This window comes from Danio rerio, chromosome 24, assembly GCF_052040795.2.
Source record: "Danio rerio strain M-AB ecotype USA chromosome 24, GRCz13ab, whole genome shotgun sequence".
Classification (NCBI taxonomy): Eukaryota; Metazoa; Chordata; class Actinopteri; order Cypriniformes; family Danionidae; genus Danio; species Danio rerio.
Window position 1 is genome coordinate 8,199,612 of NC_141044.1, and position 72,089 is coordinate 8,271,700.

Genomic DNA, 72,089 nt, shown 5'->3' on the forward strand with positions numbered 1-72,089 from the left:
GAAGCCTGTAAAGTCGTGCTATTTTTTTGCATTGCCCGTCTGGGTAATTACACATGCACATGCATATCGGTGTGACAGTTAGTAGATGAACATATACTGTGCAAAACACTCACACACACGCAATTACATCACCTAAGAAAGCGGGATTTTTGACCAGTCATCTTTAAACTGATGAACAAGTGATTTTTTGAAGCTCGTCCAGCAGGGAGCACTGTGGCTCTTTCAAACATGCTCAGTTGCACAACTGCGTTTGTGATCAAACACACTCCTCTTAACATGCGAAAACTTCAGTGAAAGGCAAAGACAAGCTGCTGAGTGGCTTAAAGCCCACTTAATGTCTGAGACACATCACTGACTGAAAGGGAAAATGCCGGTTATTTGATTAAATCTGACTAAAAAAAAGAAGATAATATAAAACAGGCTACAAGCTTTCTGTCAAAGAAAAACACAACTTAAATAAAACATTTTGTTTCCATTAGGAAAGCATTTTGATTTATTGGCATGTAACTCATGATGGTGTCTGACAGGAGTAATCCATATAATACAATAATGACCACCCAGAACACCTTATCAAACCTATCACTTGTGGAAACCGTATTATATATATATATATATATATTAGGGCTGCACAATATATAGTTTTAGCATCCGCAATAGTCACGTCGCAAAGATATGCAATGTTCAGACTGAATTATAGTTGACCAGGAGCCACACAGTTGTACTTAATCACTGTATTTAAATTGAATTTATACGATTTATGTAAGAAACATTTCTTACTTAGAATTTTTGTCTTGTTCCTAGCCCAAATATCTACATTTTAAAGTGAAAACAAAATTATTTCACTGGCAGATAATTTCCTTAAAACAAGCAAAAACCTCCTATGTTTACTTATTTCTTTTGATGAGGAAAACTAAACAATATTTTTACCTAGTCAAATTATTTGTTATTTATTTATTTATTTATTGGACTACAAAACAGACAAAACAGTAAGAAGAGCATTTTTTTTTTTGCATTCTCATAATTTCAGTTCAATCAGTTCAATTTCTGTACCTGAATACTGTTAGACTCCCCAGAAAACCATCAAATAGAGCTATTAAAATCACCTTCTTAAGCTGTATTCCTATCGCGATACTTATTGCAGAAAAAAAAAATATCGCAATATCAGAGTTTTACAATATATATATATATATATATATATATATATATATATATATATATATATATATATATATATATATATATATATATATATATATATATATATATATATATAATATGTGTGTGTGTGTGTGTGTGTGTGTATATATATATATATATATATATATATATATATATATATATATATATATATATAAATATATATATATATATATATATATATATATATATATATATATATATATATATATATTATATATATATATATATATAGTCAAATTATTAGCCCCCTTGTTTATTTTTTTCCCCAATTTCTGTTTAACAGAGATAAGATTTTTTTTCAACACATTTATAAACAAAAAAAGGGGCTGATAATTTTGACCTTAAAATCAAAAACTGCTTTATTTCTAGTCGAAATAAAACAACTGAGACTTTCTCCAAAAGAAAAAAAATATCATTAGACATACTGTGAAAATACCCTTGCTCTGCTAAACAACATATAAATATTTTAAAAAGAAAAACAAATTCAAAGGGCGCTAATAATTCTGATTTGAACTGTATACACTGTATATGTTATGACTGGCAACAGTTATATACAATATAGTAATTAATGTTTTTATTGTTGTTGTACAGAGCAAAACACAATTATTATTTCTCTCAGAACATGAAGTGGATGAGCACCAAAACAAGACACAACAAACAACGGACAGTAAGAAAACAGGCAATAAGTGGACAAATGTTCTTAAAATATCAATTAGGTTCAGTTCCTGGATGGTACATGGCTAAAATCCTTGAATGATCTGGAAGTGTGTGCCTGCATCTAGATCACAAATAACTTTTTATGCCTAATAGTTTTGTGAACTAAACTGATGCCAGGTAAATGTATGGCTTCAGTTTAGTTCGCAAAAATTATAAGGTCTTATCCGTCATGTATCTATAAGAAATGAGCAACATCAGCAATTAGAAAACTCTTTATTTTATTCGATTAACTCGTTATAGCTTTAAATGTTGTAATGATTTTACTTTTTTGTTTGTTTTATTTTTTCAATTTCAGTATTGTAGTTTGCACGAGTTCTTGCGTTCCTAGTTTGTCAATTTAGTGTGTTGATCTTTTAAATAAGAAGTAGCCATGCAGTCATCCGCACTTATCTAATTTTTATTTTGACCTTATTTTTATATTGTATTTGGAAAGATAATAAATTAAATACATTTTAAGTGAAAAGAGGATGGAGGGAGTCATTTGTTTACACACAGAGGTAGGCGTTGAGTCAAAATATTAGCATTTTTATAATTTAAAATATTTTTACTTGTGCAGAAAATGTCTTCAACCATCTGAGCCTAATATGGACTTTTATTATTATTGCCTAATATTAGCAACGTTTAAATATAATACAGATAAACAGAGTACGTATCCTCTTAAACTGTGTATGTTTGTTTGTATTACAGAGAGAAAGCGGGAGAGAGAGAGATCAAGAGGGAGAAAAAGAGAGACGGAAAGATGGCTGAGGTGACAGGTCCACCCTTAGCCCACTCAGTTGATCTATATGAGCTCAACTTTATTGCCAATTTCAGCTTTGGGACAGCTGAGGCTCTGACCATCATAAACACACACACACACACATACACACACACACACACACAAAGAGGAAATAAACGTGTTGGTGCAGAAAGACATGTCCACAAAGGGGGTGTACACATTTCAACACATCTGCACCCAGAGGAAACTTTTATTGCTCAGCGGTTGCTCTTTCCTAGCTCATGAGGCTTAAGGGAGCACTCATTTAAGTTTCATTTAAATCTCTCCATGTTGTCTCAAACACCACTTCTAGTTGCTGTAGAACATTTTAAAGGCCTGCTCACACCAAGGATGTTAAGCATACAAAGACAACTACAGTATAACCATAACTATAGTGTTATTATTCTTAACATGGTAACCCTTTACAACAAGGTTGTGTTAGTTAATGTGAGATAAAGCATTTACTAACATGAAAAAACATTAGACATAGTATTTAGTAAAGTATTTGCTCATGTTAGTTAACGTAAATGAAATGACATAATTAGTTAATGATAATGACAATTGTTCATTGTTTGTTTATCTTAACTCGCAGTGCATTAACTAATGGTAGCAAGCATTTGGATGATTATAATGCATTAGTAAATGTTGAACTGATTAATAAATGCTGTACAAGTATTGTTCATAATTAGTTTGTGTTTGTAAATACATTAACCTATGAAACCTGTAAAGTATGAGGCTTAAAATGATGTGTTATCTTTGATATCTGCTGTTTAAATGCTATTTAAAATGTTAGTGGAAATATATACAGTTGAAGTCAGAATTGTTAGCCCCCTTTGATTTTTTTTTTCTTTTTTAAATACTTTTTAAATGATGTTTAACAGAGCAAGGAAATTTTCAAAGTATGTCTGATAATATTTTTTTCTTCTGGAGAAAGTCTTATTTGTTTTATTTCGGCTAGAATAAAAGCAGTTTTTAATTTTTTGAAACCATTTTAAGGTTAAAATTATTAGCCCCTTTAAGCTAGATTTTTTTTCTTGATAGTCTACAGAACAAATCATGGTTATACAATAACTTGCCTAATTACCCTAACCTGCCTAGTTACCCTAATTAACCTAGATAAGCCTTTAAATGTCACTTTAAGCTGTATAGAAGTGTCTTAAAAATATCTAGTAAAATATTATGTACTGTCATCATGGCAAAGATAAAATAAACCAGTTATTGGAAATGAGTTATTAAAACTATTATGTTTAGAAATGTGTTAAAAAATATTATCTCCGTTAAATAGAAATTGGAGAAAAAATACAGGGGGGTGAATAATTCAGGGGGGTAATAATTCTGACTTCAACTGTATAAGAAGAGTTCAGATGTACAAAACCTCTAAGTTCTGTCTGTAATTTCCATCGTAAATGAACATTTTTCGTAGCCTCCTTTGTTTATGTTGAGATATTTCACTTTAAAGACCAGAAAAAGAACTTATTCTTTGCCATAAAAGTTATATTACTGAACATACACACAGATGCCGAATAAAAATACTTATTTTAGAGGAGAATTTCAGATGACATTTAGAGGTTTTTGCATCTAAACTCTTCTCAAAGACTACTGCTCAAAGAAATGAAGGGAACACTTGGAGTTTTTTAAGAATTCTCTTTATTTTTTTGAGCAGTATCTGACATAAAATTTAAAAAATGAATCCATTAATAGGTTATCGATCTTCTATAGTGTTAATTATTTTAATTATTAAGATAATTATTATATTGAATTATTTGATTACATGTAAATTTAATAATTTGGCAAACACTTTTATGCAAAATGACGTACAATTTAAACCAAATGATACATTTTTAGATTTTCAAGGATCATTGGAACTGTATATTTAAATCATTATCATTACATCTCTACAGTGTATATTGCATTTTTAGACTATGTATGGTCCCAGTCATGAAATTCTAACTAAATTGAAGTCTTTGCATGCAAAACAACAGACCCATTGTCAGTTCTGCGATGCATTCAGCACAACCCAGTATAGTCACTTTCTGTAAGTCAGCATGTGAATTTGTGACCAATATTTCAGACAAAACCTCCAATTGTGCAAATCAAATTATTAGATTTCAATAGCAGAAATAAATTAAATGATCATTTTAATTAGAAACAACTAGTTACAATAATATGGCTAGCAAAGCGTGAAGTGATACTTCACCCATATCAGAAAATTCTACCATCATTGTTTTAAACCTGTTTGTCTTTTTTTTTCTTCTGTTGAACACAAAAGAAGATATTTTGAAGAAAGCTGACCACCATAGTATATGATTGAAAATCAATAGTTACAGGTTTTCAGCTTTATACAAAATATATTTCAAAGTTTTTAACAGAATAGAGAAATGTATAAAGGTTTGGACCGCTTGAGTGAGAATAAATCCCTTTAACTGCCCCACCAAGAAAAAAATGTTTAGATTGCATTTCCTAACTCCTAATGTCGCTAGTTAACACACTCAATGCATTTTTTTCAACACATCCCATAATATCTAACATATCAACCACTTCCAAATGGTTTATATGTTGGTTTATGGTAAAAGTACCGGAATTAATCAATGCAATCTCACGGCTATTTGTAACTTTTTGATTTAGTGGCTAATTTGTTTGAAGTTGTACAATCTAATTTATACAATTTAGGACGATTTGCTCATCACCCAATGACGGTTGGGTTTAGGGGCGGGATTGGGTGCCACGATGTCTTTTTAAAATTGTACATGTTCATACGACTGAACTCTTACTAATTCATACGAATTAGCCACTGAACCGACAAAACGTAAAATACTTCTCATGAGATCAGGCTGGAATTAATACATATACTATGAAAAATAAGACCAACTTATTTGAAATAATAATCAAAATAAAACATTTTATTATAGTAAATCATCTTTATTTTTTGAAGTATGCCATGAAATGTTTCAGATTCTCATTTAACGGGCTCTACTTTGACGTTCCAGGCGCAAAGTCCAAAGCGCAGGGCGCAAAAGCAATATGGGCATGTCTGAATCCACTTTAACTATTTTAACGACGGAAAAATTCGCTTTGCGCTGCCGCACATGGTCTAACAGGGTTGAGCTTATTCTCTTATTGAGTTATAGGTGTGTTTTGAGAATAAACCAATCAGAGACTCATCTCCCATTCCCTTTAAGAGTTAGTTGCGTCGCGCTATAGCACATTTGCTATTTACATGGTGGACTTTGTAAATGGAAAAACTAAACGCTTCACTAGCGAGAAAACAGACCATCCAGCCTGATCTCACAAGGAAACGTAAGTATTTTACGTTTTGTCAGTTTAGTGGCTAATTCAAACAAATTCGTTCGAGTTCAGTCATACAAAAATGTACGATTTTAAAAAGTAGGCATGGCACCTAACCCCAACCATCATTGGGTGATGAGCAAATCATACTAAATTGTACGAGTTATATCATACAAATTCATATGAATTACCCACTAAATCAGAAAGTTACGAATTGCCATAAGATTGTGACCATCTGCAGCACAAGAATGAAACAATGAGCCTCCTCATTCTTTACTTTCACATTTACACTCGTGGATAGTGAAACGTGTTGTACGTACAGACATCCATTAGCCTAAATAATTAATTTTGTTTGTTAAGCGCAATTTCCAGCAAACGAATAAATTAACAATAATAACAAATGTAATGTGTTAAAAAAAAAAACATAGGGTCCAAAACCTGACAGGTGGACAAATCTAAGCTTGTTTTTAATAAATAAATAATAATATTAATTAATGTCAATATGCATATAATAAATAATACTAATAAAATAACATTAAACAAAAGCGAATTGTCATGAATAAACTGAAAAAGCCCCCCGAGATGAAGAAGGTATGAAAGTATGTTTTTTATATTTATGTATGCTAGAAAATAATAATTTTTATATTATTTTATAAATAACTTTTTCATTTGTAAAGATATTTACGTATTGCTGTACATCCTGTGTGTATTAAGCAATGTTTAAGTGAGGCGCACAACTAACGTGCTCTGCACTGTACTTTAGACCTCCTCTAAGCTAGTCTATTGTGTAGTCTATTTTAGTTCCTCAAACTGCGCCAGCAATGTGCCTTAACACGCCTCCTTTTTTAGACCAGAACGCCTATGCATTTGCTATTTAAACAGCATGGTGAAAAAAGTCAAAACAACTTTTGCGCCGAGCTGAAACTAGCAAACAACAATTCTGTCGCGCCTTGCGCCGCGTGTATAAGAAGGGATAACATGTTTTCTTATTTATTTATTTTTTACAATAACACCAAAATCAAGTAATCATTCTTTAAATGACTTGACCAGTCATTATTTAAAACAAATGGCCAACCATTTGGTAGAGCAGGCAGCTATTTTAGGATATTTTAGGTTATTTTTTTTTTTATTTGGGCAAATGTGAACACTTTCAAACATATTGGCAAACTTTTCTGAAACTTACCATTTCATCAAAGCTTTGTCTAGACCCTAAACTCTGACCAAAATATTGTCTAATAAGTATTTTCTATGGACATGCCCAGCTTTATTAAACCAACATATAATGCAGATTTTTTGAGCTGTCAATCATACCCATAAATAAATAGTTTTACTGCATATGTACAGTAAAATAATGCAGTAATGCTACAAAGCCTGCTTGTTTTAGTTATACACATGGTTAATACACAGATTTGCATATAAAATTCATAATCATAACCATACAACACCATGTTAATGAACTCATTTTTTTAAACATTATTCTCAAGTCTGACCGCATATGAGGCTGCCCTCCTTAACATATTCTTCTTCATTTTTTTTCTGTGTGAAGCACGCTGGGGGAAGTCTCAGTGAGCTAGCAGGACCGCCACACTCTCACAGATTTGACAGTGTTTCCTCGGGCTATTCCAGCACGGCTGGTTTGAGAGACAGAAGCTTCTGTAGTGATGAACACCATGAAATGGCCCTGTAATGAATAATCACTTTGGTATATGTTTCAGTCAGGCCAAGACGCCATTAGCAGAGTCTGTCTCGCTGGGCGGAATCAATTCACACACAAACACACACACACACACACACACACACACACTTTCTCGGATTCACTGTTTACAACACTGTCACATCAGAACTGGACGACTGTATTGCAAATGCGAAACATTTGGCTTTTTTTATCCTTCGTAGCGCTGAGTAGTGATCAACAGTCAACCGTTTACATCACTGACCTGAACAAGATTTGCAGCAATTTCATGGCAAATGAAGACACGCTCAGTGAAAATAAACATCTTTCATATAATAGAGGAGAGTATTAAAAAAGGTTTATAGTAACCCAACGATGCAGCCCACCTAATGTGTATTTGATGCTTACCTATATGAGCTTAACTGCTGTGTCATTAGCTTAGCAACATGCTAACAACAAACTCTTCTGTGAAGCTCACATGAGAAGAATCATTTCTGTTTAGTTGTTACTTACTGTATGTACTAAATTTTAAAGGCTTAAAATAAATTATGAGGTAACATTTCCATTAGGTAAGAGTCTTATCTTACAAATAACCTCATTTATGTAGGCATTAGACTCTAAGGCGGCTTACTTTGGTTTACAATGGAGCCATTTTTGAGAATGTGAGTGTAGTTGTCAAGTCCCCTCAATGCTAGGCCCATGATGAGTCTCTCTCTCTCTCTCTCCCTCTCTCTCTCTCTCTCTCTCTCTCTCTCAATTCCATTCAGTTCAATAATTTCTTTATTGACATGATAAATGTTACAAATGTATTGCCAAAGCAGTTATAAAGTTTACATAAAAATAAAAGAACGTACATATTTAATAAAAAAACACAGTAAACAGTAGTAGTAGTAAATAAAGAAGACATACATATAATAATTAAAAATGTATACAAATATTATCATTTTATCCAATATGTCATAGTTTTATTGCGTATGTCATCTTATTATTCAAAATATCACATCATTCATATCATATTATTCAATTATAACAACAAAAATATTAATAGATCTGAATAAACTGTACATTTAAACAATTAACATTTTAGGATAAAACAGTAATAACAACAATATTAATCAGTATATTTACAATGATTCATTTTTAGTAATCTAGATGTGTGTGTGTGTGTGTGTGTGTGTGTGTGTGTGTGTGTGTGTGTGTGCGTGCATGCGTGTGTGGGCATGTCTCTCTCTCCCTCTCTCTCTTTCCCTCTCTCTCTAATTAGACTGATCAGATGTTGCTATCATGACATTTAAAGGCCTCGTTCTCTTTCCAGTCATGGGCTTCTGTCATAACACGAGCTGACAGGCACACACATCAGATGAACCACAAATGAAAAATCACTGACTTTTCTTGATAGGCAAATAATGCTAACTTCTGTGCAAATGGTTAAAAACTGATCTTTTAGCGCAAAATTTGTAACATGGTGAATTTTACTCAAAAAATAATTGTCTTGTGAAGCACAGAAGAAATTCACAAACTGAAATGATTTCTACAAACTCTTAAATCATTTAAATGTTGGGCTAAAATTGACTTCAAGTTACCCAAAATTTACTTAAACGTAAAAATTCAACATCCCAACAGTTACTATTGTCCATTTTCGACCCTTAGGTTGAACTCAAAACTTAGGTTGAATGTGGACAAATGCAACTGTTTAAATCAAGTGATTGGGTTTGTCCATATTTGACCTAACACTGAGTTAAAGCAATTCAGCATTTTTAGAGTGTATTTTTTCCTAAAAGGGAATCCACTTTTTCTATTTTAAGGATAGAAAAATGCGGTCTAGCAGGGTTGTGCTTATTCTTTTGATGAGTTATAGGTGTGTTTTGAGTAAAACATGCATTAAACCAATTAGAGTATCATCTCCCATTCGCTTTAAGAGTCAGTTGCGTCGTGCCATAGCTCATTTAGTATTTACATGGCAGACTGAACGCTGCACTAGCGAGAAAACCGTTAAACAAACTATCTGCAGTTCAAGAATAACGAGGACTCGAATGAGGGCTCTATCATACACCCGGTGCAATAAGGCGCAAGTTGTGTTTGCCCCGACGTGTTGCTATTTTCAGACCAACGCAAACTTAATTTTGTCGTTTTGCGCTAAGTTGTTTAAATAGCAAATCCATTTGCACTTTGTGGACTCAAGGGTGTTCCGGTCAAGAAAAGAGGTGTGTTAAGGTGCTTTGCTTTTAGAGGAACTAAAATAGACAGCAAGTACAGCAATACACAAATATCTTTACAAATGAAAAAGAAATAAAGGAATAAAATATTCCAAAAATTATTACGTTAACTACATAAATATAAAAACCACTGCCTTTTTTTAGTTTATTCATGACAATTTGCTTTTGTATATTATTATTATTATTGGTATTATTTATTATATGCATATTTATATTTGTTTTATTAAAAACAAGCTTAGAATTGTCCACCTGTGAGGATTTGGACCATATGGGGTATAGCATGAGTTTTGGATATAACTTTTTAGTTATACTAATTTAATTTACTAATTCACTAAACTATTTTATTAGTTTCCTGGAAATTAAAACTAGATTTAGAAATAGTTTTGAAACAAATCTTTGCACTTAACAAACAAACTTAATTATGTAGGCTGATGGATGTCTTCAGTGGAGTGCATACAACACCGTTTCCTTATCCACGAAAGAGAAAAAGAGAAAATGAAAGTAATGGTCGAAGGGCAGTAAAGGGTTTGGTTTTTCCACTTACAAATGGGAATGGGAGATGAGATTCTGATAGGTTTATTCTCAAAAATACACCTATAACTCATTAAGAGAATAAGCTCAACCGTGTTAGACCATGCACCACAGCGCAGAGCGTATTTTTCTGTCCTTAAAATAGCAGTAAATAGAGCCCCGAATCTCTTTTACGTTCTCTTTAGTTTACTTTAACTCTTTATTTTACTCCTTTACTTTTGTGGCTAAGAAAACTGTGTTGTACGCACTCGCCTGAAGACATCCATTAGCCTGCATATTTAATTTTGTTTGTTAAGCGCAAAGATTTGTTTAAAATCTATTTCTAAATTCAGTTCTAATTTCCAGCAAATGAATAAATGAACAATAATAACGAAGTCTGTTAAAAAAAAACAGTTATATCCAAACACACATCCTATTCTTAAGCGCTAGATCAGATTTGAATTGGTCAATGGCGAGGTCTATTTCAGTTCCTCAAAATAGCAATGTGCTAATAATGTGCCCTAACACACCTCCTTTTAAGACCAGCACGCCCATGAGTCCACAAAGTGGCGCAAATGGATTTGCTATTTAAACAACATGGCGCAAAACGTGAAAATTACTGTTGCGCTGGTCTGAAAATAGCAACAAATCACTCCATACATGTCTTACGCCTTTTTTTTGCAGCATGTATGTTAGGGCCCTTTGTGTCTGGAGTTTGTCTACGATGCCTCAAATTGGCATCAAGGCAGCCCATATTAATAGAAAATACTTTAGTGTTTGAGTTTAAAATAGCGTTAATAGTTTATGGTCACCAATTTAGCAAACACACCCGAACGTAGGCCTCTGTGTATGTTTTTATGGTACAGTCTAGTGTATCTGTACTTGCCTAGACCTCTGGACCCCTGGCTACATCTTCCATCAAACCTCCATCAAATCTTAGACATTTTCACTCACTCACTCTCTCTCTGGCCCCTTCTCTCCGCTCCATAACCCATTTATCTCCAGATAACTTTGTCAGATTGTCAACCAAACTCTCCGGTGGGAACTCTGCCCAAAGCCTATTAAGAAGGAATAAACTCCGTCCTCACTGGGCACTGACAGGCAATACCTTTCCCGGAGCGTTACTGTGACGATGTTAACAGCGCTCTTGTTACTGTAGCCACAGCCAGACGGGCCAGTAATCACATTTCCACCATTTCCAACAGTAAACGACAGACATATTTCATTGATTACATAAAAGAGTAGAATTGCTTTCCCCAGACCAGATGTAAACCCGCTTTAACACGGCTGTGATTGCGTTGGATGTCTTGGCATGGATTGAGGGACGACGGAGAGCAACGTATACATTAACGAGGAGATGCGGTGAGGTTTTCTCTGTGGTCGCGGCGATTCCAGCCTCATGAATAATTAGCGTGTGTTAATGTTGAGTGTTGCTGATTGAGTCAGAGCCGCTTTTGAAGAGTGCTGTGCTGAAGGGGTTATACCGACAGGAGGGAAACGGCAGCCGTAATTGAGTCAGGGAGAGAGAGGCGGAAAAGAGGAGGGCATTTTAGCCCCGTCTGGCCACTTTTTTTTGTTTTTTGAACCCCTTCATGTTCTGGCCTTGGGAATAGACTGTTATTCTTCACTTGCCGGAATGTCTTTGCCCTACATTTATGTCCATTATAACCGAATCCCGTTTAAGAAGATTCCTTTTTGCTAGATTCGAGGAAGCAAATTCCACTGCTGCTGCATTTCCAACAACATTTATAAGGGTGCTTGGCTTATATGTAAAATGACAGCAGTGATGACAACAATGGCAGCCGTGAACCACAAAAGCGGTAGTCGACCACCGTGCTGTTTTTCTCTCTCTCTCCAGCAAAACCCCAGTTTAGCGACGTAATGACCCAGAACTAATGGCGCCCCATTCATTTAGCTCTATCAATGTCAACGTCACACACGCTCACAGAAGACCGCATACATCTACCCATGCATGTATGTATGTATGTATGTATGAGAGTTATTACCCACCATTATATTACCTGAGGTTGGGATCGTAAAATAAATAGCCAACTAACAAAGGTTGTCAGGACTAGCTGCTCATAAGTGCTGGTACTTCACCAGTAATCATTTGTGCAGTTTATGTGATGGTACATTATTTATGCAGCACAAATGAAGATGAAAAACTGAAATTATGTAATTCTGTGTAAAATCAAGAGTCATCCAGCTAAATAATTCTACGTAATAGCTTTAGGGATCAGCCAATGGCCAAACAGGCCTATTTTAAATTTAATAAAACTATCAGGAGTCATTCATCGAGTTCATACAGGGATAATTTAATCAGAAATTATGAAACAGCCATTCCAAACTAGTATGACTTTATTTAATTTCCTCTTGAATTAAAAAAGGAGATGTCTAGTAAAATGTTTAAGCCAGGGCCGGAGTGGGACTCCTTTTTAGCCCTGGAATTTCAAGCCTTACACCGACCCACCTCAGTTCACGACTGACTATATTAAAATAACATCATTTCCAATTCAGAAAACAGCCACTTTAGAACTTCAAATGTTCAACAAACTAAACAGTATTAGATGTCTTAACAATAAAAATGAAAAAAAAAATTACTCAGGTGAGGTTCAAACTTGGGTCATCGGCCACTTGCTGACCACTGGACCACAATGGCGCTGTTATGCTAGAGCGTTTGGAATAAAAAATAAATATTGCACTATTTGCAAGACTCTAAATCACAGTATTACTTTATATTGATGGCTTAATCTTTCTCTCCCCTTTTCATATTTCTGATCAAGTTATGTCAGATTTAATAATGTAGTGTATCATCTTATTTTTATTGAGCAGGTGTATTAATTATTCGAAATCTTAATGCAGACTGCATTTTGCTCACGGGGCTGCGAGAAAATAACTAAAAAGAGTAATAAATAAATAACAAATAAATAAATAAATAAAAAAGTGTGGCGGCTGAGAGTGCAGGCAGCTAGGGCCACCCGCCCTCGCAGCGAAAAAATGACCGGCCCACCGGGAATCGGTCCTCCCAATGAGCCAATCCGGGCCTGGTTTAACCATGATCAAAAACTAAAGTGGCCAATGAGCTAACAACATAGGCTCATTTTAAAAACGTAGCCCTATATACATTTCTGGAGATCGCGAATTATGTAGCCTGAATTACGTATGGCTGCATTTCGTCTTTAAAACAAATGCTATGGGGCGGTATGACGTCGTTCCTTTTCGTGCTTACTAGCTGACCGCTTACTTCCATGTGGTCAGCTTTCCTGCTTATCAGTTTGTCCAGTAAACATTCATTCTCAAAAAGAAAAGCATACTTAATCTCTCTCTCTCTTGAGCATATTTGAATATTTAATTTTCACACAATCTTCATTCTAGCTTTAAAAAGATTATAATAATTTATGAATTTGTGCTTATTCCAGTCATTATACATTCAGAATGTTGACTGGATTTAAAAATAAGTCCTTAATAAAAAAAAAAAAAAATTTTTTTTGCGCTTATATTGACTCAATATAATGTCTTTTTAACCAAGCCCATACAGGAACATTATTACAACAATACTTTTGCTCTTCCATCATTCAATTATTTGAATTTTACAGTGTATCTTAAAATTCTTAATTTTACCCAACCCCCCAAAAATTCCCACCTGGGATTTCTGTCAGCTCACCTATCTGTGGCTGGCAAGAACCACGCCTGCCAGTAGCTCGCCATGTACATTGATGGACTTGAGATGCTGAAAGGAGTTGACCAAAACGATGGGGTTTGAGTCCGGTGAGAAATGTTTCCAGAAAGTGGCTAAGACAAAAACAAAAGCCAAAAAATAAAATAAGTAAATAACAGGGTGAGAATGTAATAAATCTTAAAACGTGGTAAAAATCAGGCAACTTCTGGATTGATTTTAAAACTGTTGGTTGGGTTAAGGGAAGTGGGAGAAAGGGTCAATCTGTGCTTTAGAAAACACTATTGGTTGGGTTTAGGGAAGGAAGAGGGTGGGTCAGTTGATCAGTCAGTCAGTCAGTCAGTCGACAGCGGCCTCTGGTGAATTTATGCGAGTACAGCCGGTGTGAATGGCACTGGCAAGAGAAATTTAAGATGTGGTCCTTGACAGTGAAATTTTTTTTTAGGTCCCATGGAAGGAAGTGATGCACATTTTTTCCTGTTTTAAAATGTTTTACCACTAATAAAGTTATTACTGTAACAATTAAAAGCATCTTGCAGTAATAAAGCTAAATCTACTTGTTCATTGTTATCCGGTATAGAGTAAAACGATTCCGTTAGAATGTAAAGTATTTCAAAAAAGGGGTAAAAGAAACACAGCCCTGTATTTTTCATCTTCCTGCTGGAGTACATCTGTTCCTCCACTACAGATGTGAGTTAGTGTTCTTAGTTAACTCAATTACATGAAGCTTCCTCTTACAGGGCACAGCAAGACTCACTGACTACCACAACAAACCTCCAGCACAGCACACAGCTAGCCAGAGGTTTGGAGAGGAAGTTCTTTGTTGTGTGAGAGAATTAGTTATAAGAATAACCAAAGATTCAGAGACATTGTTGAAAGCTTTAATTCTGCCTCGCTCGTGTACCCTGAAGGCATACAGAGACCATCAGTTTTAAAAGCAGCCATGTGCATTTAGGTAGTTCATATCTTCTTATTTCCTATTGGTATTATCCACTTAAAGCAAGGAACCACACAGATGCATATCTCATAGGCTCTCACTTCCTGGAAACGGTTGTTAATGACATCATGTTGTGGTCTGCGATCAGGCCTGTCAGTCATGGAGAGAAATGAAAACCATGTTCATGCAAATATCTACACTGCTAGCAATAATCCTCCATAGAGAAGGCTATAATAGTGAATATTAGGGATGCAACAATACAGTAAGCATACGGTTCAATACATACCTCTTGTTTTTAAACGATTTTCTGATCGGTTCTGATAATAAATAATCTGATGGGTATTTTGCACTTAAACTTTACAGACACATTCTGGAGACACAAAAGATTTAGATTAAATGTAAAATAGGTGCCCTTTGATAGAATGTTAATTTTCGTATACAGGTCTTATCTTACTCTCACACTAAGCTGATGATTAATTATAAAAGCTTGTTTGGCATGCTGTCCCGGGAGAGAGCCCTGAGCTCATGAGATCCTCAAGCCCAGGGCTTCCTCCCGTTGCAAGGCGGGAGGGGAGTTTAAGCTCAGGTATAGATCTCGAGAACTCCCCTGCTGTAGTAACCAATGAACAGTAAGTGATTGCTCTTGAAGATAACTACGTACTAGAAGCATATCTATGGTGCCAATTTGTATTATTTAATTAACTTAATTGCATGTTTTTAGGCGGTGGGAGGAACCCTGGGGAAAACCCACGTGAGCACGGGAGAAGTGCAAACTCCACACAGAAATGTCTGCTGGTTTGGTAAAGCCTGGAACCAGATACATTCTTGCTGTTTGGTGACAGTGCTACGCACTGGGCCACTGTGTCACCCATCTAAGAAGGAGGAGTAGGGGTGGAAGGGGGGACTCTTCAAAACAAAGATAGCAGTGGAATGAAACCCAGGGTATTTATAGTAGTTTAGGAGTCATCTGATTGGAGCGTAGTGAATTGGATAATGCGGATCCAGTCGCTAGCAATCATAAGCACGTGATCCTCTCGAAATTTGTTTATACATAAACTTCACATGGGTATTTTGGTATGTGTTGTTTTAAATACTTATTTTTCCCAATTCCTAAGATAAATCTTTTTGTGTAAGAGGCTTTAGTTGAATTAATCGACATTATACAGTGCGCCTCCTATCTAATAACTGCAAGAAGCAAAGCCTTGTCTTTCAAATTATGTACATTTTATTAGACAATTATGGCAGAGAGCACAAGTGAGTGATTATCCATTTATCTTTACTAAAGGTTGTAGCACAAAAAAAAACTGAATCAATATTTCACATCTCATACTCAATCAGGGTTTTAACCATTGAAATATGTCAGCAAAATGGCTTAAAACATTGCATCCTTTATCTAGCAAGTATTTAAGGGTGCTTTCACACTTGGTTCATTTGCCTGGACCGTACCCAAGTTCGATTGTCTCCCCCTGCCACCTCCTCAGTTGATTTGTGTTCATACTGTCTTTTTTACTTCTGAACCCCGGTACGATTGCGTCATCGAGCTGCTGTTTTGTTTACGGCCGTTGCTAGGTGATAGTCACTAAAGCAAGCACCGAAATGGAAAGACGTCCGCACATCGCGGTCATTCTGCTTTGACTGAAGCTTTTGGTTTTGGACATACATTTAGTGACTCGCGTCCATTTGCTACAAAAATGTTATAAACATTCAGAACATCACACAGTGTCTGCAGAAGCTGTTTTTGGAGGAGACAAGCAGACATCACTGTGTATCACTGTGTTTGCCCTGGCTCAGTCCCGCGCGTGTCACTAGGGTACAAAACGTGACAGACACATACACACACACACACAAACAAACAAACGTTATGAAAACGATAGTTTGTTGTACAGTTGGCGGTTCACTTCCGTTATTTAGTATGATTGCATTCACATCAGAAGTGAACTGTACCAGAGTTCACATGAACCTTACCCCAGACGACCTCGGGTATGGTTCACAGTTGCGCACCTGAGTTCAGAAGACACGCTCACACTAGCTAAACGTACCATACTATGACGTCAACCGAACCCGGGTGCGGACCAAAAGTGCTAGTGTGAAAGCACCCTAAAGCACCTGGTTTATATTTCTGCGTCAAATGACCGGCGTAACCCACAGCGCATACAACGCCCGTAGCTGTGCATTTATACTTCTGCGTGCTGTCTCTGTTGGTCTACATTAACACTTCCGAAACGCTAGTTGGCAGTGAGGTGAATTTTCCTCTGTTTCGATTTTCTTCGCTGCGGTTTTGCTTTTCCTGAACACTTCCGGGATGTACAAGTGGCTTAAACTCGCTCATTTTGAGGCAGGAACCGGTGGACGTGCAACAACTTTAACTATGAGGTAAACACAAAATAAAACTTTCAATCCGGAGCTCCTTCACGGGACTCCACACTTGTAAACAATCGCTCCATCAGGCTCGCACCATTCATGCGGCTCTCGGTCCCGCCCAGACTCGTCAGCACTACCAAGCCGACCAATCACAGAGCTTGCGCTACGCTTCGTTGCAACGCCACGCAGCACCATGCATTTTAGAATTCTAAACATAGGCTGGTCCCACTTTTTATTAAATGTCCCTAACTACTATGTACTTACATAAAAAAAAAATACAATGTACTTACTGTGTTTATAATTTATTTGAGAACACTTGTGGTGCTTTTGAGTTGGGATAGAGGTTGGGTTATGGACAGGTTTGGTGGCATGGGTAGGTTTAAGGGTGGGTTAAGGTGTAAGGGATGGTCAACAGTGTATTTACAAATCTAGTTACAAAAGTTAATTACAGATGTAAGTACATACATACATATATTTAATCAAGCATAAGTACACAGTAAATACAAATATTTAAACAATAAGTACATTGTAACAAACTATTAATTCCTATGTAAGTACATATTAGTTAAGGCCACTTAATATAAAGTGGGACCCATAGGTTTCTATCAGGGTACACACACCGGCACCGCAAGTTGATGGATGTCGGCGGCACCCAGCCACGACTCAGGACGCAGTTCATATTTCAGCCACGCCACAGAGCGCTATCTGATTAGTTTCATATTAAATATCACGCGAATGTGTGCGTCTGGTGTGTGATTCTTTAAATTGTCATGTGCGCGCCCTTTCACAACGCCGATCGGAGCTTCTGGTGTGCGACCTGCTTAAGTGTCCATTAGTTTGCTAATGAAATTAACTCTACAGGAAGAGAATTTCTCAAATATATTCTTAAAAAATATATAGAATTTTCTAAAACAGATGAACATCGAAAGACAGCTTATCTATAGTGTTGACATGATGACATTAATATAGTATGAATGCCAAAAAAGGAAACCATTTCCCAGAGAAGGTCTTTGTCTGTCAGTGTGTCAAGGCTCCAGTGTTGGCTCAGCTAGTCTTTATTTCTGTCACAGTTATCTGATCAGAGCCTCAATCTCTGTAACTACACACTCCCTGAGTCCTGCCCAGGCTGAACCTCCTGACAACACACATATCATTATACTGTCTGAGTACCGCGCTACCTCTGAGTGGAGCTGACACCGTAATATACCTATACATCCCCTGATACAAGCACCTCCATCCCTGTCTCTCTCTCTCTCTCTCTCTCTCTCTCTCTCGCTGTACACTGACCCTGTTTTATTGGTTCCTTCAAAGCAGAGGGGGTGGCAAAATGCACTCTATGCTCTCTCTGTCTGTCTGTCGCACTGATCAGATCATTATTTTTCCACCAACTGCACATGGCATCGGCTGCAGTCGAACCTGCGCGCATCGTCAGGATGCTTGTTGCACTAATGAGGGTGCAGATGCACGTGAATGAGACTCTCCTGGTCCGGGATAGGGAGGGTGAGGGGGTGGAGAGTTATAGAAATGTCAGTTCGAGAAGGAGGTGGAATCAGTGAAGCACCTTGGCCCACCCATCCCGAGACTGAGTGGACCAGGAAACGTGGTTAGAGCAATTACTCGTCCAACTTCTGTCACAACCATTCAGATCTTACGGTACTCTGCCAGTCGGCAAGTGAACCCAGAGTCTTTGGCCTGAAACATACTCTATGCAAGTATGCAGACTTGAATTATTCCAGCTATGCAAGCTATGTGTGTTGTGGTGCCCTGAAACGAGCCAGAATTTGCAGCGCAAGTGTGTTTTGTTCTGAATATTACCACAATATGTGGGTAAAATTCGCTCTTTTTATCAAAGAAGGGAATTTCTGCTAATAATAACACCTCGGTTGTGCCCTTGAGATTCCTACAACAACATCAGTGAAGTTCAAAGTATACTTTAATTCAGGGGTTCCCAAACTTTTCAGCCCGCGACCCCCAAAATAACAATGCCAGTGACTCGTGACCCCCAATATTCTCTGAGGTGGTGGTTATAAATACAGAAACCTTGTATGCAATGACGTGCACAAACACATCAATAGACCCAAGTCTATTCTTTGTTTTTTTTATGTATGTCAGTGCTGTAAATGGGCTAGAAAGTTTAACCTGGTGTTACAAAATCTGCTGCATCTGACAGTATTGCTGTGTCTTTAGTATAATGGAATTACCCGAGAAGTCGCAATCCAATAGAACTAGTAACTATAAGCTACTATAGTAACTATATAGTTTATAGTAACTATAAACAACTATTTTTTTTCTCTTCAGTAGGTTATTGATAAAATACAGTAAGTCTTAAGCTTTAATAAAAATTAATTGATTTTTGAAAATCACCAGGCGACCCCCCTTCATTGTCCCGAGACCCCTCGGGGGGTCCCGACCCCCACTTTGAGAACCTCTGCTTTAATTCAGTGATTCCCAAAATGTCGAGGTCGGGGGCTGGCCCGGAGTGGCTAATCGAAAGGACTGGGAGAGTTTCCGGTGGGCTGGTACGTTTTTGGCAGCGACTGGTTGCACTCTCAGCAGTCGCACTTTTTTCATTCATTTATTTATTTGACCATAGCCTCACTCTTTTTATTCATTATTTTGCTGCAGCTTCGCTCTTTTTAGTTATTTTCTCGCAGCCCCGTGAGCAAAATGCAGCCTGCAGGTTAATGATGATGTAACTGTCATTCGACCCAAACACCAGAACCCAAAGCACCTTAGTGAATATAAGAATTGGAATAATTAATATTAATGAATATCACACCTGCTCAATGAAAATCAGATGATAAAATCATTGTGGTCCAGTGGTCAGTATGTTGCATTACAACACCACTGACCTGAATTCGCACCTCCCCTTAAAAAAATATTATTATTATTATTATTATTATTTTTAGCATTAAGAAATATAATACTGTTTGGGTTACTTATGTAGGTGTACATATTTTCTTTTTATTTTTTTGCGTGACCACCGTTACAAAGGACTGGATATCTATAAGGAATTTTGCACAGAATATATATTCAGATATTGCAGAAAAAGGACATTGTGCTGTTTTAAAGAATAGTGTTGGAGATTTAGCTACCCTTTAATGTTGTCATATTTATGAAAAACGTTTGAAGTTCTAAAGCAGCTATGTCCTTGAAAAAGACGTGATAGTGTCATTAGAAATTATGTTATTTTAATATAGTCAGTCGTGAACTGAGGTGGGCCGGTCTAATGCTTGAAACTCCAAGGCTGAAAAGGAGTCCCACTCCGGCCCTGGTCGGGGGACGATGTGGAGGGATCACTTAGTGATTTCCAAAAATGTAATTCCTGTTATTAAACTATTATAATTACCCTATTTTATTCATAATATACAGAAGACAAAATAGTAATCAATAGTTACATGAAAATAACAACAAAATGCAAATGAAAAGCCATTAGCGTTTTGATTTTTTTTTTTCCCCCATTAGATTGCGACCCATGGGGAGATGACATTATATTAAAGACACAGCAATAGCGTCAGATGAAGCAGATTGATTTTATGGCACCAGGTTCAAATTTCGGACACCTTTTAGGCACTCACGTACATTAAAAATAAACACAGGCCAAAACTAAACGAGGAGGTCTCAGCGTGGCATCCTCCGAAATTAAACGAAGAATAGATTTGGGCCTATTGGTGTGTGCACGTTTGTATATTTATAACCACCTCAGAGGGTATTTGGGGTTGTGAGTCACTGGCATTGTTGTTTTGGGGTCACGAGCTGAAAAAACGTTGCTCCTAGGACATACATTTCGACTCTCCAGAAATGTATATAGGGGTACGTTTTCAGAATGAGCCTGGGTTGAAAATAGGAGATGCACTGTTTTCAAATCAGCGCTGTTTCAGTGTGAAAAAAACATTGTTTTCTAATGTGAGTACACCCTTATCCAAAATAACAAAAAGAGATGACTAAAAACTACCAGTCATCCCATTACGTTCATGTCTAACATATGAAAAGAAATAGCAAAGTCACCAGGTAAATGTATTACAAAGCCTCATTTTTAAAAAAAAAACATTCATACATACACATGAATTCAGTAACACAACTAAACAAACACAACAGTCTTGCAGTTACGACCACCGGTTAAACCTGGATGCTCAAATAGCCTGCTAGTTCTGTAGTTTACTCTCTCTTTGTATCTCTAGAGAGGTCATTATCCAGTAATGATAGGTCTTTATAGGGGGTCTTGAAGTACCCGAAGATCCTGGCGTTGTTAGTGTCACCCCTTCAGTCTCATCCATCACCAACACTACCCCACGACTACTTTCTCTCTGTGTGCCCACTCCACCTCATTTACTCCGATTAGAGTTGTTATGCCCCTCCGTGTAGAATGTACCTCTGACAGGAGAAGGATACACCCCGTATCTCTGTCTGTCTCAATCTATCTGCATCTCTTACTCTGGTTTTAATTTGTGTCTTTCTCTCAGTTTTTCTGTCTCTCTGTGTCAATCAGTATCTCATCGGACATCTTAAGTGAAGGGGTATTTTATATGTGGAGCCATGTACATGAGAGATAATACCATATGAGTGACTTTAGGTAAGGTGATTAACCTTGTATGACCAGTTATTGGAAATAAGGTATGTTGTTATGTGATGGTATGATAAAATACTGATTTGTTAGTTTTTTATATTATATTATATTATATTATTTTATTTTATTTTATTTTATTTTATATTATTTTATATTATATTATATTATATTATATTATATTATATTATATTATATTATTATACTATTATATTATATTATATTATACTATTATATTATATTATTTAATATTATATTTTATTGTATTATATTATATTATATTGTATTATATAAAATTATATTATATTATACTATACTATACTATTATATTATATTGTATTATATTATATTATTATATTATACTATTATATTGTATTATACTATTATATTATATTATATTATATTGTATTATATAAAATTATATTATATTATACTATACTATACTATTATATTATATTATATTATATTATATTATATTATTTTATATTATATTATATTGTATTATATTATATTATTTTATATTATTATATTATATTATACTATTATATTATTATATTATACTATTATATTATTTTATATTATATTATATTGTATTATATTATATTGTATTATATAAAATTATATTATACTATACTATTATATTATATTATATTGTATTATATAAAATTATATTATATTATACTATACTATACTATTATATTATATTATTTTATATTATATTATATTATATTATATTATATAAAATTATATTATACTATACTATTATATTATATTATTTTATATTATATTATATTATATAAAATTATATTATATTATACTATTATATTATATTATATTATATAAAATTATATTATATTATACTATACTATACTATTATATTATATTATATTATATTATATTATATTATATTATATTATATTATTTTATATTATATTATATTGTATTATATTATATTATTTTATATTATTATATTATATTATACTATTATATTATTATATTATATTATACTATTATATTATATTATTTTATATTATATTATATTGTATTATATTATATTGTATTATATAAAATTATATTATATTATACTATACTATTATATTATATTATATTATATTGTATTATATAAAATTATATTATATTATACTATACTATACTATTATATTATATTATTTTATATTATATTATATTATATTATATTATATAAAATTATTTTATACTATACTATTATATTATATTATTTTATATTATATTATATTATATAAAATTATATTATATTATACTATACTATTATATTATATTATATTACATTATATTATATTATATTATATTATATTATATAAAATTATATTATATTATACTATACTATACTATTATATTATATTATTTTATATTATATTATATTATATTATATAAAATTATATTATATTATACTATTATATTATATTATATTATATTTTTTCAGGGCTGTGCAGCAATTGAAAATAAAAAAATAATTACATGATGTGCTGATTAATTAAATTAATCGCATTTAATCACATATAAATATTTGCTGAAAATGTATGGCATGGTGGCTCAGAGGTCGCCTCACAGCAAGAAGGTTGTGGGATTGAGACCCGGCTGAGCCAGTTGGTATTTCTGTGTGGAGTTTGCATGCTCTCCCTATGTTTGGGTTTCTTCCAGGTCCTCTAGTTTCCCAGTAATGGCTGGAAAGGCATCTGCTAAGCAAAACATATGCCAAAATAGTTGGTAGTTTATTCCGTTGTGACAACCCATGTTAAATTAAGGACTAAGCCAAAGGAAAATTAACAAATGAGTAAGATGTAGGCCTAATTTCAACACAAGCTTTGTTTTCGCGAATCCACGAGAGGCCACTGTGTGCACTTTTTCTTATCTCAAATGCATCTCGCAAGTGCCGATCACACAAGTGATGTTAACGCATGAATCCACCAGAGGCCGCTGTCGAACAACCGTCTGTCTGTCTGACTGAATGATTGACTGGGCGACCGGCCAATCGGCTGACCCAGCCTCCTCCTTCCCTAAACCCAACCAGTTTTACCGATTGACCCGCCCGCCCGCTTACTTCTCTAAACTCATCCAACAATTTACAAAAGAAGTCCAGAAAATTAAAAGCCCTTGTCTGATTTTTACCACGTTTTCGGATTTTACCACATTCTCACCCTGTTATTCACTTGTTCACTTTATTTTTTGGATTCTGTTTTTGTTTTACCTGATTTCTGGAACCACTCAAACCCATTTGTCGTCGTCGTGGTCAGCTGTTTTCTGCATCTCAAGTCCACCGACGTACACAACAACGTAACTGGACAAACTGGTTGCAGCGGGAAAGCCCTCGACATGGAGGTAAGCGGTAAGCTGGAAAGCGCGAAAAAGAATGGAGTCATACCGCCCCGTAGCATTCGCCTAAAAAAATGAAATGCAGCCATACGTGCCTCCAGTCTCCTGAAATGTCCACGGGACTACGTTTTCAGAAAGAGCCTGGGTTGCGTAATTTAGAGACTGATTTTCCCCCCCATTTGCTGGTCCAGTTAGAACAGCAGGGAACACCCTTTGTTTTGATGGTCCATTTGAGTATTTGTAGATTAGATGCTTACTATCTGTTGATACTGCTCCTTTAACATACATTTAACTAACTATAAGAAACTTTGCAAGTACATGTCAACTTACACTAACACTAACCCTAACATTAAATTCATTCATTTTCTTTTCGGCTTAGTCTCTTTATTAATCAGGGGTCGCCACAGCAGAATGAACTGCCAATTTATCCAGCATTTGTTTTACGCAGCGGATGCCCTTCCAGCTGCAACCTACCACTGGGAAACACCCATACACACACATACACTATGGACAGTTTAGCTTATCCAATTTACCTGTATCGCATGTCTTTGGACTTGTGGGGGAAACCGGAGCACCTGGAGGAAACCCACATGAATATTAAGAGAACATGCAAATTCCACACAGAAATGTCAACTGACTCAGCCGAGGCTCCAACCAGCGACCTTTCTGTGAGGTGAGAGTGCTACCCACTGCGCCACGGCGTCGCCCCCCGACCTAACAGTCTACTAATAATCTAATGAGAATTAGTTGGCATGTAGATTAAATTCAACAAACAGATCATCAAAATAAAGTATGAGTGAACAGCATACTTGTTGGACTGGGCACACTTGTTAGAGTTGTACATTGAAATGTGGCCTCTGAGGTGAGTATGCTCTATTAACAATTACCTGAAGTCCAAGGTAAGATCTCAAAGCATCATATCCCTGAACTTGCACCACTAATTCCAGAATGGTCCAGATCCAATGTGATCCAATGTGAGGCATTAAGGGTTATGGGTTATAGTTGTTTGAAGTCGGCTTGGTGTGCCCCAGCCCTTAGGCCATATTTAACGATGTAGTTAAAATCAGAAACATTTTTTCTTGCAATTTTAAAAAGTTCCACATGTACAGTGCATCCGGAAAGTATTCATTGTGCTTCACTTTTTCAACATTTATTTGTTACAGAATTTTTCCAAAGCTATTCCCTGCCTGGAATTTGCTAAAAGGCATTTGAAGGACTCTCAGACCATAAGAAACTAAATTCTCTGCTCTGATAAGACTAAAATTGAACTCTGGAGTGAATGCCAGGCTTTACGTTTGGAGAAAACCAGGCACCGCTCATCACCAGGCTAATACCATCCCTACAGTAAAGCATGGTGGTGGCAGCATCATGCTGTGTGGATGTTTTTTCAGCAGCAGGAACTGGAAGACTGGTCAGGATAGAGGGAAAGATGAATGCAGCAATGTACAGAGACATCCTGATTGAAAACCTGCTTTAGAGTGCTCTTGACCTCAGACGGGGACGACGGTTCATCTTCCAGCAGGACAATGACCCAAAGCACACCGCCAACATATCAGTGGAGTGGCTTCACAACAACCTGGTGAATGTCCTTGAGTGGCCCAGCCAGAGCTCAGACCTAAACCTATTGAGCATCTCTGGGGAGTTATGAAAATGGCTGTACACCGTCGCTTCCCATCCAACCTGATAGAGCTTGAGAGGTACTGTAGAGGAATGGGCAAAAATTCCCAAAGAATTTCTAAATTCTAAAAGACTTAAGGCTGTTATTGCTGCCAAAGGTGCATCAACAAAGTATATATAAATATATATATATATATATATATATATATATATATATATATATATATATATATATATATATATATATACACAATACATATCTTTACACAATATAAACCCAGAGAAAATGCATAAATAATCATTTTAATGATTATCATAAAATTAAATTTTTGAGCATTTAATGTGTATTTAATTAATGTTAAATAGCTATACACTATCCAACATTTGGAATATGTTTCTCTTCAGAGAATACATACTGGCTTCAAATAAAAAAGATCTGTTTGAAAGCTACTCATAGTGTTAACTATACAAACAAACAAAGAAAAAAGGATGAAGGGATCAAGAATAAGAACACTTATTATAATGATATTCCCTTTACTGCATGCTTTATAGTATGTTAGTATTTAATTTAGTTGTGTGGAATTCACATCGATGACTGAACCGCAGGAAATTACACACAGAGAAGAGGTAAACAATCGTTAAAGTAGCATTATAATGTGTTTTTGTATACACATCCGTATATTTACAAATGATATGCAGTCTGACACGCTGTTTGCGCTTGTCGTATAACAGCACTATAATTTGAATTATGGGACTGTGTCTATTTATTTGTGCTCTTCTCTCTTGAATATTAACTCTAAAAATAGGATAGAATGACAGTCTAAAGCGGAGATCACAGATCTTTAGCTTCGGGCCTTTTACCATCCCATCAGAAAACATCTCATCCGCCTCCTCCTGCTACAGTCATATGTAGTTTTTCTAATCTTTAAATTATAAATTGAATATGACAATTGGATTAAAGCAGTGAATAATTGAAGTCCTTTAGAAAAGACTTTTTAGAACGAGAGAGAGAGAGAAAACAAAGGCCGCAATTTCACATATTATTCTGAAACCTAAGCTTGTTGTATCGTTTGTGAAATGCCCGGTCTAACTGTCACCAGAAGGAGATGTCTGCATGGGAGATATTATTTCTGGCTAGTGTGAGTGCGTCTCGAGGCGCAGTCTTGGCTCTTTTATTTTACGTGTCATAATGCGATGGTGGAGTTTTCCCTGCGAGGCATCATGGCTATTGGAAAGGCGAATAACATATGTTGTGTCTCAAATGCATCTCTCTGCTTTATTCCACTAGCGTAGATGACCAGTGAGCTGTCCAGTGCCAAGGGCTGAGGGGCAGAGGGACAGCACTCTGTGTTTGTCACAGATACACTTGTTTATCTGAAGAGAGAGGATCATGTGTATGGAGAAAAAAAAAAGAGAAAGTGTAGAGATGTGCCCTAACAAACCCCAATTTTTCAACGATAGGGCTATAATCAAGATTCTTCCATATATTTGAATGGCTTCTGAATAAAGGTTATAGTAGTTTAGGTTTTTATTTAGTTTTGACTTTTTGTTTTCAGAATCAGTTCATTTTAATTAGTTTTTAGAGGTAGATATACTAGTTTTTATTAGTTTAAGTATTATGTTTTCTTGTAAATAAGGATATATGTTAGGTGCAAGATTCAAAATTATCAGAATAAATATTGCACAATTAAAAAAATGTTATATATGTGTGTGTGTGTATATATATATATATATATATATATATATATATATATATATATATATATATATATATATATATATATATGTGTGTGTGTGTGTGTGTATATATATATATATATATATATATATATATATATATATATATATATATATATATATATATATATATATATATATATATATACATATATATACATATATATACATTATGTATATACAGTATATATATATGTATGTATATATATATATATATATATATATATATTCAGAGGAAACATGAACGCTACCATCTACCCATCCACAAATTCAAATGCAACAGTCCACAAGATAGCAGGCCTAAGTAAAATATGTGTGCAAGGCTGAGGTTAAATACACTGTAGTGATTGGAAGTTCCAGCCTGATCTCACGAGGAAAAGTAAGTATTTTACGTTTTCTCAGTTTAGTGGATAATTCGTATGAATAGTCAAATAGTCAATAATTCACAAATGGAGAGACAAAAGACACTCCCCCACTGGCTAATGTTCACCCATTGTAAAGCAATGTCCAGCTGCAAAAGCTGGCCCAAACTAAATGTCTGTTGCATTACTTGCTGTATTATGACCATGTAAACACTATAGGTAAACAATGTATGTGCACTTATACAGCATGCTCAAAAATATATTTGAAATGGTATAAAACATGGGCGAGCTCAAACCCAGCACCCAGGACTTTACTTTCACCATCTCATTCAGGGAAACTCCTAGAGAAATAAATAAGTTATATTTCTGAACTTTAATAATAAATCTATATAAAACGCTGCGTTTCCCCTATTCAGCCGCAATGACTTCTGGGACTTCTTAAGTTTGCATCGGTGCATCCTCAATATTAACAATTCATCCGGGAACTTTCTCACGTTCCCATTCGTGTGGTCTTGAGTTGTGGAACTGAACTTCGACAATTGATGATGTGGTTACGCGAAAACACAAGGACACAAAAACGCTGAAAAGCATATTGAGAAACAGCCCAAGTTTTGGTGCCCTTGGGTTAAACTAACAAACAAACTCTTCCGTAAAGATTTTCCTGTTTTCAGGATAAAAGTCCCACATACATAATAAGTATTAAGCACGGGTAAAAAGTTATCATTGTAATCTCACAAGGAAACGTGGCCAATCAACTACTGCCTTGAGCATGAATATTAATGATCCTGTGATTTGATTTGTTTTGATCAATTTCACATTCAAAGCATTTACATTATTACAAATAAACAATTGAAAAATTGAACTGTGCATGTTTAAAATGAGACAACAGACACATTTATGTTTGTTATGAAGCAACAAACACATGTACATTGCTAAATATAAGTGTTTGATGCATATTATGCATTGTGTCATATCACCGCACTCTTACTGTCATTTTTCTGGAGTGAAAAGATGCCAACTTCAAAAACTCCTGTTAGAAGATGTAACGCGCGCACGTGTGTGTGTGTGTGTGTGTGTGTGCAAAATCAGAGCAAAGCTCATTAATATTCATGATTCTTAAATATATGTTCAAAACAGAGCAGTCAAATATGGTTAACAGAGCTGTTTTAATAAATTATTGTAAGTATATATATATATATATATATATATATATATATATATATATATATATATATATATATATATATATTGTCTTTATATATATATATATATATATATATATATATATATATATATATATATATATATATAAAGACAAATATTAGAAGAAGACAAATATTATATATTATATTATATAAATATTATATATATATATATATATATATATATATACATATATATATATATATATATATATATATATATATATATATATATATATATATATATATATATATATATATATATATATATATATATATAACGTAACGTGACATTTTATGATCCATCTTTTTTTGTCTTTTATGAAAAAATTATTTGTTATTGTAAATATTATTTTTCATCAAAATGTTATGTAAATGTCCTCCCAAAAAAATAAATATTAATTTTAGATTAGAAATATGTTTGGCTAGCAACTTAATTTGACCAACATTAAAAGTTTATAGATTCAAGATTCAGATCTCAATTTAAAAATGAACCCTTATGATTGTTTTTTGTAACCCATATTCCCAAATAACACAATTTTTTGAAGACAAATATTATACTAATATCACATCATTGACCTTGACAGAATCACCGTTGGTATCAGGCCATTGTCCATCCTTAACAAAGTAAGAAACTAGGAAATCAGTGAAGGTAGTCGTCTCTTCAGATTCTCTGTGGTGAACAAAGCTGTATTCCTCAGGTATAATACTCAGCAGGACCACCGTCTCTACCTTCATCCTGCTGATTTTGTCCTTTTATCTTTGAACCAAAAAGGAAAACTAATACAGACTGCTCTCTCTTTGCATGAGAAATAACTATGGAGGAGTTTGAAAGGAGGGAGTAAAGTTTAGAAACGAAATGCCTTGAGCAATTAGGGACCAACAAGGGAACAAGAGCCACATAGTAAACCCTGCAAAGCTAATTACTGATGGCATCGGATGAGTGATTTAATATTTGCCCCCAAGAATATGAGGAGACCACTGTGTCCATAATGTCTGTCCAGCCAAAGTCCAGAAAAAAACAAATGCAGTGTGATACAGGAGAAGTAAACAAGCGTTGTGTTTTTGGTCAGATGAAGGGCCACCAGCGGCCGCTGTCATCCCTCGTAAACCTGTTCAGATCATGCAGAATATCTGCAGTGATAATCACCTGCCCACAGGCCCGTACGGCCCTGCGCTGGGCAGTAATTGGAGGTCTCGAACGCACACAATGGCGCACCTAACTCACTCTAAATAAACACCAGTCCAGGGGCTGAAATGATATACGCTTATCTTTTTAATTTTTTTCACAGTGCTGAATGTATTTTACCCAGGGCTTTGTCTGGGTCACAAGTAGTTTACCTGCTCTCGGCCCCTGTGGTGTGTCTATGCACGCATTTGTATGTGTATGTGTGTGGATTTGAGACTTTTGACTTTAAGGCATAGACGACAAATACGTTGACTGAGCACCACTTAGCATAGCTGCTACTGAAAACCCCTCTGGCTCCTGTTGTGTTTAGAGATGTTTGATTCACATGGTAATGCACATATATGCTGTATAGAAAGGCGTAGGAATCTGAAGATGAAACTTCACAATAAAATCTAAAGAAATAAACAATAAAAGTGTGTTTATAGACTTATAGACTAAGCCTTTTTTAGGATTTTTTTGTGACCACAAGAATGCATTGTGTGGAACCCTGCATTATGGTTTTGTAGTAATTATTCAGTGTTATAATCCTTTATTTTTTGATATGTCATTGTAAGTATCATTAATGTGAAAAGGAACAAAGGTTCGGGCATTATACTGCCGAATGGCATTTATTTTTTTCTAGAAAATACAGTCAAACTTATGTTGAAGTACCCTTTTGAGGTTTCACAAACACGTAGACCACATTCCCAGCATTTTTACAGTGCACTAGAACTACAGTTGGACAAACTTGTCAGTGTTTATTTAAAAGATCCATGGAATTATTTTTGTTTAATGGGGTACATTTATTCTTTTATTGATTGATTGTTTTATTTGTTAAGAATTTGGTAACTGGCAAAGTACTTTGATTGTTCCTCTACAAAAGAGTACATTAATTTGTTTGTTCATATTGTTTGTGTATTGCACATTTCATATTATTTATAATTGCTTTATATTGTTTTTTCCTCTTTATCTTTTTTATATTATTTTTATGACATCATTTTTAGAGAATTCAATTAAAACTGTATCTTATTTTTTTTCTTTAAAACTTTATTTAAATTTTAATTAACTGGTTGTGAAAAAGAAAAACATCACAGTTCTAAATCTAATAGACAAACAGAATCAGAATCATACTGTGACATTAATGGGCCATGAAACCCCCCTGTTTCAGCAGGATGTTTTCACACCTCTAGTTTGGAAAAAGTCAGGAAAGTGGGTGTGTCTAGCTCTGTTTAGGTGGGAGTGTCGGGGGAGGGAATAGGGGAAGGATTTGAATAAAAATGGGAGTTTCCATTTGGGCACCCACTGATTTTTTTACTGAGGCAAAACAAACACACACGCAGGGGAGAAAGACAGTGACTTGTGTTTAATGACAGTGGAATGTTTGATACCGCACGTCGTATAAGAGAAAAAAAACCTCTGTATTTCTCAGTAACTCAGATGCACTCGGTAGGTCAGAAAGCGGTGTGTGTGTAGACTAACCTGTCACAAAATGCGGCGAAAAATTAAACAGGACAATCGGTAATAATTAGCTTGCAGTGTTTACGTTTACACTCGGAGAGCAGCATTTACAGCAGATTTTTCAGTCTATAATATAGTAGTGATATTATCGTAAACTAAGTAACTTAGAAATCATTTTGACTAAGGTCTGTCTTCAAACACTGAAAGAGTACTGCTGAGGATACAAACTATAGCTTTGCCATTTGAATGAACAAAGAAAGGGCACTGATCGCAAACACTTACCAAATCTTTAGAGACAGGACTATCAACACCAACTGGATCTGTGTCATTATTAAGTAAAGTTTCACAAACTAATTTCGAGAGGAGCATGTGATATGATCGACTGCAGCTGGCCACTCATACACGCATTAGCTAGCCAATCAAATTGATCCAAACTTACTATAAGTAGCCTAGTTCAATTCAATTCAATTCAGCTTTATTTGTATAGCGCTTTTACAATGTAGATTGTGTCAAAGCAGCTTCACATAAATGGTCATAGTAACTGGAACAGTGTGGTTCAGTAACTGGTTAGAACTACTCCCTTAACTTTGCTTTCCGAAGAAACCCCCCATCCACCCCTTCTCCTCCTTTCCTTCTTTACCGCAGGGAGCTCTCGAGAACCACCTGATCTCGTACTCCCCTCACATGCTCTATGGACCAGGCGGGCTCAGGGTTCTCCCCCGGGACAGCATGCCAAACTTGCTAACAGTTGTCAAACAATATCTAAGTGTGAACTCTAAAAGTACATGAACAGCAAATCCAGATTTCACAATTTCCACATGAGAAAAGCTCTCGAGTAAAAAAAAGTTCTGTACAAACCTATTTCCGCCGCGTGTCGGGTGCACTGATCCACACGTAAGTCCAGTTGTGCTCTCATAGCTGGAAAATGAAAACAAAACCTTTGTTGCAGCACATTATAAAAGCAACATTGACGACCCGTATCTCCAAACAATTCTTATTCTTTTCCCACTTCTTTTGGCAGCACAACGAGTCGTCTCTCTGCCGTCTGAACACTGTTTCAGGTACAGTCTTCGAAGCTATCATGCATATTAATGAAGTTGCACCGCACACACAATAGAGTGTGCTAATTGGTTTGAACCAAGTCTTACTCATGAATAAATGCAGCACAATCAGAGACGTAATGAAGTACTCCCAGGTACAGACGTCACAGAATACACGTTAAGATATCATGGCCGTGATGTAGCTTCAATAATTTGTTTTAAACCGGAAGTACGAATTTGCTCGATATAACGCAAAAACAACCAATTTTCACTTTTTTGTGAAATACGTGTGTCCTAATAGTGTTTTTAGCAGTGTGGGACACATATACGACTGTCAACAGCGCCAAAAAAATGTGTTTTGGTGTTTCGTGACCCTTTAAGAATTAATAATAACAACTTTGAAAGTATGATTTTGCTTTCTCCCATTCATCCCATTCGTATTTATTTTTTTCATATATTTTTTTATATATATTTGGTAGTCTTCCTCATATACCATGTCTAAATGCCCTATTACACCAACCAATTAATTAAGCCACTCATTGAATATGAGCTGAAATATTGCATCAGTTAAACTGAAATGCTCGAGCTATTCAAGTGAGCAATGTTTTGATAGTCACGGTATCTGCAAATGGCTTACTTGCAGTTGTCTTTACATATTAAACCGGTATAGGAGGAAGTATTCAAACATCAGAAAAATTACCCACGCCGCCTTTAAACTCTCCATTCTGTGACGATAAAGGTAGTTATTTCATGCCAGTGTGAGGGTGAAGTGACACAATGTCTGTGTGGGTTTCTGATGGTTTTGTAATGAGCAGTAAGGAAAGAAAGCCCTGTGAATTCATCCTTGACCTGCGACTATGCATCATTAACTCCATTTGTCCCTCTGCAATTAACACTGCCTGCCTGACGGACCGTCCATTCCCTTGTTTCTTCCGCACATCCATCTCTCCATCACTCTCTGCTCTCCCAGGTTAACTCTAACCCGTCTCTCCGCCCACGTATTACCCATCACCCACTCCTGCCCACCCCGTTTGACCTGATTGTGAGGGTTCACCCTCCTATTGCGGTCCCCACATCCAGCTCAGTGTCAGTCTCTCATGGATGTCACAGTGACAGGTCTGACCCTGTCGTCTGAGGCCGCTCAGTAAAGAGTTGGAGGCCATTGGCCACTCACAGGGCACAAGCCTCGTCCCCTGATTACTCTGACCTCAGACCTTACGCTCAATTTCAGGTCATTTACTTACACTAACTGGGCTCTTCTGCATACCACTAAGCTGGCAGCAGTGACTGTAAATATTAAAGGTGCAGTATGAATGTTTTTGTATATATATATATATATATATATATATATATATATATATATATATATATATATATATATATATATATATATATATACATACATATACATACATATATATATATATATATATATATATATATATATATATATATATATATATATATATATATATATTTATATATATATACTGTATATATATTTATTCATTTTCTTGTCGGCTTAGTCTCTTTATTAAACCGGGATCGCCACAGCAGAATGAATTACCAACATATCCAGCACGATTTTATGCAACGGATGCCCTTCCAGCCACAACCCATCTCTGGGAAACACACATACATACATTCGTACACTACGGACAATTTAGCCTTCCCAATTCACCTGTACTTCATGTGTTTGGACTGTGGGGGAAACCGAAGCGCCCGAAGGAAACCCACGCAAAGGCTGGGAGAACATGCAAACTCCACACAGTAACGCCAATTGAGCCGAGGTTCGAACCAGCGACCCAGCGACCTTCTTGCTGTGAGGCAACAGCACTACCTACTGCGCAGCTGGGGTGCTGGAAAAAAAAAGTAAAATAACAGGCGTTAAATTACAGAAATTTCCTGTATTTTATTGAATAACGGTAAATTTCTGTTATTTCTATATTTAATATCTGTTATTTTAAAGTTTAAACTTCATCAGTTATTTTAAATTACTGTAATTTAACGGCCGCTATTTAACTTTTTTTTTTCAACAGCCGAGGTGCCGGAAAAAATGTAAGGCAAAATAACGGTCGTTAAATTACAGAAATTTCCTAAAAATTGTTGAATTATGGTCAATTTCTGAAATTTAACTGTTTCGGCAGCTGGTGCCGAAAAAAAAAAAAAAACTTAAATACAGAAACTTCCAGTATTTTTTTTGAATTGCAGTAAATATCTGTAATTTAACATGTTATTTAAAATTGTACATTTTGTCTGTTATTTAAATTTTTTGTTATTTAACGATTGTTATTTTTTATTTTTTTAATTATCCGGCACCCCAGCTTAAAAAAAAACGAAAATAAACGGATTTTTTTTTGTACAGTGTACTGGCAACTTATTACATGTAGCGTAATATACAACACCAGCGCAGACAATATCACTTCAAACTATTAAAAATGTCAACAAAAGTACATTTTTCAAACTTTCAAAATCAAAAACATTTTCAAGGAAAGATCAAGATCCCAAATTGTAATTCAAAAGCATAAATAAGTGAAAAAAAAACATAACAAATTACGAATAACTGTCAATTTATTGATATTTTGACCAATCAGTGTTTAGAATCACAGCTACATTTCACACTAGTTTTCCTGGCAGTAATTTCACCAGGCACATTTATTGTAACAGTCATGTAGGCATCAGTGACCAAAATCAGTGACAGAGCTGTATTCGCATTGGCTGCCAAAAAAAAAAGAAAACAGACTTCACATCTGAACAGGGCATTTTGGTGAATGATTTGTTGATGGCAGACGACTGTTTTTAGACTTGCCGTTTCTCCCCGGTGACAGATTAATAGCTATCCCCTCGATATCATTATGACACACTTTCAGCATCAAGGACAATCCAAAGAGCAATGGAGCAAAAATATGGAATGTAATATGTTTTGCTGTACCTCAGGGAGACAGCGAACCCTTGCACGGCGAATCTGTATCTGAGACTGTCCCTAAGGAAAGAGCCGGCCACAGCACTCCAACCACAGCGCAAACTTTTCCTTGAGCACGAATCAATTTTCATGCCGATGATTCCTCTGGAAAATTAGAATCGAGTTAATTAGCTGGAGAAACCTTGTTTTGAGTGTGCGTGAATATATTTTTGACTTTCATGTGTCCGGCACCCAAGTACGATTTTGAGGAATGGATCTTGAGACTGCTTATTTATAGCTGGTCTACTTTTCTTCTTAGAAAAAAAAAATGGCTTAGTTTCTTTGTGCAAAACCAGGATTTAAACTGGAATAAATATCATCAGCATGTCAGTTTGCATCCTCTTTATTGTACTCCAAAGCAGAATTACATCAGATCTGCTACTTTTAAGTGTATGATATAGCCGGATGTGTAAAATAAAGTTGATTTTACGTATAATAAAGATGATGTTACATGCATTACAGAAAAAAAAGTACTCTTAATAAAGCTGACATAACACTCTGAATCAAGTATATAGTTTTCATTTATTATATATGTGCTACTGCCAAAAGTAAGTATATCTAAAAGCAAGTATTTCCACATCTGTTCAGTCTGCCTGCTCTTGGTTCTCAGTAGATCTGTGTCCCGTCGGGAGGTTTGGATGTGCTGCTTTAAATGGAGGGTGATGACAGCGCTGTGGAGGTGCTACAACAATGGAGTTTTGTAAGAAGCCCGTAATTCTCTGACAGCAGATCCTGTTTTCCTCTTTAAAGTCCCTCTTCCAGAGGAAGTCCTTTTCTGCACGCACACATATAGCCGCATAAACGCAGAGTTGCAACCTCAATCCAGCCTTTCTCCACACATCCAGTGTACTCCGGTCGGATCTGATACACCTGCCAGGCCTCTCTGTTTCATTTCCAATCTCACAATGGATTTCCAGTTCTACTGCTGGCTTCAGCGCGCGTCTCTATGGACATAAACGTGACCTTAAATAGTTCTTTCCACTGCTTCTCCTCTGCCAGCTATTCCTTCATAAAGAGGATCAGGGTTACAAATGTTGTACCTTAATGGCCGGCTCTCTGCATCATGAAAGAACCTTTGTTGGCCAGGTTAATCTTAATGGGCAGGTTAATCTTCAAATCCAAATCAAATAGCACATTTCAGGAGCGTTTCATCGAACATTTATTTGGATTTGATAAGATTTCAAGTGTTCATTTAATGTGATTAACCAATGCAATCAAAATAAACGCAATTAATTCTGCCACTGACCCATACTCAAAATTCCACAGTACGAGAAAAGAGTCAGAACACTTATGATTTTAATCTGACATGGTGTCAGATATAATATAAGAGAAATCATTTTAGTAGCATCATGGGTGTTTTCAAAATAATAGCTTTAATTTTGTTGACACAATGCTTTAGCATTAACAATATATACTCACCGGCCACTTTATTAGGTACACCTGTCCAACTGCTTGTTCATCACATGGCAGCAACTCAATGCATTTAGGCATGTAGACAGGGTCAAGACGATCTGGTGCCGTTTAAACCGAGCATCTGATTGGGGAAGAAAGGTGATTTAAATGAATGAACATGGCATGGTTGATGCCAGTGTAACCCCGCTGGTCGTATGCCACCCAACCCGCTCCGAGCTGGTATCGACCTTCCACATGGGAGTCGGTTGCTCTAACAAGGAGGCTAAGGACTATGGCCTCTAGCGTCTGTTGCTAGAGCACCTTTTAGAAGTCAGAGGAGTGAAGTTTACCTGCACAGCACTTCACTAGCTGGCCTCCGTTACACTATTTCCCCTAAACTTCACTCCCATCCGGGTCACAGCACAAATGTAACCCCGCTGGGCGTACGCCACCCAACCTGCTCTGAGCTGGTATCGAACCGGTGACCTTCCGCATGGGAGTCGGTTGCTCTAACAAGGAGGCTAAAGACCACGGCCTCTAGCGTCTGTCGCTAGAGCACCTTTAAAGGTCAGAGGAGTGAAGTTTACCTGCACAGCACTTACTAGCTGGCCTCCGTTACACCAGAAGGGCTGGTCTGAGTATTTCAGAAACTGCTGATCTACTGGGATTTTCACGCACAACCCTCTCTAGGGTTTACAGAGAATGTTCTGAAAAACAGACAATATCCAGTGAGAGGCAGTTGTGTGGGCGCAAATGCCTTGTTGATGCCAGAAGTCAGAGGAGAATGGCCAGACTGGTTCCAGCTGATAGGAAGGCAACAGTAATTTATTACAAACGGGGTATGCAGAAGAGCATCTCTGAACACACAACACACCAAACCTTGAGGCAGATGGGCTATAGGAGTAGAAGGCCACACTGGGTGTCACTCCTGCCGGCTAAGATCAGGAAACTGAGGCTACAAACCAAAAGATTAGAAAAACAAAGCCTGGTCTGAAGAGTCTCAATTCCTGCTGCGATATTGGTAGGGTCAGAATTTGGCTTCAACAACACAAAAGCATGGATCCATCCTGCCTTGTATTAATGGTTCAGGCTGCTGGTGGTGGTTTAATTGTGTGGGGGATATTTTCTTGGCATACTTTGGGCTCTTTAATACCAATGGACCATAGTGTCTCCATCCTCTGATGGCTACTTCCAGCAGGATAATGCGCTATATCATAAAGCGTGAATCATCTCAGACTGTTTTTTTGAACATGACAATGAGTTCACTCTACTCAAATTGCCCCCACAGTCACCAGAACTCAATCCAATAGAGCACCTTCGGGATTTGGTTGAATAGTATATTCACATCATGGATGTGCAGCCGACAAATCTGCAGCAACTGTGTGATGCTATCATGTCAATATGGATCAAAATCTCTGAGGTATATTTCCAGTACCTCGTTAACAATTGCATATCTGTTTGCCCTCCCTTTTCCCTGGGAATTCTTACCATACTATCCCGCTATATAACTAATAATTTAGTTATAACTATAGTTAATAACTATAATTTTTGCCATATTTTTATTTTCATATTAAAATTCAAAAGATACATATTTGTACCTGAAGGGTCCATAATGGTACCTCAAAGGTACTTTTTAGGTACATTTTGGCACTAATGTGCACCTTTGAGGTACCACTGTGGACCCTTTGTGCACAAATATGTATCTTTTCAAAAGGTACTGCCCCAGTGACAGCTCCTGTAGCTTTATTTCTGAGAGTGTAGGGGGAAAATACTATGGAGGTCGATGATCACAGGTTACTAGCTGTCTTTAAAATATCTCATTCTGTGTTTAAAAGAAGAAAGACTTTTTTTACAAGTAAAGGATAAGTAAATGATGGAATAATCTTCAATTTTTAGGTGAACTATCACTTTAAGTAGTTGCTTTTTTTTAAACAATCAAACAAAATAAAATAACAGTTTTTTATTTAACAGCATTGTGATATTGAAGCCCATTTTAAAGGAGAAGCATGGCAGCTGTTTAATACTTTAAATGATGAGAATCTAGGTTCCCCAACACTAGTATTAATCATGGTTTATGTGTGCTCCGTTGCACATTCATGTGAATAAATACATATACACCTATAAGTGGATGCGTGAAAAATGTTAAAAACTGCACATTAAGTGCACAGTTGTTTGAAGTGCGCCTCGCCACATGCTTTTCCACAAGAAAAATGTGGATAGCGACCAAATTTAAAATTCAGATCACTTTCCTTGGGGACTCCCATTTGCAATGCATGGCTGTAATGTATTTGTTGTCTTTACCACTTAGCCTTGCCATTGAACATCATTAGGTAATGTGCAGTCGCCGGTCGAGAAAAATAAAGTGTTTATCATCATTATTTGCTGTGGATGTCATTCGAGTGCCCCGGACTGACTTAAAGTGACTCCACTGTGCTCTATAAGAAACCCCGGCGTACTGCCCAACTCATCTCATTCATCATCGGACCTACAAACTGGTAGAACATCATTAGCGTGCTCTGTTTATAAAGGAGAAAGCAATAGCATTTGGGCAAGTATACGACAGCCTGCGGAGAGATGCGTTTGAGGCTGTTTACGCTCTTTAGCGTCATTTGCATTGAAATGCGATTAAAGCAGTTGAAGATCTACCACCTTATAAAGATGGTGGTCCACATAAAAAACAACAACTTTATAGTTAATCAATGCATGAAACTTTAATGGGAAATATACTACGTTGTAATAGTAGTGATGGAAAATATTATGTGATTTATTTAAAGTCTACTGCAGGGGTGACCAACCCTGTTCCTGGAGAGCCACCTTCTTATTGACCTTATTCTAAAATGCGGAAGTGCGCCTGTTTTCGCGATTGTCTTAGAACTTCCGATTCAGTCGCCTATGGGAGAAATGACTAGGAATAATAAACGGCAGAAAATGGCCAAACTACTTGCTCAACAAACAAATGTTTGCATGACTACACAGACCAAGTAGCATAATATAATAAGAAAGTATTAAATTGCAACATCAAGCAGCGTAACGAGCAGTTGTTAACGTCAAAAAATGAATGGAAGTGAATGTGACCGGAAGTCGCGAGACAAAAAGATTCAAATGGCAGCACCCACTCGTCAGCTGAGAATAAGGTGAATATTCCAGTTGCTACCTATATCAAACACACCTGAACCAATTAATTAGGACCTGAACACCACGTGATAATTACAGGCAGGTGTGTTTGATATGGGTAGCAACTGAAATCTGCAGGAAGGTGGCTCTCCAGGAACAGGGTTTGCCACCCCTGGTGTACTATAAACCCAACAGTCAACTTTATCAAATGAAATGAGTGTAGTAAACTCAAAATGTACTGAAAGTTAATTCTATTCAATTAAATAGAGTTTTGAACTTAGTGGTAATGAGTTATTTAAATTCCTCATTTATTCAACTTAAATGGAGTAAGATCACAGTACTCATGTAGATTTGGTTTTTTTATTTACTTGTATTGTAGCAATCGGTTTCCTCAAATGGTTTAAGTTGCCTTAACTTACAGTTTTTCTCGATGGCTTTGATGCAGTTGTCAACTGAAACTCTACCTTTTCAAAACAGTTAACATACAGGCCTAAACAGCGGCACTCATGGTCAAAATGACACATTTTGCTTGCAAAAGGCACATATCGCGTCAAAACATTTAAAATATTAAACAAAAGCTAGTTTTACCTTCAAACAGAACTTGCAAACAAGTATATGAGCTCTTTCAAATAATCATTACACAATGGACAACAAAATACAAAATAAAGAATAAGAAATGCTTTGATTAAATTTATATTGAATTCATGACATTTTTCAAACTGTGGCTGAAAACCGCAATACTTTATTAAAAAAACAAACAAACAAAAAAAAACAGACAAAAGTAATAAAATACTGTAAATATTAGAGAAAACACATGTAAACCGATAAACAGTCAAATCTATTGGGAGTATAGGACATAGCCACTATTACAGTTTTTCTTGTTTGCTTTGATGCAGCCGTCAACTGAAACTCCACATTTTCAAAACAGTTAACACACAGGCCTAAACAGCGGCACTCATGGTCAAAATGAAACATTATGCTTGCAAAATGCACATACCGTGTCAAAACATTAAAAATATGCAACAAAAGCTAGTTTTACCTTCAAACAACACAACTTGCAAACAAGTATATGAACTCTTTCAATTATTCATTAGACAATGGACAACAAAAAACAAAATACAGATCTCAGTGTGAATTCTATTTGGGCTGTCAAATTGGCCTTTTTGCAAAGAATTGGATCAAGAATAAGAAATGCTTTGATTAAACTTATATTGAATTCATGACATTTTTCAAACTGTGGCTGAAAACTAAAATACCGTAAAAAAAATAAAAAATAAAAATAAAATTTAAAAAAGAAAAAAGTAGCAGAAAGAAGCAGAAAAAAGAAAAAAAACTAATAAAATATTGTAAATATTAGAGAAAACACATGTAAACCAATATACAGTCAAATATATTGGGAGTATAGGAAATAGCCACTATTGACCTCCTCCATCCATGCTGGCACAGAACAACACAGACCTTCTACCATTTTAATGTTTGCAGACTGATTGCTAAGTGAAGATTTGTGTGAAGTAGTGTCAAACCGGTGCTTCATTGAATTCATACTGATCTTGGTGGTTTCTAATGGTTAGGAATGGATGGTTTCAGTTTGGTTACCATAACTAAAACAATGAAGTTTGGACTGCTTGAATGACATCCGTGTTAACTGTTTTGAAAAATGGTGGGGAAATGTGTCAACCCAATGAGAAAGGGTTTACACATTTGCAAGACCGGTCTTTTGCTCTGCTGGGATAGTGATAATGAAAATGAAGTGGAACTTAGTCTTTAACCAGGTCAAAGCAAACAAGAAAAACTGTAATGTAACAATCCATGCTGGCACAGAACAACACAGACCTTCCACTGTTTTCATAAGGTTTGCAGATTGATTGCTAATTGAAGATGGGTGTGAAGGAGTGTCAAGCTTCAGTGATTTCATCCTGATGTTGGTAGTTTCTAATAGTAAGGAATAGATGGTTTCTGTTTGGTTACCATAACTAAAATGAGTTTGGACTGCTTGAATGACATCTGTGTTAACTGTTTTGAAAAATAGTGGGGAAAATGTGTCAACCCAATGAGAAAGGCTTTACACATTTGCAAGACCTGTCTTCTGCTCTGCTGGGATAGTGATAATGAAAATGAACTGTAACCTAGTTTCTTTAACCAGTTCAAAGCAAACAAGAAAAACTGTATTAGGTTTTAAAGAACTCAGTTGGTTTGAGTTCCCCTCATTCATTGGGTTTTACTGAGCTCAAATTGCTTCATTTACTAAAAATTGAGTAAGTTCACAGCACTTATTGCACTTTTTCTCCATTGGTTTGGCTGATTTCTTGAAACAGAAAATACATTCTCAAAACAACATGGTCAAACCTCCAAACCACTTGGCAGTTGTTCACAACAGAATTGTATTTCTCATTTATTTCATCAAATTGTAAATGTCTAAGTACATCTTTGCAAATGATTAAGTACAGATAGCCTACATTTAGCACGATTTCCAAGTGAATAGATCTTGTTCATCTAAACTGATTGTTAATTCTCAGTCTAATAGTTGCCCTCTCCAAAATGTGTCAGCGTCATTTCATTGTGTAAGTCATTACACAACAATCTGTTCAATTGTCAAAATTAGTCAAGACCATAATACCATAAATACCATACAGTAGGTGAATCCTTGGAACATTTGATCACAATTTATTACAGCTATTTATTCTTTTTGCTTTGACATACTGTTACTTTGTGTGATCGATCATTACAATAAAAAAAGGAGTTACCATTTCCTTGGCAGTATGAGTGCAATGTGTGACGTCAAACCTTGGAGGCTACTCTTACCCTAAAATCCTATTTTCTTTTTTTCAGTTTTATACACAATTGTATTCTGTTAGCTAGATAAAAAGTACAGTAACCATTGTTTGGACATCAGGTCAGAATAGTTGTACGGTACTTCCCAAACATTATACCAACATTCATTCAATTTCTTCTTGTTGCACGCAAACACAGGGAGAACATGCAAACTCCACACAGAAATGCCAACTGACCCAACTGAGGCTTGAACCAGCGACCTTCTTACTGTGAGGTGAGATCGCTACCCACGTTGCCCAATGATCATAATAATAGGCTATTTGATATGTAAATTTACATAGAGTTATTTAAAGTGACAGTTCATCAGGGCTTTACATTAACACCTGCCAACCCACCAAAGGACAGACACCTCCACTAGCCACTTTGGCTGGTTGGAAATCATTTTTAAATTCTAGTTTTCTTAAAAGCAGGGTTCGACAATAAGCATGGCCCAATATTTGTGCAAATGTGATCTTAGAATTGAGAAGCAGCACGACTTACAAAAATAACTGTGTTTGCGTGAGCAAAACAGCAAAAAAGAAGGTAAATACCGAACGAGAGGATGATCACTCACGCTCAAAGGTGATGTGATGCGCTCGACTGTTAAAAATGTGCGTGCTCCAGTTTACTTGCGCAAAGCAACCGTGCCTAGAGGAAGCGCTACTGGTGCAATCAGTTCCCTTTGAAATAGACTGGACAAAGAGCGATGATCATGCACCCACAGTCCTGCTGCTTTCAAGAGCTCAAAATAAAAAAAAATAAAAAATACATCCTTTCATTATCAAACACTGTATGTTTCACCTGCTTTCTTTTTGCTTACGGTTATTTTTGTTAATATGGTTTAATTATATTTGTTTACAATAACAGTGCTATAATGGGAGATTAACTCCCAGTTTATGTGTAGTTAACTGGTGATCTGGGACGTTTAGCCAGGACAGATTACTGTGTATATTTTAGATACATAACAATTAATATTATTTTTTATTTAATGTTTTTTTAAAGAAAAGTTTTGTTGAATTAAAAAGTGCACCTATAACGCAATATTTTTCTTGTTTTGACCCATTGAAAAATTTAATAAAATACTTATTTGGTGTGGTCAGAGATAAATTTGGTAAATCCTTAATTTTGAGCCATGAAATAAAAACTGATTGCATTGCGACAACCCATTTGCTCATGCACACTGAGCAAGCCCATACACAGCACACATGAGAAGTTAAATGAATGAGAAAGAATGTGGACATAACACAACATCAAAATCAAGTCATTTTAGCATGTCAAAGTCAAATGTATGCATTTAAAAGATATTTTCCCAACAACAAAAGTGTGGCTAGTGAAAATGGCCAGTGGCTATTAATGTTGGAAATGTACTAGCCACAGTGGCCGGTAATCAAAAAAGTTAATGTCAAGCCCTGCAGTTCAGCCAAAATCTAAATTCTGTGATCATTTAGCCATGCATCCTCAAATCATTTCATAACTCATTAATATTAATATATGGAAACACAAAATAATGTCAAACTTGTAATAAAATTATTTTAAAAGGCAATTAATTACATAGATTTAGAGAACAATTATATATATTTTTAATTCGTTCAGTTTAGTTTAATTCTTTTGGCTTAAGGAAATAGTGCAACCAAAATGTACAGTTAATCAATGCATTGAACATTAATGGGAAATGCCTACATATACTGCACTACATTTTAAAAATAGTGATGACAATTATATGTATATTTTCATAGATTTATTTAAAGTAACAGTTCAACCAAAAATGAAATTCTGAAATAATTTGGCCACCCTCAAATCTTTTCATAACTCATTTTCTTATTAAAAAGGCCTTACATAAAGCACATAAGTTAATTATAAGCCGAGTCTGTACTAATTTAGCTCTTTATAATCTTCCTATTTGGAACCATGTAGATTTTTGGCCATTCGGTTAATATATTTTAAAATAAGTGAAGTTTAAGTGATGCATTTCTGTTCATACAAGCACACACATTTCAGCACACACACGTACACAAAACTAAAAAAACTAAGATGAACCTATTGTTGTTTACTCGTTTAATTGCATTATTTTTCCCCCTGCGACGAGGGTCAGAGTTCTGAGAATAACTCCCAAAATGCCACGTTACATTATTTTCATTATCTTCAATGGAACATCGCAGATCATTTCCTATTAGTTAACGGACTTAGACTACAACCCTTCTTAATTACAGTAGGGATGATGTTTCATATGCTCGTCTAGTAAATATCTAGCCAATATTGTTGCACAAGAAGTAAATGTATCCAGATGGGAAATAATAAAGGCTAATATCCCTGGCTTACTTGAGCGAGCCCTAATATTTGTAATATTGGATTATGATTATTGAGGCCAGCAAACAACATAGAGGGCAAACCCCAGAGTCAAACACTGCCCCGGAGCGAACTACATGAAATCTTATTTTACTATTTTGTTTGCCACATAGACAGACTAGCCATGTATCAGACTCTTAATAACACAGAGATGTACTAGACGTATGAGACAGTGTGTACAGACTGTATTACACCCCCATGCTATTTCCATAAATCAGCACTAAAATTACTTTCACCGACATTCACGCGAAGAGCAATAAACTGAATCAAGGCCTAAATGACTTGTTAATGCTTGGAGGAATAGTTGAAATACTTTGAATAGTCACATGCTGTTGTTTTCCATGTGAAATAAACTGAGGGATTTTGTTAAATATATAAGTGCCAAAAAGAGACTCTTTTGAAAAATTGAATCTACAACCCCAAATCAGAAAAAGTTGGTACAATATGGACACACAATAAAAAAAAAACACACACACAAATAAAAAAGAAAGAAGTGATTTCTAAATTTACTTTAAAATGTATTTTATTGCAGTGATAACAACAGTACATTATTTAATGTGTTCCTCGTGATTTATTCATTTATTTTTTAATAATTACGTATTACAATTTTAATTCCTGCAACACATTTCAAAAAAGTTGGAGCAGTCAAGCATTTAATACTTTGTAATGTTGCCTTTTCACAACACTTAAAAGTAAGATTAAGTACTGAAGACACCAAGTGATGAAGTGTATCAATTTTGTCCCATTCTTCCTGCAAACACTTCTTATGCTGTGTTTACACCAGAAGCGGTACGCGCGGATAAATCACGATATTTGTGCGTAAATAGCCGCGTGAACATTTGAGTTTACTCGCTTCATTCGCGCGTCAAACCCAGCTTCATTTGCGCGTCAAATCCGCATTCAACCGCGTCAAATTCACTTCAAAACAGACGCGGATTCGCGTGATGGGCAGGGCTTCTGTCTGCCCGGTGACTGTAGCTTCGTTGCTAAATGGCTAACATGGATTTTATGAAGAAAATAATAGTGTTTATGTACTTTATGAGAGCTAAAAAACAGCGTCGATACGTTTAGGACCGTGTCTGAGTCCACTAAATGCTTTCAGAGGTGCATCCAGCTCTGTGAGCTCATAAACTCCTCCAGCCCAGTTTGATGACTTGTTGTCAGTGTCGCCTGGAGGATTTCCCTCGGGAGACCATCAACAGGTTCTACGTCACAATCATGCCCCCACAAGAGCAAGCTCCTGATTGGTTAACGCGGTGCGAATGTCCGCTGAAGTTCAGATTTTCGAACTCGAGAGATTCGCGAAACGCTCGTTAAGCGCGTCAAACGCTCAATTCGCCTCGTGCGTATCGCGCTATTCGCACCACGCCATTTGCGCAATTCGCGTTATTTGCTCCGCGCCATTCGATCAGTTGAGGGCGCAGGTGAAGATCCCCTGTGCCCTCGCGAGCTGTAGTTTTCTCGCGTGTAGACCTGTAATCTGCTCAAGGTTCACTTCTCCTCGCTCGAAAACATCATCGCTGCGCTCGATTAATATTGGCATTGATTTGCCGCCATACTCTGCCACTTCCCCCATCGCAGCAGCAACTCGCTCGCGAAATAAATACACACGGCCCCATTTACACTAATGCGTCTTAGTTTTAAAATAGCATTTTAGAACGAAAACGATCCACGTCCACACTGGCGTTTAATCTAGCATTTCTGAAAAGCCCTCTTTCCACACTATAGCGCTGAAAACGCACATCAGGTGACCACACACTAACACACTCTGTCATTCACTGCAACGTATGCTCGCGTCTGAGCCCCAGCAGTCAGTGGGTGCTTTGAGCACAAAACCCCAGAGAGAAGTGCATGTCGGACAGTTTATCAAGGATGTAACAAACCTTTATTTTGTCTATTTTTGCTTGTTTAAACTAATTATTTAAATTTAGTTTTTAGTTTTATGTTCAGTCCACTTAAATTTGTAAAAACAATTAACTTAATCAATTTGATTTGGGACAACATGAAGGAATTGTTTGGGACTCAGCATTTATTTTTTTTTTTTGTAGTATATTTTGCTTAAATAAGCCTACCTTTTTATTATTTAATCCTATTTTTCCTGAATGTAAAGAAATGTGCTTTTAATACTTAAAGCAAGCTACATTATGCAATTTATTATAATTCAACAGAATAAAAAAAAGTTATTTTTCCACAAGGGAAAATAGATATAAATTAATCAGAAATAAAATGAAGCCTTACCCCAAATATCTTGTAAAATAAATAAATCAAAGGCTAATTTTGCTTATTTTTTCCATGTGGCATGTTTACCAGTGAGTGTTTGAATTATATCTGAGCTCTTTCAGACGTTCCTACCTTCGTGTGTAAATGAGCATGCATTCAGATTGGCTTTGTTACATGAACATAGGTGTATCTTTCATCATTTTCTTTTATCTCCCTCAATGCAGCCTGCTTTTTTCTCTCTCCTCGGCTCTGTCTCTGTCTGCGTAATAGAAGTGGACTGCGTCTCACAGCCTCCTGGACTCTCTCTCTCGCTCGCAGGCAAACATCCCTGAGCCTTTCAGAGCGCAGCACGCGCCGCCGTCTGCAGGCTGCGATTGGAGCGGATGGCTCTCCGTGCCCGCGCTCTCTGCTGCCCGCCATCCTGACACGCCTTTGTTTAGAGCCTGTAAGATCTTGACATATGCCTCCAATCGTTTGCTCTTGGTGAGATGTGTCCCGTTCCACGCATGTGACGGGAGACGTTGTATGGCCGTCTGCTGATCGAGATGGGAATAAACAGAAGCTGTGCCACATTTCGTTTGCCTTCTTTTTAGTTTTTTGAACAGCTGCACATGAACATGCAGTTCCAGTTTGTGCATTCGCTTTAGACAATAAGAATATATCCACCATTTTAAGCAATTCCTATGGCAGATGGCCTGTTACTCTTTGACCTTTAAACCTAAAGCCCCTGGCATTTAGAGTCATAACAATTCACGGTGACTACTAACAGCATAAATAAACAAATAAATAAATAAATTTCCCAGTGTTGGGTTGCGGCTGGCAGGGCATCCGCTGTGTAAAACATATGCTGGATAAGTTGGCGGTTCATTCAGTTGTGGCGACTCCTGATTAATAAAGGGACTAAGTCAAAAAGAAAATGAATGAATGAATAAATAAACAAATAAGGCATGGTGGCTTAGTGGTTAGCACTGTCGCCTAACAGCAAGAAGGTCGCTGGTTCGAGTCCCGGCTGAGCCAGTTGCCATTTCTGTGTGGAGTTTGCATGTTCTCCCTGTGTTCGTGTGGGTTTCGTCCATATGCTCAGGTTTCCCCGACAGTCCAAGACATGCGGTATAGGTGAATTGGATGAACTACATTGGCCCTAGTGTTTGACATGGACATATGCTGGAATAGTTGGCGGTTCATTCCGCTGTGGCAACCCCTGATAAATAAGTGACTAAGCCAAAGGAAAATGAATGAATGACTAAATAAAGCTACCCTTGTGTAAAATGGTTACTTCAGCATAATGCCACACACACACACACACACACACACGCACACAATAGATTTTCAATGATGTTCAAGTCTGGGCACTAGGATGGTCATTTTAAACATTGTATCGTGTCTGAGCATGATTTCCTTGGTAGATCTGCAATCATACTTTGAGTCATTGTCCAGCTGAAACATCCAACCCTGGCGTAACTTCAGCCTGTTGACTAATTCCTGAACATTGTTCTTCAGAATCTGCTGATACTGGGTGGAATACATGCGACCTTTAACTCTGACAAAGTTTCCAGTACCTGTGCTTGCCACACATCTGCACTTCATGATGGACCCTCCACCATATTCTACAGTAGGAAGAAGGTTCTTCTCCAGGAATGCTCTTTTTCCGCCACGCAAAGCGCCCATGGTCGTGGCATCTGTCCACAGTATATTTTTTCCAAAAATGATTCAGACTTGTCCACGAGTCTTTGCATACCTCAAATCACTCTTCTCGTTGACAGAATGCAGAAAAGACTTCTTCCTCATCACCTTTCATTGAGCTGTTCTTTATAAAACGTGTTCTGAACTGTGAAACCATGTACAATGACATTATTAGCAGTAAGATGTTCCTGGATCTTTTTGGAGATGGTCTGTGGTTTGTCTGTGAACATTCTAGCCATTCTTTGCATGTGCCTTTCAGATATTTTTCTTGGTCTACCACATATTTCCTTCACAAGAACTGTTCTTGTGACCTTCCATTTACTTACTATATTTCTGCCTGTGGAGAAAGAGACTTTAAACTTTTTTAATAGCTTTTTGCATCCTTCTCCTTCTAATTCATGTTGGTGAATTATCTTCGTTTTTAGATCATTAAAAAGTTCTTTTGAGGTTTCCATGTTCTTTCTTTCAGGTTGACAATAAGGAGAAGCACAACTAGCAATCTTAAATATCCTTCTTTCATGATTGGTTGTACCTGTGTTTGGATGGTTAAGGTTTACAGAGTTAAGCTGCGGTCACACTGGACTTTTCTTCCCATAGATGTTCATTCATACACACGAGAACGCGTCAGACCGGAATCACAATGTCATGTGTCAATTTTCGCAGTTTAGTTCAAGCTTGGTGAACTCTGACCTGTGAAATCGCATCACTTGAGTGCGCGAGACCAATCGAGGATCAAAACATGACCTCTCTGGACAGCAACTTTAAATATGGAGCAATCGTTTGCTTTTTAAATGTCTATTTATCTTGTTTAATCCCGCCTCTTTTTCGCAGCGCCGTACGACAGAATTTCGCAACACTCTAGTGTGACCACAGCTTCACTCAAATGAATTTTGTGTTGTAATCAAACAGCATTAAGTGACTACTGGTTTTGAAATCCACACAAAAGTGAGAGTGCCCAAACTTTTACATAGCCAATTTTTCAGTTTTATTTTTATTTCATACATCTCAATACTGCTGCCTTACGTATTTCTGTTTGAAAAAAATCATGGCATTATCTAGCTTTTTCTAGAAAATAAATGGCATTTCACTGGGATCTTCTCTTATAAAGAAAGAGCACATTATTATGTGGCTACAAATGGGTGCCCAAATTTCTGCATAAGACTGTATATTAAGGGAACAATTACACCTAATAGATGCTAAAACCAGTTTAGCTAAGGGAAACAATTTTTTTTTTTACAACAAACTCACATTTTAGTGCCAATCCAATGCTTAAAACCAATTCCTTCAGCAAAATGATGTGGGAAAAACTAATATTTTATAGATTTTATGTTGTGATATTTGCTGTTGCTTGTTGTGAAATACAGTATGTTTAAAACACCTAAAACGAATTGCAGTAAAACCAGATAAGCTACATTGTGTTTAGAGGTGTAAAGTATATGGTAGCCGAGAGAGCTTAACGCTCTGCAATTTAAGAAAGCACATGCAATTACAAAAAACACCAGCAACTAAAAAAACGATCTTCGTCAATTTGACAGCACACGTGTTGCAAATTAGTCACAACACAAACAACTGATGAAACGCGTAGCTAATGGCCCGTTTCCACTGAGTGGTACTGTACAGTTCGGTTTAGTATGCTTTTATGGCCGTTTCAACTGTCAAGAAGCGTACCGAAACAAACTGTACCGTACCACTTTTTCGGTACACTTTCAAAAGGGTACCAAACAGGAGAAAGGGTACCAAAAGGTGGAGTTACACGCGCAGCTGAACGCTGATTGGTTAAGCTTAGTTTATACTTCTACATCAAGTGACCGGTGTGACCCACGGCGCATGCAACGCACGTAGCTGTGCATATATACTTCTGAGCGCTGTCTCTGTTGGTCTGCATTAACACTTCCGAAACGCTAGTGGGCAGTAAGGTGTTAATGTTCCTCTGTGTCGAGTTTCTTCTCTGCTGTTTTGCTTTTCCTGAACACTTCCTGGATGTACAAGTGGCTTAAACTTGCTCATTTTGAGGCAGGAACCGGCGGACGTGCAACAACTTTAACTATGAGGTAAACACAAAACAAAACTTTCCATCAGGAGCTCCTTCACGGGACTCCACACTTGTAAACAATCGCTCCATTGGGCTCACGTCCAGCTCGCGCCATTTGCGCGGCTCTCAGTCCCGCCCAGACTCGTCAGCGCTACCAAGCCGACCAATGACAGAGCTTGCGGTACGAGTCGTTGCGACGTGTAGTTACAATTTTTCAGAGGTGCACGTCAGCGACGCCGACGGCCACGGCGAAGGGCTATGCGTCAGCGCCGTAGCATATGCTGGCGTTTGACGCAGAAGTAAAAATCAATCTTTACAGAGATACGTCACAAACTCGTGGAGCTAGACAGGATGAAAACAAAGGAACCGCCATGTTTTTTTAAATACAAAGCGAGACATTACATGGAAATACTATATGCATATAATAACGAGCTATGGATTACCCTGGCTCAAACAAAACCTTGTCGTCTTGATGAACAGACACAAAGCCAAGAAGAAAAATCTGCCGTGTCCTGTTGTTGTTGTTTTATGAGCTCGTCTAAAAGTGCAAGCGGTTTTTCTTTCTTCCGGAAGCTCGCGATCGTGTCTAACGTTATATTTGATATACCAAATTTCGTGAGCTGATGATAGTAATGTGTGTGTGATGAATAAAGTGTCTATGTCATCTGATCCATTCAGAAAGAAAAGGACAAGCGTGAGAGTGAAGCAAGGAAAAAAAGAGAAGTCCGACAAAAAACAGGAGCAAAATTGTTTTAGCAACCTAAATCATGAACAAACTGCCATGTTTATCTTTGCCTTTTGAACTATTATGAACTGGGAATGACAAAATGACTCTCTAACAGAGCTTACATGTGCTGGGGAAGATTACAGACACAGATGAGAGGTTTGCGCTGACTGTGGGCTATATTGCCTGTGTTTTTGAACTTAAATAAGTACTAAATGTATGATGTGTGTAGTTTTTCTGTTATTAATAATATATCAGAGACTTTAAGGGGCTCTATGTGTTCATATTTGTTGCATTTATATATTAATTTTATATAATTACAGACGTTACAGTGGCCTATTTTGTACTGTCGTTGATCTGCAGTTATAATCAAAGCATGTTCATAGAAAAGTTAGTAATAAACATTTATAAAGAAGAATTTATGTGTACAAAGCATCTGTTTTGTGAGAAGTGCTTTTCATATGATATGTAAACGACCCGTACAATTTTACTGTAGACATTTATTTGAGCGAGCATGACGTCGACTTAAACTTTATTATACACCACGCCCACCAAAAGGTTTCCCTTTGTGGTGGAAACGCGAGCCTTGAAAGGTGACCTGTACCGACCTGAACCGTACTGTACCAGTCAGTGGAAACGAGCCATAATTGGTCACAACACAAACAACTAAAGAAATGCACAGCAAATTGGTCACAACACTTCCAAATTTCCGTGTAACACAATGAATATGTTTCTTGGGGATCCAAAACCATAACGCACCCTGCTTAGACTTAATAACACATAATAACACATCCATATCTCAGGGTCTGTGTTTTGGGTGGAAAGCACCATGGGTAAACTTAAAGCGCAGTGAATCAGAAAGTACAAAAAATATTTTTTACAATCTTATTCGTTTAAATAATAAAAGAAAGACTCCACGATGGTGTTATCAAGACTTTCAGAAAAAGAAAAAAATTGTGTGAGACTGATGACGGCAGCCAGAGAAGAAAATAACGGCCCCATAGCCGCTGCATTAGAAACACATCGCATAAAGAAAAGATGGTATAATACATACATAAATGTTTTTATTTTTAAAAATCTAATTATTAAAAACTTTCAAGGATTTAACTTCATGATGACCGTTAAATGCGTCATAGCAGTCTTGTGAAAAGGGTCCATAGGAAGCTGTACATTATTATATTTGTGCATATACATTAGATTAATCAGTACTGAAGTCAAATCTGGAACTTATCTAACAAAATAACTTACGATAACGGTCCAAAAACTAGTCAGTAAAATTTATATGTTAGAAAAAAATATTAAATACAAGTTTAATACAGAGGAAAAATCAAGGGATGCAAAAGGATTAAAAGATTTAGTTGAAATTTTGTAGGTTGTATTTTGTTTTTGCAATATTTTGCTTGAATTTAATTGTATTATCTTTGAATTTATAAATATGTTTGGTGATTGAAATATTATTTTAATAAATACATCTGTTTAATAATTCTGTTTTGTATTAACGCACCAAAATACATTGCCTATATTCACTGGGAAATGGATAAAAATATGAATTTTTAAAATGTGGTGTGCTCTATGCTGAGCTCTGTATATCTATTCCTTTATTTATTACTCAGTTATTCATACATGTCTTAGTAGTCTGACTCATAAAGGGCATTTTAAAATTCACGATTACAGTTACTTATGGTTCAGCTGTCACGCTGGAATAGAAAGTTCATGCACATTGCAGTTTGAGACTCAGTATCTCATGCAGTGTGTTTTAGTTGTCTACATATCGAGACAAAGTCAATTTAAGTCCTTTGACTGAGCTTAGCATACAAAGATGGATTTCATAGCGGTGTCTATATTCACTGAACAATAGAAGACAAGTGGTAGTTAATGTGCTACATTGTTTATACCATACCAGGTGTTTGGTGTTAAGTGGAAAGACATGCTTCACATGTCTGTAAAATAGAGCGAACGTTTCCTAAACAAGTCATCATGAGGAAAGACTTACTATTAAGTGGTTGTTTGCATTAATGTGAAACAGAATTTGTCTGTTTACCTTTGCCTAGCAACATCACAACTGTTAGCACTGTTAGCTTGATTAATGTAAATTTAGCTTGGTGGGTTTCCCTAGTGAAAAAAACAGCTTAAACCAGCCTAAGCTGGTTGGCTGGTTTTAACTGGTCAACCAGGCTGGTTTAAGAGGGGTTTTGGCCATTTCCAGGCTGGTTTCCAGCCATTTCCAGCCTGGTCTTAGCTGGTCAGGCTGGGAGATGACCAGCTAAAACCAGCTTGACCAGCCTAGCCAGGCAGGGAGCCCAGCCAAAGCCAGCTATATCTAGCTTAAACCAGGCTGGTCAAGCTGATTTTAGCTGGATAAAGCTGGTCATTTTCCAGCCTGACCAGCTAAAACCAGGCTGGAAATGGCTGGAAACCAGCCTGGAAATGGCCAAAACCCCTCTCAAACCAGCCTGGTCGACCAGCTAAAACCCGCCAACCAGCCTAGGCTGGTTTAAGCTGGATTTTTCAGCAGGGTTATAATAGCGGCTGTAGAACTAATGCTGTACATTCATTCATTAATTTTTTTTTCAGCTTAGTCCCTTTATTAATCTGGGTTTGCCACAGTGGAATGAACCGCCAACTTATCCAGCATTTGTTTTTCGTAGCGGATGCCCTTCCACACTCATACACTACAAACAATTTAGCTTACTCAATTGACCTACAACGTATGTCTGTGGGCTGTGGGGGAAACCATCGCACTCGGAGGAAACCCAGACCAACACGGGGAGAACATGCTAACTCCACACAAAAACATCAACTAACCAGGCTGGGGATCGAACCAGTGGTCTTCTTCTGCTGTGGGGCAATTGTGCTACCCTCTGCGCCACCCTGCTGCTCCTAATGCTGTATATCTATTTTATAATTGTAGTTTCTCTACAGTGAGTTATTTGTGTTGCATAATGTGGAGCTGTTTTTGTCCCCCCAACAAATATCAGACTTTATTATGAATAATCTTTCAGTTTTCATCCGTCAACTTCCAAAACATTGATCAAATGTGATGAAGTATCTTTCATTTGTCACATTTAAATCACTGGATTATACAAGAATAGACATTAGCAGAAAAACAGGGCTTAAAGCAGACAAAAAAAAAAAAAAAAAGCAATGAATCATGCTTCCTGACCCATGCAAATTCCATAATAAGGGATTTCCTTCTACACCATGATATTTTCGTGAATTGAATGATTAGGTGTTCAGAAATGGCTAGGCGAGAGCAACGGAACAGAACTTGACATTGTGTCATGTGACATGACAGGCTAAAAAACAGTGACATGACATAAACACAAGACATTAATCAACATTTCCAAAAAGAAAAAAAAAAATAGTGCTTTTCCAGATTGCAATTGATTTGAATTATTATTAGATCGTGTAATTAACATGAAGAAAATGATGACAGAAAACCCTAACACAGGCCAATTTCTCCTCAACATTTTTTGATAACAAAAATTATATATATATATATATATATATATATATATATATATATATATATATATATATATATATATATATATATATTAAATTAATAATAATTGTCATACAAAATAGGTGTAACATTATGTTTTTTATAATTTCCATTACATGCCTTTTGATCTACTTTTTTTGTCTTAACTGTTCACCATTGAGACATATACAACCGCATTTCTGAAAATAATCACAAATATTGTGTGCTTTTGACATGTAAAGCACAATAAAGCTAAAAGCAACCAAATAAGCAATTGCATGCTTTTTCTCCTATATATTATTTGATTTGGTCCTTAAAAAGTGAGTGATTGAAGTTGTATTATTTGAGAAAATAAGTTTAAATATACACTCACCGGCCAAATAACTGCCATCGTTTTAACTGAAGTGGAAAAGAAGTTCACATTAGGAGCAAGTGATCTGTAGGCAACTGCATCAGCTCCTCCATTACATCCAGTATGTGTTGTGAATAAATTATAGGCTAAACCATAATTATCCAGCTTACAAAAGAAGATATGTATATATATATATATATATATATATATATATATATATATATATATATATATATATATATATATATATATATACAACGTACAACAATATATATATATATATATATATATATATATATATATATATATATATATATATATATATATATATATATATATATATATATATATATACATACACACACACACACACAATAGTTCTGTCTGGTTGTCTGGTTCTCGAATCTGATTGGCTGATCCGTACAGCCTCTTTGCCCTTTGTGTATTACTCCACCCACATACAGCTAGCAACAAGCAGACACTACTGATCTAAAGTGTTGTTAGAATCTTTAAAAGATGCTTGCTCAGCTGTTTAACTGTAAGCTTATAATCGAATCCAATGCGGAAGAAAGTAGTTCCTCATACAAAAGGGTTTTTATAGACTCTCCATGTTTGATTTTGTTTTATTATACACAATTATCCAGTCAAACTGTTGTATAAAAGCAATATCACACTTGTAGCAGTGTGATATGGCTGTATTTCTGCACTGGTGGGCTCTAAGGATGCCGCACATCTCTCACCAGTGCCGATATATATATATATATATATATATATATATATATATATATATATATATATATATATATATATATATATATATATATATATATATATATATATATATATATATATATATATATCCTGCCTGTGTCTATATATATATATATATATATATATATATATATATATATATATATATATATATATATAGACACAGGCAGGATTTATTATCCACCTCTGCTTAAAGTTTTATAACAATAATTGGCATTCTTTTGTAAAAGAAAAGACAATAAGAGCTGTGATATGACATGATGCATAATTAAACACTTGTACTCAGTAGTTTACATGTGTCTCTCATGACTAATGTTCACAATATTCATGTTAAACTAGCAAAAGTTACATTTAAACAGACCCTATGCCTCTTCAAGGTGGCACTTAATACATTTATAATCCATATATCCAACATTTTGCATTCTGATGAACTGTAAACATGATTATTTATCAATTTAAAACATAAAATAAAGCTTTTCAGCTATTATTTTTCCACTCAAAAGGATTTAAATACATATTTAGCATACATTTAATTAAAATACTCCTCATCTCTGCTAGCTCATAGACTGGATTCATTCTTTTTGTCTGCCTCTGAATGATTTCTTTGTCAGCCTAAGTCATGATATCCTCCATTATCATCGATGCGTTGCTCATCCCTCCAATCCCCCCTTCAATTCGCAGCACCTCTAGAATAATAAAAAGCCCAAACCAATTACCAGCTAAATGTTCCCGGTATCCAGATGTTGAGATGGGAATGGATTGGGGATAAAAGCCACGCACGCGAGAGAGGAAAGCGGTGTAAAAATAGGTCATGGAGAGGAACGTCTGATTGCTAGAGCATGGCTGCAGCATTTCATGCTACATTAGTTCGCTTTTTGAAAGCTAATCTGTGTTTTCTGCTTAATTTCATGGAGGTGCAGAGCGGCTACCTGGTGCTGCGGTGGGGTGGTGGAGCGGAGACTACGACAAGTATTAAATCCCCTGTGAGGCCGTGGGCCTGTGGAGAACCAGTCATGTGCGTTCAGACGCTCTGTCTACATGCATAATGAGAGGGTGTGATAACAGTGAGATGCCATTATGGGTTTACGCCACACCGCTGTTAGTGTATCACACTGCAGTGCAGGTATGGAGCAGCGTCACGGATCTTTGGTCTACTTTAAACAACGAAACACTCAAGGGCTCTCATATTTATATTACCAATAGTCTTTAAAAAATAGCCACAATGAATAGAAGATCCCCTAAAGCATTAATGATACGAGCAAACTTTCAGTATCTAAGGGTGCTTTCACACCTGCCTTATTTAGTTCGATTGAATCGCACTGGAGTTCGTTTTCCCTTTTGGTACGGTTCGTTTGGGCAGGTGAGAATGCAGCAATCGTACTCGAGTGCGCACCAAAAGCGGACCAAATAAGCGTACCGAAACCTGCTTGAAGAGGTGGTCTTGGTACGCTTTCAAACGAACCCTGGAGCGGTTTGTTTGTGGTGAGAATATGATCGTACTAAAACAGGTCCAACCGCAAAAAGTACTGCGCGTTTTGGACTAATTCAGCTGCCGTAGGCTGATGCGCTGTGCATTATGGGATATGGAGGAAAAATATTTGTTGACAGCGCTTTACCAACAGAGAGAGAGAGAGAGAGAGAAAGGGGAAAACATTATCTGATGGATCGTTGGTAATATTTCCGCAAGATGAGCATGTCGCAGTTTAGCTAAATTAATTCACGGCTCCTCCTGAAGTGACGAGCGATGCATAGTTTGTCTAAAGCAGGGATACAATCAGCCAGCGCAGTCGTCCCTCCAGAGTTAAAGGTTTTGTTTACCTGCGGGAGTTCACTGGCATTTTCCCGCACGTGAATTCTAACCAATCAATAAGCAGTTTAGGAAATATGTTCAACAACATCTGGCCAATGAGAGATGTGGATTTTGTCAGATGACTGCATTTTGGTTCGTTTCAACTGGTTCGGACCAAAGCCAGCAGTGTGGTGTGAAAACGACCCAAAGACGGCAGAAGATGCAACAATGTATCATTTATTGCGCTTGGTCCGGACCAAATGAAGCGAACTACAGATGTGAAAGCACCCTAACAGTTGTCGACCCCTTTGCCCCAAGAACTAACCACACCCCAACAGGAAGTGGATGAGACGAGCGGAAGAATTTAACAATTGGAATGAATTCGAATGTAACAGACTCCAATAGGCCTAGAGACACAATTTCATTAGCGCAACACACTGTTTCCTCATCTATAAACAAGAATTAGCAATGTTAGAGGCAAAGAATTACAATCTGCAGATGATTTCAACATGTGGAATGAGGCTCAGACTATTCTTTTTCATCAGATGTTTGAACTCTCTATGATGAATATTTCTGCAGTTTCCAGATGATGCAATCTATCACAGATGTTGGCATCTAACTAGCATCCAGGCTGCATGTATACTGTCCCACAGATGTCTTTTTACATTACTTATTAATAGCTGTATTTACATAATTCTGACAGTCTTTCTAATATATTTTACTGCAACATTGACACATCTGTGACAGTCATTTTATTTACATATAAATATATATATTTAGGGGTTACAGTACAGGTTGTAAGCTTATAGAGGAAACAATGTTTCAACATACTGTAATCTAACTTTCTTTCTTTTTTTCTATTTGCTTTGTGAAGTGTTTATAATTTTTAAATGTATACCTTGCAGTACTTAAGATCTACACACCGCTCTTTTCTAATTGTCTTGCATATAATACAGTTTGAATAAGACAAAATAAAACCCCACTTAAGTGTAATTAAAGAGAATGTTTCTTAAACTTAGGGGCCGATCACACCAAACACACTTTTTGCTTTGAAAGGTGCCTTTTTTGAGTAGTTTACTAACGGCCGCGAGCATTTTGCATGCTGCTTATGCGCCCTGCATGCCTCTATTTTCAATGAAAAGGTGCTAAGCTCTGCCTGAAAAGTCGCTAAATGTCGCTAGATTACGTCATACGTCAATTTGCATATTACTGATGTCATCACGTTCTAACGTTTTTGTTTGTTTAACTAAAGAAAGGGGTATTTACATTTGCACTGCGCTGTATATTTTTGCCTTTTGTATTTGAATACAATATATCTGTAACCACGTGGGGGGATGACACACACAACTGGGGTAAGATCCAATATGCAGGTTTATTCGTTGTCAGGCAAGCAGTGGTCAAAACAGACGGCTAAACAGGAGAACAAGAATAAGCTAGGCTAGGGTCTAAACACGGAGAAACAAGACAAGGAGCAACGCGTTGTAATGTCATCACAGGATAAACAAGACTCGGCAGACTGAAAGGGTGAATGTGTGGCTTAAGTAGGGTGTGCAATCAGTCTCTGACAATCCTCAGGTGTTGCGAGTGTAATCAGTCTCTAGCTGCGTCCCAAATGGCACACTATACACTATGCACTCATGCACTATGTACTTTTGCACTTACACACTCAACAGGAAAGTATATGTATGTAGTGTTGTCCCAAATGGCACACTAATGTTTTTTACTAAGCGGAAATTCAAACCATTTCCCTGATGACGTTTGACGGTCGCCAAATCAGTGAAATAAACGACCGAATGATCAAATACCTGCTGTGAGTATAACCGCATTCACCATCGGGAGGCGCTATAATCAATCTCGTAGGAGAATTTTGCTCTCACCATCCAAAATAAATAAAGTTATTTAACATGTGCGTCCGATAGCTCCGCCCCTTCCGCTACGTAAGTAAACCTGCGGTCGTTGAGTGCGTGAAGTGTCCATCATTACACACTTCATTATACCGGCTGAATGAGGGCAGCATCCGGGTGATTAAAGTGCACTTAATGTTTTTAGAGTTTTCAGTGTGAACACACTACTTACACAGTTTGAACTACAAAATGGCGTAGAATAGTGCACAAGTATGCGATTTGGGACGCAGCTTCTGTGTCTCTTTCATTTTTCAATCAAATGAAAGCAGAGGCTGGGTTTCCATTAAGGCAATAGCAGTGTTTGTACTGTAGTCATTTCCGAGTGACATTCCTTTTTTTCTTGTTAACAAAAAAGGCATTGCGGTTCGCCTTATTGTTTGGAACATAAAAGCACGTTTGGTGGATCTGCCTTAAATTATAATTGTTAAATTAAAGTAAAATTTTTTGTGAGGTTTGAAAGAGGTAAACAAACTACAGAACATAAAACATCCCAGGCTCACTGCAGTTTTTTTTTTTTTTTTTTTTTTTTGTGAATCCATCAGAGGCCGTGAGTTTGTGAGTGCCATTCGTGCCTGCTGTTCTCACGTAAATCCACCAGAGGCCACCATCGAATGACTGACCCACCGGCAAATACCACTCACCCCCTTCCCTAAACCCATTAGTGAGCACAACATTGATAGTGTTTTCAAAAGTACCGATTGTCTTTTGTTTTTGTTTTAACTGCTTTCTGGACGGACTCAAACCCTGTTGTCACCGTCAACTCAGCTCCACCTCCCAAGTCTGGAAGCGTATGTGTATTAACAATGAACCTGTGTTGACATAAAAAGTTAGGGGAAAAATGTACTTGACAATCAAAACAGCAACAGTGAACTAGGGGTGCCAGAAAAAAAAAACCCTAAAATAACGACCACTAAATCAAAGAAATTTCTGTAAAATAATTACAGGTTAAAATAAGGTTGAATTACAGAAATTTACCAGAAATTGAAATTGAAGTCAATTTCTGTAATTTCATGTCCGTTATTTTATGCTGTGTTTACACCAGATGCGGAAAGCACGGATAAATCACGAAATTCGAGCATAAATAGACACGTGAACATTTGAGTTTACTCACTTCATTCTCGCGTCGAAATCGCTTCATTCGAGTGTCAAATCCGCTTCTTTGTGCGTCAAATCCACTTCAGATCAACGTGATGGCACGGCTTCTGTCTGCCCAGTGTATGTAGCTTCGTTGCTAAATGGCTAACATGGATTTTATTAAGAAAATAACTGTGTTTATGTGCTTTATAAAGAAAAACAGTGTTGATACATTTGGGGCTGTGTCCTCCAGAAACTATACCTGGATAATGGAAGCATTGCGGTGCTTATGTCTAAGCTGAGGCCAGTTTGATGAACTGTTGTCGGTGTGTGCAGGAAAATTTTTCTGTGGGACACCAACAACATGTGCTACATCATAATCACACCCCACAAGAGCAAGCTCCTGATTGGTTAATGCGGCGTGAATGTCCACTGAAGCTCAGATTTTTGAACTTGAGCGATTCACGCAAAACTCTTAATTAGCGCCGCGTCATTTGCACGTATCACATCCTTCACGATGCGCCATTTGCGCAAATGTTTTTCCCCAGCTGCCAGTAATAAACCGTAAAATTACAGGTTTTTTTATGTGTAACACTACTAGCTTAATAAACAACTAATTAGCTGGTTAATAATAGTTAGAAAGGTAGAAGTCGGGTTCATGTCTTGGGTAGGATTAAGGATTAAGTATAAGATCAAACTTTATAACTACTTATGAACAGTTAATAACTTAATAATAGACTGGTAATAAGCCAGTAGCTAACAGCACGAATTGTGATCTAAACTAAAGTATTGCCCACTATATAAACATGCCACAAGGAAACAATTGCATTTCATATGAGTTTAAACTATACTGCTTTTATTACACTTTATTAAAGAGTAGTTTTATTATAGGACGTGTCTTAAAACATTAGATTCAGTTCATCCTTAAGTATATTCCTTTAAAGTATTTAAAAAATACATAAGACATTTGGGCGAATTACCAGAATACACTGACACACTAGATGTCTGGTGGCTGTTCTACCTACGGTGATCATTATCACTCAAGCCTTTTTGAGAGCCAGTGGGAGGTTTTGTGAATTAAAAGCATTTAACCTGACTCTAGCGGAGCTGCATTCTCTGCATAATAACGCTGGTGCCCTGAAGCTAAGTGCTAATCAACGCTGGGCTGCCTCCCTCTCCTCCATTCCTTTTTAATTGGACGTATCCAGCTGATTTGGCAATAGGGCCCTCTTACAAGTACTTACTAAGATCATTGATTTGAGAAATGATCCAGTAGACTGTAAGTTATGATTGGGTGGGTTTGTAATGGCATTAGCGGGCCGTAGCGCTGATGTCGTGTTTGCTAATTGTGGCTAATTTACTGTGAAGTTTATCTGAGGTTGGAGATGTTTGGGGACTTCCCTAATGATGCTTACCAGATCCACGGAATGCTTTATTAATAGCAGAGAAGACGGGGCTACAGATCAGTGGTGTTAAAAATGTGCTGTGGTCCAGCATATAACTACAAGGTTATTAAGAAGAATGAGCTTAATTGGCCAAAAAGCAAAGGACGTGCCCTGGGTAATGAGGTTCATATGGGTGCAACTGGAATATGGGACACGGTCACTGTGTTCAGAGTATATTTGTCTTGTTTTCCTGCTTGTTGTTAACAAAACGGACACCCTTTTTTTGGAAACTGGCAATTTCAAGCTTGATACTGTAGGGTTATTTGTTCATTTATTTTCCTGCTTTCTTCTAAAAAAAGTTAAATTATAATTTTTGGAAGGCCCAAACGGATTGTCTAGATGAAATGTTTATTTGAAACACTTTTGATGCATCGGGGTGTGTGACTGGAGTGTGCTGTGGTGTGAAAGTGTATGGTGGATAACTTTCACGGGGGATCACTCCTGTGGGTAAACCCAGACCTGTGAATTAATATCCCAATTTGTGATAACGTTTTCTTTTTGTTTTGACTGATTTGAGAGCATGACATTGAGTAATTCATGTATGTGTGAACTGAATATTAAAGGGAGTTAAATTACTGAGGGTGATGCAGTGGCGAAGTAGTGCTGTCGCCTCACAGCAAGAAGGTCGCTGGATCGAGGCTCGGCTGCATCAGTTGGCATTTCTGTGTGGAGTTTGCATGTTCTCCCTGCGTTCGCGTGGGTTTCCTCCGGGTGCTCCAGTTTCCCCCACAAGTTCAAAGACATGCGCTATAGGTGAATTGGGTAAGCTAAAAACTGTATGTGTGTGAATAAGAGTGTATGGATGTTTCTCAATGTTGGGTTGCAGCTGGAAGGGCATCCGCTGCATAAAAAACATATGCTGGATAAGTTGGGGATGCATTCTGCTATAGTGACCCCTGATTAATAAATGGACTAAGCCGAAAAGAAAATGAATGGATAACTGCTTTCCTTGCCTCCTTCCTAAGTTTGTCTGCCCCGCCACATTCTGGCGTAGTCGGTAGGATTGGTGGTTGTTTAAAGGGAATTAAATTAACTGCCTTCCCCCGCCCCCCTCCTGAGTTTGTCCGCTCTGCCACACAAATACCCCAGCTCAGACTGTAGCCAATTGCGGACTAATTTCATTGGCTGACTTCAGACCGACCTCGGTCAAGCATTGACGCTGAAGCCCGTGTGAATACTTTAGTGTTAGTTAGTGTTGTGCAGTACATCAAAAAAAGTATAATGTATTAATTGTTTTTATATTGTAAATACATTGTAGATAAAGCCACTTAATATAAAGTTACCACTACTGTATTCACCTTATTCTCAGCTGTCGAGTGGGCGCTGCGATTTGAATCTTTTTGTCTCGCGACTTCCGGTCACATTCACTTCCATTCATTTTTTGACGTTAACAACTGCTCGTTACGCTGCTTGATGTTGCAATTTAATATTTTCTTATTATATTATGCTACTTGGTCTGTGTAGTCATGTAAACATTTGTTTGTTGAGCAAGTAGTTTGGCCATTTTCTGCCGTTTATTATTCCTAGTCATTTCTCCCATAGGCGACTGAATCGGAAGTTCTAAGACAATCGCAAAAACAGGCGCACTTCCGCATTTTAGAATAAGGTCAATACATGCATTTTAAATATATATTGCTAAAATAATTCAAGTGTGGTCCCACTTTTCATCAGTACACACTCTTAGTTGTTTATTAAAGCTTTAATATTGCAGATTTTGAGCAGTTCTTTAGTTTGAGTGACTTTTAGTTCACATCATTGCAGAGACAAGGACAGTCAGCTCTGCGGAATTGACGTGTGTTAAGTCCAGTCAATTAATCTTCAGCGTTCAGGTGTCATTCCATGTTGGAAAAATCAATGAGACAGAACTGTTCTTAATGTGAGACCACATACACATCTGCTCACCCTTGACAATATATAATCAAACCAGATCTCACTGGTTAAAATGCAGTTTGCAAGAAAATAAATTGAATAGGACCATTTTTTGTTCTCCATTGGAATTGCGGATCCTGACTATCCATTAGAATTCCTTCAGGATTTCAGACATGTTGCCTGCAGGCTAACTTAGTGTTAAAGTTTTCATTTCATCTATATAGAAATCAGACTGAACGATCTCATTTCCAGCATATGCATTCAGCGTAAACTGGATTTGGTGATGGTTATTCTTTTTTCCTTTTTTTTCTACAGGATGATTATCCTGAACTAAACTCATTGTAAATGAAAGAGCAGCTTTCAGCACGAACTTCTCACCTCATTCTTACCTCTTCATCCTCAGCCTTCTCTCTCTCTATCCCTCTGTTTTCCCCGGTCATATTATTCCATTTAAACTTCAATCCTATTTACGGCCTCTCTCTCTTCGTCATGCCCTGGGCTATCAAACAATTCATCCAGCGGCTCTGTGAGGCTGCACAGGCCATAAAAGCTTCAGGAGGGACTCATGGGGTGAGGAAGAGAGACAGTGGGGAAGAGTTGTGTTCAGGAGAGAGAGAGAGAGATGGGAAAAAACAGTAAAGTAAAATCTCTCCAGTTTTGAACTGTTGAAAAATAACTAAACACAATTTTAACACATTTTTTGTTTTGTTTTTGCTGCACTCTCCCTTTCAAGTTTGCCTGTTGTAATTTGAAGACAAAAACAGGGCAGTACCTGTGGCATCATTAACTAAAAAAAACCCTTCTTCAAGAAAACTGATCAGAGTGCCTGTTTTTGGTCTGATATTCCCAGTATTAGGCAAGCCACTTGAAAATGTAGTGAGCTAAGCTATTAGCTCTACTTAAAATGTAGCTTAACTACACTTAAAGCTACCCCTTGGGAAATGTAGCAAGCTAAGCTAAAAGCTACATGGCTAAAGTAGCTTAGCTACATCTAAATCAATTTTCATTTTTAAATCGAAGCAAGTTAAATCCAAGTCAATCATATCTTAGTGATCAATAAAACTGTCAATAAAACATATGAGGCATAATAGTTCAGTTCAGTTATTTACTGTAAATAATATGCTGTACTAAACAAAAACACATTATTGTATATAACAGTTATATCAAAAAATCCAATAAAACCAGGAGGTGTTACACATTTAAAATACTAGTCATTTATAGTAAAGAGACATATTTTGGAAAAAGCATTATAGTATACAGTTGAAGTCAGAATTATTAGCCCCCCTGAATTATTAGCGCCCCTGTTTATTTTTTTCACCAATTTCTGTTTAATGGAGGGAAGATTGTTTCAGCACATTTCTAAGCATAATAGTTTTAATAACTCATTTCTAATAACTGATTTATTTTATCTTTGCCATGATGACAGTAAATAATATTTTGCTTGATATTTCTCAAGACACTTCTATACAGCTTAAAGTGACATTTAAAGGTTTAACTAGGTTAATAAGGTGAACTAGGCAGGTTAGGGTAATTAGGCAGGTTATTGTATAACGATGGTTTGTTCTGTAGATTATCGAAAAAATAATTAGCTTAAAGGGGCTAATAATTTTGTCACAAAAATGTTTTTTTAAAAATTAATAACTGCTTTGATTCTAGCCGAAATAAATCAAATAAGACTTTCTCCTGAAGAAAAAATATTATCAGACATACTGTGTAAATTTCCTTGCTCTGTTAAAAATAATTTGGGAATTATTTAAAAAAATATAATAAAAAGGAGGCTAATAATTTTGACTTCAACTGTATATAAATATATACTAATGTATTTTCTTTTTTGAGCACAGCATCAGAAATTAAGTAATTGCATCGTAACATGTACTTCTCAAGGTATGGTCACAAGGAATCCCGCTTCAGAAATAACTCCTCTCCCTCAGTCATCTTTCCATCAAACAAGTTTCACCAGAGGTGGCAGTAACGCACCAAAAACTTTGCGCAGCAAGAATGCCACTCGTGAGAGAAATTTGAGATCTCAAAAAGAGTTTACAGCAGCCTTTGGTGGATTCGCAAAAACAAAAACTGCAAAAAAAAAAAAAAAAAAAAACGTAGCTCCTGGCACGTTCTTGGCACTCTCCAGAAATGTATATAGGGGCACATAATCAGAATAAGCATGGGTTGCCATATAAACATGCATTCTTGATTGCTGGTGGTTTTATCTGTCAGTTGGCAGCATTAACCCTTTAAATAGGCCTATGCAAAAAAAGTTTCTAACTTTTATATTGATATCTATGTTGTAAAACAGCAAATTATAGCGTTTATTAGAGCTGTGAACCTACACTGGTCTCACGGTTCGATTCGGTTATGATTCCATCGCTTCAGTTCAATTCGATATCTCGGTGCATCACGGTGCATTCACGGTGCTTTCCATATACAGTTTTAGATTTTCTTCACAGCAAAATTCTTGTATTAAAATATATGTACATATTTATATTTATACTATTTGTAATGCAATTTTGTCATTTGATACAAATAGTCAGATATTTAAAATGTACCTTTAAACAATATGAACATTTAAAGCAATTAATATAAACAAATAATAATATCCTGCTCGCTTTCTGATCCTTGTCAACCAAGTTCTCTTACACCCCTTTGATTGGTCACACCCTCAACAAAGCTGCGATTGGCTCTTGCACGCTGCGCTCTTCGCAGATGAGTGACACTGATATGCGGCAGGCGGCAGCGGCGATCACAGCTGATCCATGATAGACACAGTAAAGAAAACTCTGCAGGCACGCGCTAATGTCTGTATCCAAAAGTATCGCTGTAAAACAGCCGAGAGGAGTGGAAAAGTCACGCCAGCAGGTCAAATGGGCCCACAGCGAGTGAGTGAGTGTGTGTGTGAGAGAGAGACAGAGATGGAGTACTTGCATTTTCTCAATTGCAGTGAAAGAGGAGCTGATCTGAAGACTGATCCAGCAAACACACACGCAGTGAAATTGTGCAGTTTCTGCATTTTTAAGTAGTTGGAGAGTTGTAAATACTCGCACTCGCCTTACTCTCCATAGCGCATTTGAGATAAATGACGTCAGTACACAATAACCTGTTATGGTTATTACTGAACCGATACCGAATTGTCCGCGTCTGCATCGCCGTGCACCGAAGAAACAATTAATTTTGACACCCCTAGTGTTCATGCATAAATACACTAATATTTACTATGTTCGGAAAGCTGAGGGGCTTATTTTGATTTTCTCAGACATATCAATATGTGTAAATATCTCTCTCTCACACACACACACACGCTATACTCCAAATATCTCCATATAAAAGCGAGAAGCTACGTTTTTTTACACTGCAACTGATGATCAGCAGTAAAACACTGCTAATTTTACCTCATTCCAACAAGGAAAACCAATACACAATGCATGATTATAAGGTGCCATGGCTTTGCAATCAATGTCAATGGGGCAAAAGCAGCCACTAACACAATGAAATGATATTACATTTTCCAAGAGTGTATTGATGAATTTTTGAAAAATTTCAAAGCATTTTCCCAACATAAATAAGATTTGTCACCAAAAATCCTTCCATTTTCTAAAACACAGATCATGTTGTGGCCAAATTAATACTTAAAATCACCCCAAATTGAATGAAAACATCCCCAACAGCAATTTGTACCTGGTTTTGGTGGTCCACATCAGCAAAATATTAGCAGCACAGTTCTTTTCTTCTGAGCTGTGAATGAGCTAACACGCCTAAGCATCAACTCTGGCATTCCTGCTTTCTGGTTCAGTTTACTGTCATCTACAAGCACCAATTATATCTCGACATGTAAAAAAAAAAATCTCCAGCTATGTTTGAGGCGAGTTCTTTGTAGCTGAAGTTCTGATTGACAAGCTCAGGTTGCATTAGGCAAATCTGCTCTTTAAAGAGCGGCATTACCTGGGCAAGGCTCAGAGCAGCAGCATCTTAGCTGTCCAAAAACACGTCCGATTCCAAACACAGGTGCCCGCAGCTTTGCCACAAAGCCTCATTAGATGTCTCAGCCCTTTTAAAGTGACGCACCCTGACTTTAAGCTGCTCTGATAAAGGAGACTGAACCAAAAAGCCTGAAAGTAGATAAGAGGTAAGGCTGGATGATGTTGAAGACAGCAGAAACAAAAGGAATCCGCTGTTTGCAGTTTGTCAGCCATGTCATTATGCGCTCATACGGCTTTTGCTTTATTGAATGTGGTTAAAAGGCCTATTTTTTTTAATATGTTTTTGATTGATTGATTGGTGTATCTAATTCTAAATATTCCAAAACTTAATTACTAATTTAAGAAATAATCTTAATAATATCTTTCCCCTCATTATTCAGGGGAGAGCGAGGACGAAAGTAACAAAGCGATTTTCTCTGAGCCCTGACCATATATGCTTTCCAGGCTATAACCACACATTCAGCATGCAACTCTTGATGCAGCTGCCAAATATCAGCTGATTTCGGGGCCGTGCATCACGGTTAGGTCCGAATTTCAATTTTTAAGGGCAGAAAGTGAAATATGGTAGTGGGTCTTTTATTTTTATTACAAGTTGTGTTTCTCTTTTCATGCATCACACTAAAGATTAATCTACAGGTTATTTAGTGCATTAACACATCTTTAAATTTGAAATCTCTGAGTTCAAAAATAAGTAAAGCTTCATAAACTAATTTCGAGAGGAGCATGTGATATGATTGTGCACCGCTGGCCACTCGTAATCAGTAATAATCCAATCAGAATGATCCTAGCTTAATATAAATGGATCACTTTCTCCGTATTGCTCTATCTTCGTTTTGGAAGAATCCCCCCTTCCACCCCATCTCCTCCTTTTTCTTCCCTTCTAAAGGGGGAGCGATCGTGACCTACCTGATCTCGGTTCTCCTGATATGCTTCTAGACCTTGCGGGAGCCCTGGGCTCAAATATCCCCGAGCTCAGGGTTCTCTCCCGGGACAGCATGCCAAACCTGCTATAAATGCTAAGCATATCTAAGTGGGAACTCTTGAAATCAGATTTAAATGGCAAGAGTTCCTGTGGGGACGAATGTAACACTGTTATTTATGTCCCACTGCTAACAGAAAAACTTTATTTTCACTTCCACATTATTGTTTGCAATGTTTGGATTTAGTTGTTTTGTAAAATGAATGTACATTGCCAATAATAGTAAAAATGTTTACATTTTTGACAAGTTTAACATTTTGCATTATTGGATTGCTATAAAAACATTTGATGGAACTGAAATTAAAAATGAAAATTCTGTTTATTTTTATTTTTTTTTACAAAAAAGTAAAAGGACACAATATTTGTGCCCCCCCCCCCCACACACACACACACACACACACTCTTCAGATAGCTGTTGCCCATTAGACAGGCCTCTTCTGGGTTCTCATTTAATTCAGCTCTTAAAACTTAAGTTATGTGCCTTTTTTAACTAGTTTAGCTTATTTTTGTTGTATATTTTCTGTACAGCACTTTAGCTCACTTCTGTGCTTGTAAAGTGCTGTATAAATAAAGTTTGACTTGACTTAAATAAACTAGGAAATTAATTAAAATGACCAAATCTAAATGGGTTGTCTCCCCCTGAACCCTAAATCAGAGAAAATTGCAAAAAAGTAGAGTTGATGATAGGTTCAAACAATCAAACAATTCAAACAAATAAATGTTTGCAGAGTGAGTACATGATTAGAGAATTTTCATTCTTAAGTTCAATTGAGTTTAAGGCATTACGTTATTGAATGCATTGGTTATTGGGCAGTGGAGCAGCAGAGAGTTTTAATCAGCAAGTTGTCGAAGCCCTATGAAAGCTATTGACAGCTATTTTGCTACTCACAGCGCAGCATGTTTTGAACCGATGTCTCCTGCATGGGATGTGGGTGTGCTAACAAGGGCATGAAAGACCACAGCCTCCAGCGTCAGTTGCTAATGCGCCTCTTGAGGCCAAGAGAGCTAGGTTTACCCACATGGAGTTTTACTAGCTGGCCTACAATACATTCACCCCTGTAAACCTCACTCCCATATGGCACCAATGTCACACCTCTTGGTTTACTTGCTCCGCTCTGAGGGTGATTCAAACTGGCATCTCCGACATGGGAGGCAGGTGCCATAACAAAGCTACTGAAGTCCTCAGCCTATAATGTTTGTCACTCACTACAGCACCTCTTGAGGCCAAAGGAGTGAGGTTCTCTCGGAGGCTATATATTGCTCACCCCTGGTTACAGTAGCTCATCCAAGAACCAATGCAATTCGTAATGAACAGGCGATTAGTAATATGACATGCTAAACATTTAATTTATCCAGCTTCGAAAGCAATTTTCTTACTATTTAGATTTGTGAAACCAGGCTCAGTCTGAAAATGTACCCCTAAAACATTTCTGCACAGCGCCAAAAATGTCCCAGGATTTTATTTTATTTTTTTCTAGTTTTTGTTTTCACGGATTCACCAGAGGCCACTGTGTATGCTCATATTTCTCTCGAGTGCCATTTGCGCCTGCTGTTCTCATGTAAATCCACCAGAGGCTGCTGTTGACTAACTGACTGACCAGCCTGATCTCACGAGAAAACGTAAGTATTTTACGTTTTGGCAGTTTAGTGGCTAATTCGTACGAGTTCGTACAATTTCAGTCGTACGAAATGAAACGATTTTAAAAAGGAGGCGTGGCACCTAACCCCACCCCTAACCCCAACCGTCATTGGGGGATAAGCAAATCGTTCTAAATTGTACGAATTAGATCGTACGAATTCATACAAATTAGCCACTAAATGAAAAAGTTACGAATTGCCGTGAGATTGTGTTGGACTGACCGATTTACTGATTCACCCTCCTTTTTCCCAAAAATCCAACCAAGTGTTTTCAAAAGCACTGATTGACCCACCCACCACCTTCTCTAAACCCAGTTTTTAAAAGAAATCCAGAAAAAGAAAAGACCTCACCTGATTTTGACCAAGTTTTCAAATTTTACCACATTCTCACCCTTTTATTTACTTGTTTGTTTCATTTTTTGTCTTTTGTTTTTGTCTTACCCGCTTTCTGGAACCGTTATTCACAGTACTCGAAGTCCATCATTGTGGACATTATGAATGCATGTTACACTTCTGACTGTACATTATGTTTTTTTTTTTCTTATAATACACAGACTTTGGATGTAAGGGAGGTTTTCATTTGCAATTCACTGTCAGTCGGACACGACATTAAAGTGGAATAAAACAGTCTCCTCATAAAAGCCGGCGTGTCATCGCGCTGCTACATTGAAAACATATGATTCGATTCGCGCCTT

General features: G+C 36.7%; 2 long non-coding RNA genes across 2 annotated transcripts; one reads left to right on the top strand and one right to left on the bottom strand.

Moving 5' to 3' along the window:
* Positions 1 to 31,594: 31,594 nt before the first annotated feature.
* Positions 31,595 to 51,700, top strand: LOC147837948 (uncharacterized). Its single transcript, XR_015524742.1, has 3 exons — positions 31,595 to 32,243; positions 32,352 to 33,030; positions 51,146 to 51,700. It is a non-coding gene; the product is annotated as an uncharacterized LOC147837948 (long non-coding RNA).
* On the bottom strand, positions 40,666 to 44,757 carry LOC147837949 (uncharacterized). Its single transcript, XR_015524741.1, has 4 exons — positions 44,425 to 44,757; positions 42,599 to 42,880; positions 42,093 to 42,525; positions 40,666 to 41,162 (listed from the first exon to the last, which is right to left on the bottom strand). It is a non-coding gene; the product is annotated as an uncharacterized LOC147837949 (long non-coding RNA).
* Positions 51,701 to 72,089: the final 20,389 nt, after the last annotated feature.